The sequence below is a fragment of the Bidens hawaiensis genome, unplaced genomic scaffold (genome assembly GCF_021521415.1).
Source record: "Bidens hawaiensis isolate Kalapana, Puna unplaced genomic scaffold, B.hawaiensis_p1.1 tig00000904_1, whole genome shotgun sequence".
Lineage (NCBI taxonomy): Eukaryota > Viridiplantae > Streptophyta > Magnoliopsida > Asterales > Asteraceae > Bidens > Bidens hawaiensis.
In genome coordinates, this window is record NW_027491052.1 from 4,942,008 (window position 1) to 5,014,096 (window position 72,089).

Sequence of the window (72,089 nt, forward strand, 5' to 3'; positions counted from 1 at the left end):
TCACGGATTGTTAAACGAGTCCTTAGCTGTCAATTGGCCATAGTTTCTTCAATTAAATCGTTAGTGGGACGTGTTTAAGGCTCAAGAACGATTTAGAAAGGTCAATCAGTGATAAATCTCGAGAATTACGGATCAAGAAATTAGGGGGGGTCTTTATAGTGCCGACGGTGGTGTAAGGTTGGAGGGAAAGTTTATTTATTAATTTATTTATTAAATTGCAATGTAGCCCTTGGTCTTTAGTTATGGGTGCAAGAATGGGAACGTGTTAATTTAGGGGGTAGTTTTGTATAAGTTCAATAGTTCTACTGATTTGATAAAAAACAAAATATAACTTAAAAAAAATAAAATAAAAAAAAAACGGGTCGGGTTTTCGGGTTCGAAATTTAACGAATGTTACAGTATTCACAACTTTTGGAAATTTCGTCCCGAAATTAAAGAAAAACTATAATATAAAGAAAGAAAGTAGGTGTCAAGAGAAAAATCATTTTTTTATTTAAAAATAACACCGAATTTCAAGTGACTCGGATAACGCTACAAACGAAAAAATATGATAAGGACACTTATATATAGGATGTACCAGCAGAGTATCTATCATGCCCTTATCACATCGATATTTGTACCGTTTCCCAAAATCATCCTAGGTTCTGGGTTATAACACACAACCATAATTACTATGAGTCCCGTGCGAGGATTTCAATAATTATGCGTGCACTCATAATTATTTAGATCGTCGCATAATGCACATAGTTCGTCCCGTTGTGTGGGTTCGAAAGAAAGCTTTTTAAATCAAAATTTAAATAGAATCAATTGCTTAAGAGAAATGAAATTGAATAAATATGTGAAATTTGATGATCATGAATAACGAATAAACTTTGAAAAATATAACAAAATTGGTGAGGTTAACCATTAAAAATAATAACCACAAAATGAAATAAATTAGATAGAGGAAATTTTGAAATTAGATAAGTAATTTGCACATTCTATGTATAGAATACTTGCGATGACAATAGTATTCACAAATATGTATTCACATAGATAGGTTCATACAACAAACAAATCACATAATTAAAGAAATATAATAATAGATGAGGCTAGAAATCAAGATTATAAAATCGGATGAGAGAAGAGTACCATGAGTATGAGGTGAGTTTTGAGAAATTCGGGTAGCCATGTATTAAAATATCGAAATAAAATTTGTAACATATGACTCCTATTAGATAACTATGTACTACACATGTTCATAGTCTCAATTTCAAAATGTTTGTAGGAAATCGGTCATAGGTAGTTCATGATACAAATATGGTACTATTAGATAACCATGCACATCACCATACAAACAGTCCTGGTAAATTGCCGGTCATAGACCGCTTGAAATGTGATAATAAATTGCGTAACAATAAATAGTGCAATAAGCGACGTGATATAAATAGATGAGAGATTGAATTCAATTTTAAATAACCATGATTCTTATTCATAACAAATCTTGAGATTTAAATGAAGTCATTACATTAGGTTTAAAAATAAAAAAACTCGATAAAATAAGCGTCCCTTGTGTAGCATGTATTCTTGAAACTTGAGGCTTAAACTTGGGAACCGTTGATGTAACACGCTTGTCCTTGAGTACCTTGAGAAACTTGAAGAACTTGAGGTTGGTTGGGTGGGTTTTCGTTGACTTGGGTATTAAGAATAGGTTGGGCTTGAATTGTTTAAACGGATCAGGTTTTCGGGTTCGAAATTTAACGAATGTTACAGAATGTGGATGATTAGCTTGTGGTTTTAACACGATTCACATGTGGAACTCATCAAAATTAGCCTCAAGCTCCACCTTCTAGTTCTCAAGCATTTCAGCTTGGTTAAAGGTTAGAATACTTTCAACTAAAAGCATGAGATTTCGTTTAGACTTCTCATGGGTTGTTAAGCAAGTTTCCAGAATCAAGAAAGTTACAATATCGATTCATGCTTCAAGGTTTTGAATGGCAAACTAAAGATCAGATTGGTTTTAGGGTTCTACAAAGAAACTAGGTAGGTAATCGCATTTTTAGTTAGTTCTCGCATTTCAGTTGGTAGTTATCGCACTAGTAGTAGTTGTCATAGAATGTAATTATCGTCCTGCTATGGTCATCACGGAATATAGTTATCGCGAAGAATATTTTGTCGCACACTATAGTTTTCGCATATTGAAGTTATCGAGTAGCATAGTTATCTCAGAATATAACTAGGAGACAACAATTTTGGCGATAACCTATCGATAACTTGTGTTAGGCAATTACTCTGCATAGCGGTAACTTATGCTTTGTGATTATTTGTTTCACACCCCGACTTAGGGCCTGGGTGCGACGCCCGTTAGTTGGTATCGGTTTTGAAAATATATCAGAGTTGCGGGTTATTAGCGGAAGTCTTTATATAATATTCATTTATAAAATTTCGGGTTAGAATACCCGTTGAATATTGTTTAATAAAATATAAGCGGAAGTCTTTTCAGAAAAATATTATTATATTGAAACCTCGAGATTTGAATACCCGTTCGATAATTTAAATACTTGTCTTTTTCTTTTTGAAAATATAATTCTTTATAATTTTCTAAATAGAATGTATGAGCCATCAGATCATCTCTAATGACTATATCTCCAATCTTCTATCAGTCTTGCCTGTCAGTTTTACAGTTTCCCTAAAATGAGGGAAAAATACGTCAGCACACAGCCGGTGAATGACGCCGACTCAATAATACCATTGCATAAACAATAATAATACCTTTGTGACAATACTCATTAGGCACATAACTCATTTGGGTTAAAATTACCCTACATACATGTACAATTAATCATATACACAATATCATTTCTCTGAACAGTTCATAGACTTCCAGAGGCGTGTTTGATGATATGCATGGCCTCGGGGAACTCCGAGTCACCATGTATGTATGGATCCAGACACATGTATACTCTAAATTTGAGTATGCCCGTTTCTCATTATTGCAACACAAAGTTTAAGGATTCGTAAATCCTATGTAAACAGTTCAGACTCTAAAAGAGTTATAAAAGTTTGGGGCGTATTCACCTTATATGATTGTAATCAGTTTATGACACTGATTCCTGTATATTGATCAGTTTCTGTTACTGACCCCTGTCTGTAAATCAGTTTCTGTTACTGATTCCTGTTTATGTTTTTAGCTTTCTGATTGATTGATTGATTGATTGTTATCTCGAGCCTATAGTACGAGAATAACACTTGTATAAATATCTAGATCTACGATCTAGCTTCAGACCTCGTAGTCTGTTTTGTATAGCTGTAACCTTGATAATTTATTTGTTTGTATAAAACATGTGGACATTTAGTCCCTTTGTTTATTTATTAATTATATATTAGGTTTCTTCTTCAGGAAGAAACATTTATACCAGGTTTCCTATTCAAGAAGAAACATTACATTACCTGTTTGAATAATATCTTTCTTAATCATTAAGAAATACTAATTTTAACTATACCCTTTGTATATAAATGATTACGTTTCTTAATCATGAAGAAACTATAATCAACTATAACCTTTACTTATGAAAAGATATATTATATTTAACAGTGATCAAGGTTTGGGCTATACCCTCGACTATGGTCTAAGCTATTAAAATAATAACTTAATCAGAACCCCTACCTCATACGGGTATGCGAAGTTAAATGCCTATGATTGATCGGGCAGCACTGCTACTCTATACCGCGTACTAGAGCTTAGATCGTCAGAGCTTCGGAGCTTGGCACATTCCACGAGATCGGCATGCAAACCGAGGCTAACTATGTGAAAATGTATGTGTTTGGTGTGAAATGGAATGTGCCGAACACCCCTCTATTTATAGTGGCCTGGTTGGTTCGCGTATCGTGAAGATGCTTTAGGTTTGCTGAGTCATCAGTAGGGTTGCCACGTGTCACCAGGTGCTTCCACGTGTCGCGCATGCAGAGATGCAACTTCGCGTATCGCAAAGATGCCTGATCTGCAACGTCGCGTATCGCGAAGATGCTTCAAGGTCGGTTCAAGTCTTTTTTCTTTCGCGTAGCGTGAAGATGCCTGATCTGCAACTTTGCGTATCGCGAAGATGCAAGTTTCATATTTTCATTTTCAGTCCTTATACTATCCAAAAATATTGCGCCATCAAAACGCCACATTACGCCCGTGTCCGAGTCCGAGTCCGTGCGCGTGCGCGTCGGGTGTTTCGCACCCTCTACTAGGACTATGGAGAGTGATTAGTCACATTAAAGCATTTTTATGAAAACTTGCTTCCTTATAAAGAGCTTCCATTTCTTTACTTGTTTCCATGTTGGATGAAAATTTCATTCCTTATTTATACTTATGTAGAACACTTCCATTTTCTTTCATACTTCCATGTGAGATGGAAATTTTTCTTATTTTCTTAACATAAAAATGCTTTAATTTTTCTCATCTTATTTTTCCCATTACTTGTCTTTGAGATTATTTTTAATCCTTCAACTTTTCATGTTGACAACTTTAGTCCAAAATAAATATGGGTTTTTTCTAGATGTTACAATTTGGCTAAGCTTTAAGTTTGGAAAGAGGAGACTGCCATGAAGTTCTTTGATGATTTAAGTGATAGTTTCTAGTATGAACCTTGTAAAATCGTTCAAGGGTTCTGTTAAAGGAGACTAGAGGCAAAAATATAAGTTAACGGACCAGGTGACTTTTAGAACCATTTTCACTTGCTTTTACGATGGTGTGCATACTGGTGTGGGAAAGCTAATGGGTTGTTTGTTTTCGTAAACATATGTATGCTTCTAAGCATGTTTTCATAAGTTAATGCATGGCTTAGATTTACTTTGGCTGACGTGGTCGTATGTTGCCATTCAGGGTGTATTATTGCCCTTCGGGGTGTATGTAACCATTACGATGAGGGTCAATGCCGTTGTGGCATTTTCAGCAATTGTACAAATGTGTAATGTTGAATGATGAAGATCATTCATATGGAGGAAGATCGCAACCTGAATGAAACATGGTAGTATATGTAACTAAAGTCGTTTACAAACTAATCTCAACGACGCGGATGACGAGTTTGAAATCCAAAAGGAAATGTTTCGCCCTCCGGGATGAATAACAAAGGGAAATGCAAAACATCTTATAACTAGTCCAACTACAAACAAAGGTTGATAATATATCGTGGAGTATACCAGACTTCCTCAAGTTAAAGAGCGAAAAACAAAAGAAATTTGATTGGAAATCGCTTTGGGCTAACATCGATCATTTGATGCGGTGAAATTGTGAAATCGTGGAGAAGATGAAACAAGAAATTAGGAACAAACACACATGTAATAATTTTAAGAGTTCGTTTGGTTCGTTTATTATGTTTTTTTATTTTAATTTTATGAACTTATGTTATGTTTGTGGTTTATTTATTTTATACGTTACGAAAAAAATAATTGTTTAATAATAATTATGTGTATAAAAATAGTTAAAGACGATTAATTAATGGTAACTAATAGTTACTCTAATTACCTTAATTACCTGTGTTGTAAAAATCGTTAGTTAGACGGTGGGGTGAAAACTAACGATTAATAGGGATTAATCGAAATTAATTAGATCGGACTTTAATGTATAATTTTCAGTTTTATATGTACACGTACACATTTTTATATATAATTTTCAGTTTTATACATGCACAAACATATTTTGGCCGGAATCTCGATGAAAACCGCTGAGTTTTGCTGGAATTTCACCGGAAATTGTTGATTTTTTCCGGAATGTCACCGGAAACCACCGATGGTGACCAGAACCTCATCAGAAAAAGCCAATTAAGTTCGATTGATCCTGATATTGGCCAGATTTGACAATTGACCGATTAGCCCAAAATTAATCAGTGAAATGGAAACTAACGTTTAAACGGGGATTAATCGGTGCATAGTCGGGATTTTTGCAACATTGTGAATTAACTCACACTGATCACTTGACCATTATACACCTTAATGAGTATGAAAGATGCACCCATTTATGTTAACGTGACATGTTTTTATCACACTCAGCAGACTATAACACATTGTAAAATAGAGTTACGAGAATCTCATGAAAGCAAAAAGAGTGGACCTTGGGTAAAAGGTGAGACTAGTATTCTATAAGATCGTTTTAATGATCTTTCCATATTTATTTTGAGGTACATTGATGCAAGATGGTATGTAGTGTGGAGTCAAAATCTGTTTGATGATTCTGTGACAATAATAACTCCAAACCTTTATGTCTTATTTTTTTATCTTCTACATTTTACTCCCTTGCTTTTCGTATGTTCAGTTTTGCAGACAGGGGTAACCGCAGAACACTAGTTACACTCATTGCTGATGGGGTTCAGATTCTTTGGACCTTTGCCTAAAATGACGCGTTCAGTACATCTATTTGGATATGTGCATTTAAAATTTACAGTAAACCTAATCTTTTACTTCCATTTTCAACTTAGTTATGTAATGTAAATTTTAGATACAAAAGACATCTTTTTATCAAGCCTATTTCCAAAAATATTTTTATCTTATCACATCATGTGATACATTAAGGAGAGACATCTTTGGTCCTAAGCTATTTGATAACAAACACTCTTATCAATAATGCTAGTCATTACTGTACAAGACTTAGATTAATATTGTAATTATACTAAATAATTTGTATACAAACTTGTTATAAGGTTAAGATTAGTTTAATTAGCCAAGTGTTTGATTACATATTTGATATTTTTATACTGAGTTAGTGAAACTAGTGATGCCTAAATTGTCACTAACAACATAAAAAGGAACTACTCAAGCAATTATTACATTAACACTCAGGTAATCGTTATGCTAGGGGTGTCGTAAGTTGGCATACAACACTAATGTAAGATCTTGTTTCCTAAAGCGAATATGTGTACCATGAAGTAATTTGGATCGCTTTTATATGATTACAATACATTTAAAAGTCAATTGTTTTAGTGATACAACTGATTGATTACTATCTGTTGTTCCATCAAGATGATGCTAGCTAGAAGAAAGAAATAAGAATTCAATAGCCAGAGAAACATATATATTTGGATGAATGTGAATTAGGTGTTTTGAGCTTCAACAATGGCAAGTGTTCTACATGTTAATTAGATTTAATTTATAATAGATTAAATTAGATGTGAAAGCGAAGACGATCTCTGTCACACCCCAACCTAAGGCGGAAATGTCGGGGCGTGAGCCGATTGTTCACAGCTGGAAAATACTATCATAAATAAGAATGTAACAATATCTATTAAATTAATTATTTCAAATTACGGTGTACAACTATTCATAACACAAACAAATAATCCAATCCAGATTTAAATAAAGATAGTCTTCATTAAGTTCCCTATGGTCTTTCTAGATGTCCATCACTTCAAACTTCAATTCAAATGGCAACCTGCATATGCGTAGAAAATGGAATAGAATTTGTCAACAACACATGTTGAGTGAGATGATCACCAATTTTCATGAAAATAATAATAGGATATATATAATAAATGATAAATGTTAAATTGCGCAAACAAACATATGTGAGTAATAATCAATCAAACCATAAACAAACAATGTGTGACATTTAACCGTTGCCACGCGAATGGGCATTGCTACAATGATTGACTGAGATTGTCGGTTTACCATCACCATGCGAACGGGCTTTGGTTACTACGACGGCGTATGATCATACTGACTGAGATATATTATGATGGACCTCTCCAAATGCGATAAAATAAACACTCAAACAATTAGCGAATAGCATTTAATTGAATTACACCCAATAATTATGTTTGCCTGTTTATGTATATATAGGATATAAAATCTGAATAGGTGCACATATATCCCCCAAAATGCTTAAAAACAGTAAAATAAAGGGGAATGATCAAACTCACCTTATTGCGTAAGCGAGCAAATAAGAATATGAATAAACGATTAAGAATTAAACGGATCTTCCACTAATGCGTCAAACAAAGAAAACCAAACGAACCTGAAACTTTGAGATACATAAATATGAGTAAAACCGAACTCATTTCCGCTAGAATAATTCCAAACGGATGTCTAGAACTCTAGTTATGATAGTTTAAACGTTTAAGCGAGCTGGTGCTGACCAGAATCCGAACAGCGAGTCAGAAGTCGGGTTTTGGTCAGTAGCCTTAAAATCTCGTTACGAAAATAAAAGTATTCTGGACCGAAAGTTGGTTCCGACCAGAAGTGTTAGAAGTCGAATGGTTAAAGTTGTTGACCAATATGCCCTTAAACGGGTCGGAAAGCAATTGACCACCAAAACTCACTCAATCACTGAAATTGATTGAGGGCTTTTGTTAAGTGAATGAAAATACAAAAAAACACAGAAGACAACATACCCAAACGATAAATGGAACAAGATATAATCGAGGTCAAGAGGTCTTGAAGCTTGAAAGTCAACGAACGCTTGAAGAACTTGAAGAAATTGAAGAAACCGACAATGGAGTGAGGGAATTTCGTGGGTTTTGAGACGGTGGCTGATAATGAAGTAATAATTTAGGGTTTTAGGATATGCCTTGTTTAAATATTAAGGGTTAAGACTTGTTTAGTAGGAAATAACTATTTTATGAAACCAAATAATCAATAAATGACAAAATCGAACCAATTAACAATCAAAATTCGGTTTGGACAAGAATAAAACGAAATTGGAATGTTTTATAACATTATTTGACATATCTTGGAGCTTAACTTTCGTTAATTTAGTCGAAAATATGAAAGATTTGGCATAGTCCCTGTACTTTCATAAACGCGATTTTTAGCCGTTTTAAGCGATTTTATAGGTTTCTAAGGGCTATCTGGCACAATTGAAAGTTATAAAGTTATAAAATAAGTTAAACCAAGTTAATACCAATAAATACAAGTTTTAAATAGTTCGAAAGATCCGAATTACGTTCCCGAATCGGTTTAAACATAAACGAATGCAAATACGAAAAATCTGAGATGCTACAATCTCATAATTAGTATATGTTATTTAAATTAAAGGTTTTACTTAATTCAAAATCTATTGGTGGAGCATTGTCACTCTCTCAAGCTTATCTCTACATCCTTGACCTATAAATACAAGTGTTTCACAATTATTTTTAACTGCTCATAACATTCTATTCTATCTAAATTCGGATTTGCAAGGTTTTCTTTCCCTTTGTTCTTGACGGTTTGACTTTTAAAGTCAAACATAAGCTATTTCTTGCTTTTCATCCGATTTGGGTAATTAAAACTTATGCTTTCTGCTTATTTATGTTATATTACTTTGTTCCTTTGTTTTCCCATCTTCAACCTTGGTTGATTAGGTGCTTATGCTATCCTAAGGCAAGCCTTTGTATATAAAGGCTATTTTGGTCCATTTAGAATTTTTACTTGTTTAATCTTTTTGTTTCATTTAAGTTCTAAGTTTATAAGATTTTGTATTGTTCTATGGATTTGGATATGTGGTAACCAACCTCGGTCTCATACTGAGTCACGAATCAGACCGAACCAAAACCAAACACTTGTTTAAATCCTTTATTTAACGTTAAACATCCGATTTGCATGTAAAGTGTAAGATTCTAAGTTTTTATTACTTTTACACATTTATTGTTATAATATGGAAGTGTTGGAACCAAACTGGTCTCATACCAAGTCTTGAGCCAACCAAACCGAGCTAAACCGAATTCACTCACTTAAACACACTTGTTTTGTTTCGAGCCACCGAATTTCATATTTCCTTTAAGTTTCTGTTTTAAACTAATTTAGAAATGTTTTCTCAAATACTTGGCATGTCGAAACCAATTTGGCCTTATATCAAGCTTGGACCAATATAACCAAACACTCGCTTAACGTTAACGTTTGGAGTTTTTCTCAATAAAACTTCTAACTTGGTTAAGCTACTGATTTTTATGAGTTATCTCATATTATTTATTACTTGAAAATGTTGGGTTCAGACTTGATGGCATATCACAACCGAACACTCATTAAAGTCCCGTTTTGGTATTTATCTAACAAGGGGTCATGCACTTTTGCATTAAACCAATCCCCTCATATTAACAACCAAGGTTGAGTAAAACTAATAGATAAAAACACCAAGACTCGTTTTCGTTTTAGTTTACTTTACAAGTCATTTATTCTCAACACTTAAGTTTTACACTTTTAACTTAAAATACCAAAACATTTAAACCGAAACCTCGTTTATTCAATTTGCTTTGTAACTTTATTTTACTTTAAATTTCTCAAGACCAATATTAATTCAAGCCTTTGCTAATCTAGGGCGGGCGTGCTAAATCGAACCTTCCGAGTCGTCTTCTTAAAGATCTTCTAAGACCTTTCGGTTCCATCTTTCGAAGTGAGTAGTTTCACTCCCCGTTTTTCGTTTTATATTTTAGGGGTAGCTTGTATAACCATATTCAAAGATTAAATGTTTTAAGACTTAGATCCTCAAAACCACAATTCTAGATTATGTGTTACTTAGATGAACTTGCTTGATTGTTGTTATATGCCTCGTATGGACTAAGTGTTTATTTTGTTGTTTGTTGTTGTTGTTGTTGTTGTTGTACCCCAAAGAGTATAGGCTCTTACTATTTTGGTTTCGTGTCAAATTATCTGGGCCTCATTTACGTCCTTCTTGTAATTCGGTTATTACCGAGTTAGAAACGAGTCTCATTTATTTTATTGATTTATACTCCAAAGTTGTTGTGATTTTATCTTAAGTTGCCACATATGAATTGTGTAATTTGGCCTCATATATATATATATATATATATATATATATATATATCATATGTATAGAAAAAGTGACAGCATTGCCTCCTCAACTTGCTCGAGTTTTGTAAATTTAAGAAATAGTTAGAACTTTGGACCTTTATATATATATATATATATATATATATATATATATATATTCCTTCTAATTTTAATTGTAAAAAACCAACTTCCCACAAACGATTTGTCAACGACCATAATCGTATCATACGTTAATATTTAAAAAAAAAAAAAAATTGCACCATAAAAATGAGCATTTTATTGTTTTTAATGTGGGTATGATATTGCTATAGTTTTCTTCCGTTAAAAAAATTGACATACTACGTATGAGTGTTCACAATTCGGTTTTAACATTTTGTAAGTTAAATCGTGAGCCAAACTGTTGGTTCGATTTTTGTCATAGAAACTAAAATTGAACCGTTGAAAAAAAAATTAAACTGAACAGTTACTAATGGTTTGGTTTCATGCATTGAGCTTCAATAATAAATTTTCGTTATGAACTGTAAACAAAATCGTTTGCTATGGTTTGAACATTCAAAAACCGGTTAACCGAAAGTGATGATTTCAAAGTTTCAAACGAACCTTGAACATCCAAAACTGTTACATGATTACTAAGATTTCTTTTTCCTGATGCATCGCGTAAACACCCATCTAGTTATAACATATTAAAAAAAGAGATTAACAAATCAGATTTTTGTTTTTCAAAAAAAGGTTGTTTTAAAGTTGAAATATAAAAAATAAAGAAGAGAAAAACAAAAAAGAAAAGAATAAAATAAATTATCCTGATAACTAGTTGGGTTGCCACGACATGAGTGATTCACCTTGAAAGGCTAAAACCTTTACTGCCTCGTCATTCTTATCCAATCTGACCTTGACACCTGTATCCCTCTCACCCTTCACGTGTAACCCTACCCTACCCTACCCATCCCCAATCACCTCACCGCCACTCTCTTCTCTTCTCTTCTCTTCTCTCACGGCGGTCCAATTTAATTACGATTTCACCGGCGGATCTCTCTATTCATCCGTTTAAATCGCCAATAGAACAGGTCAGAGACACTCTTCTAATTTATCTAATTGTGTTTTTATCAATTATTCTTCCAAATCTGATTGCTAACATATATTCGTTTCATTTGTGGACTTAGTTTCTTATATTACTAGCTTAGGGATTTGGAATTATGATTTAGGTTTGATTTTCATGATACTAGTAGGTTAGGTTAGGGTATTATGCTTATGCTTCCAGACTGGCAAAATTATGGAAGAAAATTGGCTAAATTTGATTAGGGTTACAGAACTACCTGCTTGACAGTGTAGAGATTTGGTTGATATTGATGTGTTAACTGAAAACACAAATAACTTAGGAAGCCAAGGCTGGTTGACTAAAAGCCAAAATGCTCACCAAGTTTTAACACACACAGCCAAAAAAGCTCTCTTTTTAATATGGAATGTTTATTTTTTAATTAATATATAATATAAGAGACTGTAATGTAATATAGGATGCTTCTTGTTGTTGAGCATGTATAGTTTAAATGAACATACAGAAAAGAGATTAAGGAAGAGTTGATGGTTCCATATCTGCAAGTATTTGTAAACTGTGACAGCTAAATAAGTCTGATGTTGATTTAGACAAACTAAAGCTTGAACGTATTCCCCTTAACCTCTTTTATGTTCTACTCGATCAACTTAATTAACTGATATATGGACAGCGATATTGATGACCTCTTTGATATAAACAAAGAAAAGAAAGAAGGCTAATATAGCTCTCTAATCTGTACTGTAGTTTTTTTTTTTTTTTTGCTACTATCTACAAATTAGTGGTGAAAAGCATACATGGATGGTTGGATACTCTTAAACTTTAAACAGTTCCGTGTCTGTTTATCTTCTGTTCCCCTGGTGCATTTTCAAAAATCAGTTTTTGGCATCATCTAGGACAAGTTTATTTGTTCATAAGTTGTAATTATTAAAAATTCAATAGTTGGTTCACTTTTCCAGGTTTAAAAATAACAAAATTTGCAATTTTAGAGAAACATTGTTTTCGAAACGAGAACATTAAAACGACTTTTGGATGCAAATCAATACTGTTGAACATAAATGATTACTAATCAAAATATTGACAGTTAAAACAGATATTTGGAAATATGTATTATCTATAGAGTTGGTTTTTAACCAAGATCGATCAACTAACTAAAGAAAATCAAACGGTTGATGTGTCTCTAGATCTGTATCCGTGTTTGTACACCAGGTTCTGTGTTTTTGTGGCCCATAAAAATTTGCAGCCACGTGGAAAGAGAAGTAACTTCTGTGCATTATTGGTGCTCCAGATTCTGTTGAAGTGAATTTATCTCTAATAAAACTGTATTTAGTATAGTTTTGATATTGTTTATATTCTTCATTTTATCATTCATACTAAATTAAGAATCTTGATTTTGGTACATGTAACAGCAATACAAGTTTTCATTATTACGCCGGCTAATACTTTGCCTTCATTATTTAATCTGTCCGTACTTTATCCACTTTCTTTTACCTATTGCATCACTTATGAGATGACAATGGCATCTTCACTATACTTGATTTATGCAGGTGCTTCTTGGTTATATTACAAAGACATAAAAAACCTTTAGATTTTCAATAAATATCAGCTGCATATTAATATCTCATCCTGAAGCTTCATGGGGACTGGGGAAGAAAGCTCACCTGCCAAACATACCAAATCAACTTCAACTCAGGTTTTCTTATTCCTTACATTAAATCACATTTAACCCTTCAGTGTGTATCATACAAACTTATCTCACTCTCTTTAACTACAGGATACACCCCCACCCGCATATCCTGATTGGTCAGCGGCTATGCAGGTGCATGTTATAAGTTATAACCAGTGGCTTAATAAATTCATGCTGAAATAGATTATTATAACAATTAGTTATATTTTTTTGTTCAGGCTTATTATGGCTCTGGAGCTGCTCCGCCTTTCTATGCTTCAACCGTTACATCTTCAGCTCCTCATCCGTATATGTGGGGAGGCCAGGTCTATATTATCATTAAACATGCAAAATATTATCAATATGCATCATGCGTATGGTGTGCTACTGGCATATTACTAAATAGTCTATTTTCTGTAATATTATTTCAGCATCCTATGATGCCACCTTACGGGGCCCACGTTCCGTACCCTTCTGTATACCCACCAGCAGGAGTTTATGGTCATCCTCGTATGCCACCTGGCACTGTGCAGCCAAGCACAGAAATGGAAACAAAGGCCTCCAATGGGAAGGACACTGTCAGCAAAAAGTCAAAGGGGACTCGAGGGAATGGCAATTCGGTTGGTGCTGGGACCAGAGAGAGTGCGAAAACAGCTTCAAGTTCAGGGAATGACGGCGCCACACAAAGGTTTCAAACCTTAAAATTCAAATTCATTTTAGTAGTAATCATCGATTTTGTCATGCTGATTGTTTAACTTATCACATAAACAGTGCTGAGAGTGGAAATAACGGTTCATCTGATGCAAGCGATCAGGATAACCAACAGGAATATTCTGGAGGCAAAAAGGGAAGCTTCCATCAGATGCTTGCAGATGGTAATTCTACAGACTTTTACCTCAGTTTTATCATTTGCGTGCATACTTAATAATATACTGTATTTTAATATTTCATTTATGCAGCGAATGCGCGAAACAACTCTGGACCCAATGTTCAGACATCAATGCCTGCTATCAATCTTAACATGGGGATGGACCTCTGGAGCCCACCTACCGGATCCGGGTCTATGAAAATGCAGCCAAATCATTCTGGTGTGTCACTACCAGTGGCCCCACCACCAATAATGGCTGATCACTGGATTCAGGTATACAAAACCTAAATTATTTGCTGATTTATTACCTATAAACATCAAAATTTTGAGCAACTAATGGTTGCTACTTTATAACAGGATGAACGCGAATTGAAAAGGCAGAAAAGGAAGCAATCCAACCGGGAGTCAGCTAGAAGATCTAGGCTGCGCAAGCAGGTAATTTAAAGATGCACTTAATGCTACAAAATAAATGCCTATTCTACAATAACAAAGGAGTAATGTAAAATGGAACATATTTAAACATATTTGATTCGACTGTTTTCGAATAATATACCTTATTTATGCAGGCTGAGTGCGAAGAGCTACAGGCAAGAGTAGAGACATTAAATAATGAGAATCACTCACTCAGGGATGAGCTGTGGAGGCTTTCTGAGGAATGTGGGAAACTTACAACTGAAAATGATTCAATAAAGGTTTCTGTCACTTTCACGTGTTAAATTATTTAGCATTTCGCATCGTGTCACGTGATGTTTTACATGGTTTATGTTTGCTGGACAGGATGAGTTAACCAGGTTTATTGGATCTGAAGCTGTGTCAAAGCTGGATGCACATCTTGAATCTCAAATTAATGAAGGTGAGAGTTGACGAGAAAGTTAGTTATACAATTAGGTCAACACAACGATTTTCAAAGGGATTTTGTTTTTAGGATTGATCAAGGAAGTCGTTAACAAAGTTAACTGTAACAACTTTAAATCTTTAATATGTAGAATCTCTGTTTCTGATGCTTGATGTTATACAAGTTAAAGCTATACTAGGAATTAGGTCAGAATTATGTGCTTATTTGAACTTGGTGAGATATTTGTTGTTCAGTTAATATATCGTGAGTATTTGTCTAATCATTTCTTGGAAGACCAACTTTCTTCTCCATGCCTTGCCTTGCTCATATGCAATGTTTCTTATTTTTATTGAAAATTTGTGCTCTGTTCATTTTTAGGGGTGTCAATCGTGTTTTGGTTGGCGGGTTGAATAGGCGAACATAAACACACGACCTATATATTTATTTTTGTTAAAAATATTAACCTTAATTTGGACACATTTAAAATTGTGTCTTGTTCCTCCCTTGTTTTTGGTACCAATACTCCATGTTATTGTTCATTTGTGGATACGAATAGCCTGGTGACTTGGTAACAGCTAACAAACAATTACCTCTAAATCAAATACCTTTTTCCAAAACTAACCATCTGTATTTTGGTTTTCGCTCGTTGGATAATTGAAATCGAAATTCAACACTTATGCTAGTCTTACAACGAAGTTTCTTTCTATTCTTTTCATTTACTTTTGCCCTAATATGGTATGGTGAAGATCTATTGATTTTTACCCAAACTAAACTAGAAACATATTACTCATCGTCATAGGTTTGATGATCAGAATCAAAAACAGATTCAACGACTTCCTAAGAGTTATTCAACTCCTTTCAAATTTTGCTAAACTGATTCAAAAACTGGAATATAATAAACAGATAAGTCAGATGTACAATCAAGTCATTAAAATAATTAAGGAACGCTTACAAGTGTTGAAATTAATTGTAGAGGTCCCGAACAAATTTATATCTAGCACAAGACGTATTAAAAGAAAGGCGCGCGTTAGCTAATTTGTTTGTTGAAGACGAAATCAAGGGCAGAAATCGTTTGATGGATCCATAGGTTTCAAGCTTTCAACTTTCTTGTGTAGTGTTCGGAAGATTGACGTTTATGTTTAGAATGCTAATTGTGGCATTACTGGAAATGCTTTTCTCAGTGGTAATGACAGTAGCATGAGGAAAAAAAATGTAATCTTCATTTTTCACTATAAAAAATTTTATGAACCAAACGCGCATAAATGTTTTCTTAAACAGAGACTACAGAGTTCTAAATCAATAGTCATTAGTCATCTAATTATCATTACCCATCCAAAAGTGGCAAGTATTATTCCAACCCCTCAAACCTCTCTAAACCAAAATGACATGAATACGTACGTGCACTAATATTATTACCTACATGGAAGTACAACTAAATAGGTGGACCGCTAGGGGCTCTGTCCATCCGGACTCGTGGCTGGCTCGGGCTACATTTAACCAATGGGGGCCGCGTACGAGGTACCTGGCGTTACTTAGTTGGTCGTTCCAAAAAAAATAGCAATTACCAGTTAGTTAAGAACTCCACACTGACGTGGCAACAAATGGCCTATCATGCCAGCAAAGCATCATCTCTGCATGCTGCTTCACCACATGAAACCCCCTGACCTGTACTCGCCGGACCAAACACTCCGCCTGAAAGTCAACAAACTGACTCATCCCCACCGGCCGCAGCCCCGCCCTACCGAACGCCTCCCGCCACGGACTCACATGCCGCCCGCAGTCCTCTACCATCGCTGTTATCTTCGGCAGCAACACGAACATCTCGATACTCCTGATCCAGTCACCTCCACCTACACCACCGATATTCGCCGCCTCTAACGATTCCAGTATCGTCGTGTACAATTCCAACCCGTCGATCACCTTTTTACTAAAAAACGAACCTCCGCATCCGCTTAATTCACCGTACATATATGCTACCACGTTAGGCGACATTCGATAAATATCGTTAACAAAACCTGAACCGATCCTTCGGAAAACCGAAGGCGAAAGAAGAATGGCAGTTTTCTCTCCGCTCACTGACTTAACCGCGTTAAACGACGCGTATTCGAATTCGCGAATCGACACGAACTCGATAGTGAAGCGTAACTTCAATTCGATAGCGAATTGGTACAGATTGTCTCGGATCAATCTCGATTCCAGCTCATACGCTTCCGGAACAACCGCGGTGATTCTCACCGCGGGCGAGGTCATCTTCTGAGCTTCCGCCTTCTCCGCAACAGCTTTCAGGAACGACGCCCATTGACCACCAAGGCCGATGTCGAAATCGATGACGTGGACGATCATCGCACCGTCCACCGCATCAAGGATCGCTTGATTAGCTGTAAAACTAGAAAATAACGGAATCGGTGAGACGGTGGAGAACGTCCGGTTAGCTTTAATCGTCTGTACAATCTCATACGACGTACAACTCTTATAGCTTCGAGCCGAGCCGTTGAACAGCGCCTGAAGCGCTTCTTTGAAATAAAACGCGGCTCGCTGAAGCGGTTTTCCGCTAGGTGAACACAGTCGTTGATTAAGCCGCGCGAGTATCACTTGCGCGAGCTGAAACGACTGCGTTTCGGAACACTCGGCTAGCCGAGTCAGCTCGTCCCTAAAATCAGACTCGTTTGCAGTGTCTTCATTCAGGCTCATCAAGTCGAATATATTTTGGCTGGGATTTGAAGCTAGGGTTTCGAAATCGGAATAAAAAAAAGGTAGTTCGGGTAAATCAAGAGGATAAGCAGATGATCTGTTGGAATCATCGTAAAGCCCTAATTCTCTCATTAGAGAATCAGAATCCCATTCTTCACCCTGATTCATCACTCCATGTTCAAAGTTTAAATTCTCCACCGGCAGCTTCGTAGATAATAAACCTGTGCTGTTTTTATTATCGGTTACTGGACTGGACTGGACGGACTGCAGCGAATATCAAGGACTGATTTGGGGCAATTTCATTACTCAAAAATATTGGTATTGATTATTGAAGGTTGATAATATTGTTGTTATGAAGATGGGCAGAGTTTTGAATGATTTTAAAGTGAAGGTGGTACTGGGGACGGTTATGTTGTGGCTCCAATGGCCATGGATTGAGATAAGCATGAAACACATTGAGTGGATGAGGAGTTACACTAGTAATTCATGCAACATTAACGTTGCATGGAAAGCTTCTGCTTTAAGAAATTCATTCATAAAATTGTAAGTTTTTTACTTATTATTTTTAACAAACTATTTTCTACTCATGCGGTCATGTATGTTTGAAAGCTATTGTGTGTTGCGACGGGTAAACATCGAAAAGTAAGACATTTAACGTCTGGCTACTTCTAGTAAATTCGTATTTTATATTGTGTGAGAAAGACATGAAGGTGGTTAAAAACGGTTAAAATTTTAAATGTGTATAGGTTTTCATAATTTATATTTCTAATTAATTTATGTTAACGCCCTTTTGTTCTAATATAAGCTATATTTGGATCTAAGTTTTCGTTTTACTTATTACTAAGATAGTTAATACAGTATTAACATTATTAAATTATAATATGTTAAAACAATGTGGATAAAAGTTTTGAAAACGAAGTGATCTGAATAATTTCTAATGTATATTCAAAAGTCTAAACCGAGTGATCAAAATTTACAGTGGGATAGATATTAAGATACAATAATATATACTTGGGTTTGTTGTTATCATAAGCTATTGGGTAGAAAAGACAATAAAGAGACGTAACGTTACTTGTAACATTTGTAGACGTATGTTAATCGCTAGAAGGTCTGCCTACATTGACGGTATTGATGTAACATGACATTAGTAAAGAATTAAAGTGAACTTACACTTAGATTAAAAAAAGTGTGATTGGTTGATTCAGGATGGACCTCATTTCATTGGTTTCTATTTTCTTACAAGCGTTAATGGGTTGGTGCCTCCCATTTTGACGCCTACCTTTAACATGTTCATTTGCCATTTTGGAGATATGGCGCCTAAGGGTGATGATGCGGCATCGGCGCCGATGAGTTTAACACCCACAACAAGGCAGTCTTAGAATATGATGCTTGTTCTTTTACATGTAATTACGATATGACGCTCAACTGACTTTGCCTCATCAAGTTTTTTGAATAGTGAAAAAAGATCTAGCACTAATGAAGTTGATCGAATTAAATATGCCTATACGCGAATACATATTTGATTATAAAAACTGATTTTAGAACCAAAATAGAATTCGAATTTCAAATTTTGATATGAAATCAAACTTAATTGGTTATTATTTGATATTAGTGAATGATCAAAGTCTTAACTTACCAAGACTAACTAATAACTATGGTTAATACAAATTTTAATTTAGTATGGCCAACAAAATGAAATATCGACAGTTAACTAACATGGGGACCCATAAGTCGCCTTTGTGTGCCTAAAGCAAAGAAGAAAAAAGAGAAAACAAAAGTCGTCCACAAGTTTATAAAAGTTGGAAGGACGAATATATTCTTCCGTCACCGCCAAGTAAATAAAGTTTATTGTGTTATAATATACAAATACAATAATGCACAAAACTAAATAAAGAAATGTTATTTTAATCTTTTTATAACGCTAATTTTATTTTTTACCAATTAAATTTAGTAAAACTATTACAATTTACTAGCGAATTTATAAGATTCATGGTCTAAGGATCAAGCTCTCGAAATGTTAATAAATTATTTTTAGACTCAAATTCCATTTTTACTAATTTCCAGGAGCTCTTTCAAGACTCGGCTTAGGCTCGTTTACACCATAGTGATCTCCGCAAATGTGTTGTTGAGTTGTCCCTTAACAAAAGGTTTAGCCCCAAGCTATATATAAATTTACTTTCTTTTTTTTAGAACGGCGACTTTCTTATATTTAGGCTACTGCACTCTTCAAATTTGGAGAGTTCCGATGCCCCACTCTGGCCACTGGCTTCAGAGTTTGGCTTGGACGTTCTCCCGAGAAACCTTACCGCCGACTGCCACTTGACAGCCGTTGTGCCACCACAAGAGCAGAACTCTCTGGCATAACACACGGTGGGACGAAAACCCGGGTGGGCTCAGGATTCAAACTGACAACCTTAGCACAAGGTCTAACTCAAATATATCATTGTCAATATCTAACCAAATATGACACAAGTGGAATTCGAACTTAAGTTTCCATTAGATAATCCAAGTCTCTTTCCACTAGGTCACAAGGGGAATATATAAATTTACTTCTTACAAGATATTTAAAAAAACACATTTAAAATATCTTTTTTATTGGATAATCATTTAAATTGCAATTTAGATTTAAATTTCGCTATACTTTATTAACAACTTGAACTGACTTTTTTAATAATAATGTAAAATATAAGTGTGTGTCATCATAAATATTCTAAAAGTTAAATTGTTGTATATTCAAAAAATAATTAGGATGTGTGTTAGATATTTTATTGCAAGTAATAATTAAATTTTGATACCAAACTATGTGTAGCATTTATATTTTTAAAGGTTAGCTATAAAACATCCATTTTATACTTTACCAATACACTCGCGTGTACGATCTCAAATAGTTATTCAAAAGCATGATTACTTACGCACCATGATTGCACATTACAAATATTCTTCTATATCACACTTTCGAGAAACACAAGTGCTTATATTATATAAATTTTTCATTGACAAAAATTATTATTATATTAATGAACTTTCAAATCGTATTTAATAAATATATAGATCGTCTCACATATCAGGTTTATAAGCCGGAAGCCTAGAACCATATTCATTGTTTTAAGAAAACAAAGGATCCATTAAGATTGTATGCAATAGTTCAACTAGTAAATGCTAGTTAAAGTATTACGTTATCAAATGGATAGTAGAGTTTTAACTAGCTCATTCTTAATTAGCGTTTTGTGGTTTAATTTAATTTAACTAATACTAAATAAAAGAAGAAAAAATAAGTAAATGTGTGACTAGTGAGTTTGAAGTGAACCTCACTCACAAAAAGTAGGACTGTTCAAAGGGCAAGACCATACCCTTTTATCTAATACTATACCCAGACCCTTTACCCTTTTAGGAATAAATGTGGGCCCGAGACCCTACCCTCTAAATAATAAAAGAGTCGGGTATAAATAAGGGTTTCTAAGGTTCAACCCTTTACCCTTTAAAGCAGTAATCGCAACTCCTTTTCCTGCATTTACTAGTTGTATATCTCATATATGACTTTAATATATGAATCCTAAAACAATTATACTTTCATTTAATAACACAGTAAACTCTAACGTCAAAAGTTTATCAACCATTTGAATCGATGAAAATAATATTCACATTCACAAATTACATGTAGAGAACAATTCAGTGAGTTTGTGTATATATATATGTGTGTGTGTGTGTGTTTCCAATCAGTAGTATGACCTTTTATTTTTATTTTTATTTTTTTTAGTAGTTGGGAAATTTATGATGAATTATACATAAAATACAAACCTCTCCTACAGTTCAGATTAATCGCGAGTATGATGTATATCTATCTAGAAGCTAGTAAACGGATCAAGGGTTTGAAAAAGGGTTGGACCCTTGAAACCCTTTTACCCTTTAAAGTGAAATTTAAATACCCTTTACCCGACCCATATTATATATTCAGGTCTAATTAAAGGTTTTACGAGTCGGGTAAAAGGGTTTCAAGGATCTGACCCGTATCTTGCTCACTCCTGACCAAAAGGAGATTGACCGTTAAGGGATGGCGCTAGAGAGGAAAGTCATGTTTGGCGCCGGAATAATATATAATTGGGGAGTTGTAGACTTGTGGTTTGAGAGTAGAGGTCTTATAGAGTCCTAGTTCTCGGTTTGTTAGAAACACCATCCAATTTTTGTTCTAACATGATGACTTGTTATTCTTTATGTTACTATAATATTATATAAAGTTATAAATTAAAGCCTAAATGTTTATAAAATTATTATATTTTAGAACTAACAAGTTTAATTAATGGCCTAATTAACTCATATACAATCCGCTTTAGGTGTTGATGATTTAACCCATAACTAACCCAAACCTAGCTCTCGTTTTAGATTCGTATTGTTTGGACATTTTACACCCTACCAAAATTTGATTACATTGTGTGAAATAATGGTTAATAAAAGTTTTTTGCCACTTTTTTTGCTTTTAGTTTTTTGTTCTTTCCTTTTTGAACACTACAATAGAACGCTATAAAGCTAAAGTGATCCCACTTTCTAAAGATATTTTCGAGGAATTTAGTTACAATTTAATTTTAAAAAACATATATAAAAGTTTGCATTTATATCACTTTTTTTTCTTCTTTTTTTGAAAAACTAAATGCTTAACGTTGTAACATGGAGTTTTAGTAACTCTGATGAAAATGACAATGTTCATGTGCTCACAACCTGTTTGTTTGTTTGTTTGTTTTACAAAGCTCATGACAGAAAAAGATAAACACTAACTAGTTTAAGTTCCATACAGTTGCATTTATCAAAATCCTGGAAAGAAAAAACATAACAAAGTTACAAAACATAATATTCGAAAAATCAACAACTAATTTGTAAACTCTCAAATAGTCTGCAAGTAGAAGTTACAAGAAAAGACGGTTATAGAACTAGCCATCATACTCGCCCTCGCTGAACTTATTCTCCGGGTAGAAGCTTGCCACCACTTGGTTCCCACCAAACCTCCTCCCGTTTAACCCCGCCCAAGCTTTTCTTGAACTTACTGTATCTGCATACTGTAGGGGTATGGTACTAAAACCCGGTTCTACGACCCTAAATCTATTACGTTTGGCTTATTTTATTATATGGGCTAATACATTTGTTTTTGGGCCGAGGGGGTTTTGTGGAGGTAACCCTAACTGGGCTAGGCCCATTAGGGTATCATGATGGTGGCCATGAGGCTCCCTATATAAGGAGGTCTCCACCTCCTAATCAAGGGTTGGCAAATGCTCAGTAAGAGCCACCACCATATTTTTGTGTCTGTGAACAAGAGATCTTCAAGATCATCTTAGCGGTCACCTCCACACCCCCAGAAAAGCCATCGCAGGTCTCACAGTTGCAGGTCGCCGGCGCTGCCGTAGAGGAAGAAGATCAAGACGTGGTTCGTTCATCTCGAAAATCCGTGGAAGCATCGTCATGGATCAGGTCAGATTTCATTTCGTGTTTCGACATTGGCGCCATCCGTGGGACGGCAACGAACTGCCCTTCGATCTTCATCTCGGCTGTCAGATCTCTCCCAAGAAAAACGCAGATCTGGAAGTTTACAGAAAAAGGCTTCACAGCTTGTTCTATTTAAAGCTCAAAGAGATCCATAGATCTAAAAAGAGGCTTCCAGATCTGGGCAAGAAGGAAAAGCCGTGAGTAGAATGATCAGATCTCCGAATCTGTGAATCTGTGATTCAGGATCTCCGAATCTATGATGGTTTTAAATCTGCTCCGAATCTTCAGATCTGTCCAAATCTGATTTACAGATCTAGGTCTAGATTACAGACCTGGATTTTAGGTCTAAAGTTGCAGATCTGACTCTTAAATTGCAGATCCAGAAGTTACTAGACTTCCGCCGCCATGTACGCCGCCCGGGGGTTCTCACTCCGCAGCCGTACATGTGCCGCCGCGGAAACCACCATCTAGGTTGTGCGCGAGAGACCTCCGCCATGCACACGCACTTGCGAGTCACCACTCTATCACCGTGCATGCGCGCATCAGGCTACGCGCCAAACTTCAAGGTTGGGAATCCTCCTAATATCCCATATGGCTACGCGCCAAACATTAAGGTTGGGAATCCTCCTAATATCCCATATGGCTACGCGCCAAACATTAAGGTTGGGAATCCTCTTAATATCCCATATGGCTACGCGCCAAACATCAAGGTTGGGAATCCTCCTAATATCCCATATGGCTACGCGCCAAACATCAAGGTTGGGAATCCTCCTAATATCCCATATGGCTACGCGCCAAACATCAAGGTTGGGAATCCTCCTAATATCCCATATGGCTACGCGCCAAACATCAAGGTTGGGAATCCTCCTAATATCCCATATGGCTACGCGCCAAACATCAAGGTTGGGAATCCTCCTAATATCCCATATGGCTACGCGCCAAACTTCAAGGTTGGGAATCCTCCTAATATCCCATGTGGCTACGCGCCAAGGTTGGGAATCCTCCTAATATCCCATATGGCTACGCGCCAAACATTAAGGTTGGGAATCCTCCTAATATCCCATATGGCTACGCGCCAAACATCAAGGTTGGGAATCCTCCTAATATCCCATATGGCTACGCGCCAAACATTAAGGTTGGGAATCCTCCTAATATCCCATATGGCTACGCGCCAAACATTAAGGTTGGGAATCCTCCTAATATCCCATATGGCTACGCGCCAAACTTCAAGGTTGGGAATCCTCCTAATATCCCATATGGCTACGCGCCAAGGTTGGGAATCCTCCTAATATCCCATATGGCTGCGCGCCAAGGTTGGGAATCCTCCTAATATCCCATATGGCTACGCGCCAAGGTTGGGAATCCTCCTAACATCCCATATGGCTACACGCCAAACTTAGGGGTTGGGAATCCTCATACCATGTGTTCGCGCATCACATATGCTCACGCATATTACACATGCCAAACTGCAAGGTTGGGAATCCTCCTAAGATCCCATATGGCTACACGCCAAACTTAGGGGTTGGGAATCCTCATACCATGTGTTCACGCATCACATATGCTCACGCATATTACACATGCCAAACGGCAAGGTTGGGAATCCTCCTAAGATCCCATATGGCTACACGCCAAACTTAGGGGTTGGGAATCCTCATACCATGTGTTCACGCATCACATGTGCTCACGCATATTACACATGCTTACGCATCGCATGCTCGCACATGTCACAATCTACACGCACGCGCACGCAACATCTGCGCGTGGCGCATAACACAAAACCAAAGTCTACGCGCACAAGCATGCAACATCTGCACGTGGCGCGTGACATAAAGTAGCCCGTAAGTCGCCTCACGCGCAGGCTTTATTATTCACAGCTCATAAGGCGCCCAGCGCGCAAGCTGTTATTATTCTTACAGCCCGTAAGTCGCCTCACGTGCAGGCTTTATTATTCACAGCTCATAAGACGCCTCGCGCGCAAGCTGTTATTATTCTTACAGCCCGTAAGTCGCCTCACGCGCAGGCTTTATTATTCACAGCTCATAAGACGCCTCGCGCGCAAGCTGTTATTATTCTTACAGCCCGTAAGTCGCCTCACGCGCAGGCTTTATTATTCACAGCTCATAAGACGCCCCGCGCGCAAGCTGTTATTATTCTTACAGCCTGTAAGTCGCCTCACGCGCAGGCTTTATTATTCACAGCTCATAAGACGCCCCGCGCGCAAACTGTTATTATTCTTACAGCCCGTAAGTCGCCTCACGCGCAGGCTTTATTATTCACAGCTCATAAGACGCCCCGCGCGCAAGCTGTTATTATTCTTACAGCCCGTAAGTCGCCTCACGCGCAGGCTTTATTATTCACAGCTCATAAGACGCCTCGCGCGCAAGCTGTTATTATTCTTATAGCTCGTAAGTCGCCTCACGTGCAAGCTTCATTATTATTACAGTTCATAAGACGCCTCGCGCGCAAGCTGTTATTATTCTTATAGCTCGTAAGTCGCCTCACGCGCAAGCTTCATTATTCTACAAGCTCGTAAGTCGCCTCGCGCGCCAGCTTCTTTATTATTTTATAGCTTGTAAGCCGCCTCACGCGTCAGCTTCATTATTCTACAAGCTCGTAAGTCGCGTCGCGCGCCAGCTTCTTTATTATTTTATAGCTTGTAAGCCGCCTCACGCGCCAGCTTCATTATTCTACAAGCTTGTAAGTCGCCTCGCGCGCCAGCTTCTTTATTATTTTATAGCTTGTAAGCCGCCTCACGCGCCAGCTTCATTATTCTACAAGCTCGTAAGTCGCCTCGCGCGCCAGCTTCTTTATTTATTACAGCTCGTAAGTCGCCATGCGCGCAGGCTCTCATTATTCTACAAGCTCGTAAGTCACCTCGCGCGCCAGCTTCTTTATTATTTTACAGCTTGTAAGCCGCCTCACGCGCCAGCTTCATTATTCTACAAGCTCGTAAGCCGCCTCACGCGCCAGCTTCATTATTCTACAAGCTCGTAAGTCGCCTCGCGCGCCAGCTTCTTTATTATTACAGCTCGTAAGTCGCTTCTCGCGCGCAGGCTTTATTATTCTAAGCTCGTAAGACGCCTCTCGCGCGCAGGCATTATTATTATCTTAGCTCGTAAGTCGCTTCTCGCGCCAGCTCCATTATTATTATAGCTCATAAGTCGCCTCACGCGCGAGCTTCATTATTATTATAGCTTGTAAGTCGCCTCGCGCGCAGGCTTTTATTACAACATGTCACCATCATGAAGAAAACCTCTAAAAACTCAGACCATAAGACAAGGCCAAAGAAAAGGGAAAAAACCGCCTCACACCTTATAAAGTCCAGCGCTCCACCTAGACGCTTGCGCGCCCAGGAGCAACACTGGACTTGGGGGGGGGGGCTTGTAGGGGTATGGTACTAAAACCCGGTTCTACGACCCTAAATCTATTACGTTTGGCTTATTTTATTATATGGGCTAATACATTTGTTTTTGGGCCGAGGGGGTTTTGTGGAGATAACCCTAACTGGGCTAGGCCCATTAGGGTATCATGATGGTGGCCATGAGGCTCCCTATATAAGGAGGTCTCCACCTCCTAATCAAGGGTTGGCAAATGCTCAGTAAGAGCCACCACCATATTTTTGTGTCTGTGAACAAGAGATCTTCAAGATCATCTTAGCGGTCACCTCCACACCCCCAGAAAAGCCATCGCAGGTCTCACAGTTGCAGGTCGCCGGCGCTGCCGTAGAGGAAGAAGATCAAGACGTGGTTCGTTCATCTCGAAAATCCGTGGAAGCATCGTCATGGATCAGGTCAGATTTCATTTCGTGTTTCGACCCAAGAAAACCTGCATAGATAGAGTAAAATGCTAGCCGTGAGCTTATTTATGATATTATGATAGGGTGTAAACGAGTCAAACTGAACCAAGCCCGAGCATCATATATATGATAAAAATAATGAAATAGATATAGGGCATAAAAATCAAATATTTTATTATTTTTTTCTTAGAAAAGTCCCTTTCAACATTTTTGTTACATTTGAACAAAGTTGTGAAAAGTTTTCTAAACCAACTTGGAACCGATACTTCCGGTTGTTTTTGCGTACGTGTTTATCTTCTTCTTTTTTTCCCTTAGCCAGCTTTTCTTGTTTTGGTCCTAGTTTTAAAAAAAATTATACATAAAAACACATTTGGACACACACATAAAAATAATTGAGCTTTAGAAATAAAGCTAAAATGAGACGAACTCGAGCTCTCATACATGTCCGAGGCAAGCTAAAGCTTGGCTCAGCTCGTTCCCACCCCTTAGTTTTAAGAGGAGATCGGGCTCAGCACGTTTGCACCCCCTAGTTTTGATGGCAATTACATTATTGAAAAGACGAGAGTGAACTAACCTTGCCAACCCCTATTACTAGTCCACCCGTTAGGATTTGGGCGTGGGATGACCACGTTGACTAAACTACCTGCAAAATTAGTTTTTAGTTAGAGACAATAAATTACAAAATGCATATAAAGATTAAAGAGGTAGTAAGGGAGGGTTCTGTCTGAAATCTGAATGATATCAGTTATGGGAAGATTCTTTGTAGCAAAAGGCTCTAAAACAGAAAGATATAAAAACAACAATCAATAGATTGAAAAATTACTAGAAAGTTTATTTTTATAAAAAAGTAAGTCCTAATGCAAATACCATCTTACCAAATTTTCCACATTCTATTTTTATGTCTTCTAATAAGTCTTCATATTCTACATCGTCTATGAGCTCCTCTTCAGTTACCATTTCCGCCAATGATAAAATCTTAGTGAGAGGTGTGCCAATCGCCAAGGGTTCCAGCGTCAGTCCCTGCGAATGCAATAACATCAACTGTATTGCTACTTAAGCAAATTAAATGAAAAGAAAAATGTGGGCCAACTCGACCAGTTTTGATACCTGCAATGCCATTTGTTGTTGGGAGAGTGAGAATGCATTCGGGTGGATTTGACCATGGTTAGCCCGTCTAACCGTAAGGGTTTTGTCACCTAGTTTAACACCATCAAGAGCCCAACACGCAATATCTGTGACAGATAAATCTTGATATACACAGAACGCGTAACCTTTCGAGTAGCCAGTTTCCCTATCTTTCACAAAATCAAAAATCCTAAGGAGCCCAAAAGACTCCAATAGCTCCCTAACATTAGCCTCGGTAAAATAGTACGGAAACCCACTCACAAATATGCAATCAGGACCCTCGAGCCCACTGGCTGAACCGAGTGGTAGCCCAACCGCAGCTAGGTTCAGGTTGGGGTTAGGTTGACTTGGACCAAGAGCAGCAGCTGATGACGGGTTATAATCACTAGGTCTCCTAACCTTCACACGTACTCCCTGAAAATAGATATTTGTGACATATGTTTAATCATAATAAAATGATCATTAATTTTTAGAAATTGAAAATTATGAATACCTCAAACACAATGCCGTCTAATGAAATTGCGTTACTGGCCTCCTCGACAGATCTCATCTCAACAAAAGCAAACTTCTTTTCATGATTGATGTAAACATTCACAACAGCATCACCTGAGATCATATGCAAATGCTAAGTTAAAAGAGTTGATGATTTGTTAAAACTTAATACCAAGATGTAATGTACTAACCTGGACCAGCAGTATTTCCACCAATGGCAGCCATTGCATGACTAAAAAATGTTGCCAGAGTCTGTAAACAATATAATAATCAGAAACATATGTTAAAAGTCAAATTTACTTGTGAAATTTACATATAATGTCATAGAACACGAAGGATTAAAAGAGACCTGTTCATTGGCAATTGGAGGAAGACTGCCAACATAAACCCGCCTTGCATGTCTAGTAGCCTGAATTGCAGCATTTGTAAGAATTCCATACATGAAACAAATAAAAAATGAAAAAAGAAAAAGAAGTAAAAATAACTATATTATACAACCTGCTGATGAGTCTGTACTGGAACTGGCATAAAAGGAAGATATCCAAACGGAGGAAATGTAAATTGTTGTTGAGGGTTCGGTTGAATTTGACCTTGGTTAGCCCGTCTAACGATCAGGGTTTTGTCACCCATTTTTAAACTATTGAGAGCTGCACACGCAATATCTGTGACAAATGAATCTTGATATACACAAAGCCCATATCCGTTTGAGTTGTCAGTTTCTCCACCTTTCACAAGAGCAAAATCCTTAACAGCCCCAAAAGGCTCCAGTAGCCTCCTAACCTGAGCCTCCGTGAAATAGCACGGAAACCCACTGACATATATGAGGTCAGGACCCTCCATCGCCTCGGGTCCCAAACCAAACGCTGAAGCCAGTGTGGGCACGGTTAAGACAACATAGGCTGTCCGGAGTAGGGCAACAGGGTTCTCAAAATTGGAGTGTGGGGTGGCCTAAACATAATAAAGAAAGTCGCTGTTCTAAAAAAAATAAAATAAACCTTCTATGACTCTAATTACTAAGTCCTAACAACTAGGAATATTTAACCTGCTATATAAATATCACATTATCTTAGTTAGTTAGCCCACTTCACATGTGAAACACAATTAAGATTAATTTTAATATATATTTAAACAATAAATCAAAATTTAACATTCAACAAAAAAGTAACAAACGGAAGTAGCAGCGATCGACTAGATGTTGATACACAGTTTTATTGTTTTTAATCAATAAAAAAAACTACCAATTGAATAGTTTCGCATTTATATATTATCTTCCAAAGCGATTACAAATAAGTGAACCAAATAAAAGTTTAACTAACTCTTAAGACTCAAATTCACGATTAGCACCGAGTACTTCACATGTGAACCACAATTATTTAAGATTAATTCTTAACATATATTCAAACAATAAATCAAAATTTATGAGCATTCAACACCAAAAAAACAGACAGAAGTAGCAGCAAGATTAGATGTTGATTCACAGTCTTATTGTTTTTAATCAATTAAATAACTAACTATCTATTGAATGATAATTTATATTATTAACAATAATTATTTTATTCAATCAGTAAACAAACCCTAAGAAACAGAAGTAACAATAGATAATTAAAAAAGCTAATAACTAACTAGAAACGATCCAATACAATACAATAGATTGATTCAATATAACTAAAACAGCAGCATTGTAATCGTATCATCAATCGATAAACGTTTTAATCGAACAAGAAACCGCAATCGAACCGAATAGCAATCGCATTATCAAACATTCAAGCATATGATATACGTAACAACTGTAACTTGAGGATGATCGAATTGAACCTGATGTTAGATGGCGAATTGAACGTGATGATGTTGACGCTGAATGAGATTTTGGAGCAGTTGTAGTTGTGATGTTCGTAATGAAGTGAAAAAGTGTGAATTTGTTAGATAAATAGATTATGGAAACCGCCTTTTAAAAAAGAAGATTGTTGTAACAGACAGAGAGCGTTTCGCGGGTTTGTTTTTTTTAAACCACAAACCCGGACTCGGGTTTTTAAACGGGACGGTTTCAAGGGTATTGCGGGGTGGTTTGGCATCGCCAAAAAGATAAATATTGGCTCACAAAAAGATAATAAAAAGTTTAGTGATTGGAAAAATAACTAATTTTTTTAAAAGGACGGATCGAACATAATCCTTTATAATGGTTTTTTACACTTTAGAAAAATATTGTTTTCTGACACCGGGATTGATGAAAAATAAAAGGCTATGTAAGACGTGGCAAAAGATTTATTAAATAGACCAAGAGATGTTACATCACTGCAAAAACTAAAGAAAGTCACGACACCTGTAATCTTGAAAATTGACAAAGAAAAAAACTGAAGTAAAAACTTAGATACCTAAAAAAAGACATCTAGTGATATGCTTTAATGAAGATATAAAAGAAGGAAGCCACACGAAGAAAGCATCATCGCCTTTGGAGTTTTAGAAAAGAAAGAATTGTACTACAAAAATAAAATTGTGTTGTTTTTTGAAAAAACGAGAAAACCTTATTTAATTTTTCTTTTTATGTAAGATATGAAGTTTAAAAAACTTTTTTTTCCTTGCCTTTGAGTATTCATTCATATAGATATTTCTCTTTTAAAGAAAACTAGTATTATTACCCGTGCGTTGCGGCGGACGTGTTAAAGCATGAAAAGGGTCAGGTTTACATTCCATGTTCGAATGCCCATAAAGTTCAACATGTAACAAAAACCTAAATGACCTTATTCAATGATGAAATCTTAAAATGATATTTTCAGGGCCTCGAATTATAAGACCATCCTACTTATGGCGTGTTACATTCCATGTTCGAATGCCCATAAAGTTCAACATGTAACAAAAACCTAAATGACCTTATTCAATGATGAAATCTTAAAATGATATTTTCAGGGCCTCGAATTATAAGACCATCCTACTTATGGCGTGTAAACCAAAGGAATAAAAGAGAAGTATAAAAATAACAGAAGATGCTAACCATCACTAAAGCATACGGTACAAACAAACAAAGCACCGATACAATGAACAATGACTTGTATGTGCACAACCTATTTTTTAAGGGACTTGTATGTACAAAATAAATTGAAGTTTTAACTACCCATGTGAAAAGCTAACTCCTCTACACACATGTATAAAAGTAATTGGCTAGTGTTTATAAATAGTAATTTTTATGAGATAACTAACACTTGCCTTTTAATATATATATATAATATCTCCAATCTCTTAACCATATCTTTCATTCTTTTGACGGAGGTTGGAGACAGAACTAGATTGTGCTTTCATAGCTTTTAGTTTCTCAACACCATGTTTGTCTCATTTGTCACTAGTGCGTGAAGATTGAGACTTTGTTTTTAGGCAGTTTCGTGTTTTTGTAAGCTAAAGAAGTGGTGTATTCAAACATCTACACCCGATACCTACTTATAGGGGGTTAAAATTATCAAAAAACCGGTTTCTAATGGCAATATAACCGTTGGAAAACGGTCATTATATCATTATTACGTTAACAATATTAAAAACAATGGATTTCTAATCGTCTCATTCTTGAAAACACCTAATCAGTTATCAGTCCCAAACTTACGCTTGATATTAGTTTGTAACATGTTCTATTATACCAGTTGATGAGCACTTTTGTTAGTTATGTTAACGGGTTAGCATTTAACACTTCCCAGTGTCTAAAACCGTATACGACGATGTCAGTTCAGTTGCAACCTGAAAATAAAAATAATAGCTGGCATTTTTGTGGCTTCTCTTTTTCCAGAAAAGGATATATCTTAACGTCGTAACATGAGTTTTAGTAACCCTAATGAAAATGGCAATGTTTGAATGCGCACACTTTGTTCGTTTCTTACAGCTCATGACAAAAGGAAATCAACACTGATTCGGTTAAGTACCCTACATCTGCATTTATCAAAATCTTATGATAAAGAAAAACAAACAAAATATTAGAAAAGCCAAGGACAAACTAGCAATCTTAAAACAGTTTCCAGGCAGAAGCTACTATAAATAGTGGCTATAGAACTATCCATCATATTCTCCTTCATTAAATTTATTCTCTGGATAGAAGCTCGCCACAACTTGATTCCCACCAAACTTCCTCCCGTTTAACCCCGCCCGAGCTTTTGTTGAACTTTCTGTATCTGCATACTCCAAGAAAACCTGCACAAATAGAAAGAGAAAAATAACCGATCATGTAAACCACTACTTTTGAGTTTTGAGTTCATTTTCAATAAAGTTGTATACGAGCCGGAAATAAGGTATTTAAATTTATATATGTATATAAGTAAAACAAATAAATAACAAGCAAGCCAGACTCAAATCTTAGACGAGTGTGAACTAACCTTTCCAATCCCTGCGACTGGTTGACCATTTGGATTTGGACGTGGGATGACCACGTTGACTAAACTACCTGCAAAATTAGTTTAAAAATTAAAGATAGTAAATTAATTATGCATATCAGATATGAACATAAAGAGGTGTTAAGGGAGGCTTCTGTCTGAATGTTAGAGAAGATTCTTTATAGCACAAGGCTGTAAAACAGAAAGATACAAAAACAACTACAATCAATAGACTGAAAAATTACTTTCCAAATTGAAAAAAGTCAATATACAAATGCCATCTTACCAAGTTTTCCACATTCAACTTTCATGTCTTCCAATATGTCTTCATAATCCTCATCGTTTATGAGCTCCTCTTCAGTCACCACTTGTGTCAATGATAAAACTTTCGTGGGAGGTGTGCTAATGCCAATCGCCCCGGGTTGCAACATCATTCTCTGCAAATGCAACAATATTAATTAGACTTAAAAAAATTAAAGAGAAATACGTGAATCTGTGCGACTCAAAACAAAGTACTTCTTACCTGCATTGCGATTTGTTGTTGTGCGTGTAAGAGTATGCTTTCCTGTCCCGAATTTGGTTGAATTTGACCTTGGTTAGCCCGTCTAACCGTAAGGGTTTTGTCACCCATTTTAATACCATTGAGAGCCGCACATGCAATGTCTGTGACAGACAAATCTTGATACACACAGAACGCATATCCTTTTGAGTTGCCTGTTTCTCTGTCTTTCACAAGATCAAAACCCTTAAGAGCCCCAAAAGACTCAAGTAGCTCCCTAACCTGAGCCTCAGTGAAATAGTACGGAAGCCCACCGACAAATATGCGGTCAGGACCCTCAAGCCCACCAGCTGAACCAGGTGTTAGCCCAACGGCAGCTAGGTTCAAGTTGGGGTTAGGCTGACTTGGACCAAGAGCAGCAGCTAATGATGGATTGTAATCACTAGGTCTTCTGACCTTCACAGGTGCCCCCTGAAAATTTACATTTATAGCATATGGTTAATAAAAGATCATTAATTTCTAGAAAACGATCATTATGAATACCTCAAATATGATGCCATCCAAAGACATTGCGTTACTGGCTTCCTCAACGGATCTCATCTCAACAAAAGCAAACTTCTTTTCATGATTAATGTAAACATTCACGACAGCATCCCCTGAGATTCTATGCACGTGTTAAGTTAAAAAGTTCATAATTTGTTAAAACTTAAAACCAAAATGTAATGAACTAACCTGGACCAGCAGTATTTCCACCAATGGCAGCCATTACATGACTGAAAAAGGTTGCCACAGTCTGCAAACAATATAATAATCAGAAACATATGTTAAAAGTCAAATTTACTTGTGAAATTTACACATAATATCATAGAACATGAAGGATTAAAAGAGACCTGTTCATTGGCACTTGGAGAAAGACCACCAACATAAACCCGCCTTGCATGTCTAGTAGCCTGAATTGCAGTATTTGTAAGAATTCCATACTTGAAACAAATAAAGAAACAAAAATGTGAAAACGAGTATATTATACAACCTGCTGAGTCATTGCTTGAACTGGCATAACAGGAAGAGCTCCAAACTGCAATTAATACAGGATAGAAAATGTAATCAAAACTAAGATACATATATCGATCATATTACACAGGTCAATAACTTAATATATTACCTGGCCAGATGGTAAAGGAAACATGTTCGAGAACATTCCAGGAACGGCTGGTGTGGCCCCAGGGACCTGACCTGTAAAGCTTAAAAAATCACATCTCTAAAGAAGTATAAAGGTTTTGAAAACGCTTAACTATGTAATAATGAGTAACAACTAACAACCACCACGGTTTGAAAATCCAGAAGTTTTTAAGGAAATTTCTAGAACCTTGTATCAAGAAATGGAATTTTATTTGAAATCCACATTCATGCAGCAGATAAAAAATCTGTAAACCTATCATACTATTGCACTGATTCCTCGTTGTACAAATAAGCTACAGAAGTCGGCTCACACCCATTCTCAGCACAGTGGGGCTAGTAGCCCAACAAAAACATAAAACAAACAAAAACACCAAACACAAGAGAAAAACAAAAGCTCTCTCAGATGAGGATTATGTCACTAAGTAAAACATAAATAATTCTAAAACACCCGTTTTAGTGATGAATACGATGACACTAACTTGCTTACCAACATAATACCATGCATTTTAGTAAGACTTTTCCACTCTATATCAAAGAGAAATGAAAGTTATCATGATAATTAAATCAGTTACAAATGGTGGGATATGTACCTGAAGTAACAGCAGCAGCACCAGCCAAGAGTGCAGAGGCTGGAGGGGCCATGTCAAAACCACTTACTCTTTTGCTGCTGGAAACACAAAAGGTAAGTATAAACTCTTAGCATAAATATGTGCATACTATATGACTATAAGTAACATCTATTATAGAGATCTTAGAAGTTTACGACGATAAAACTCAAAAATACATTAAGTTGATGAACACTTTTTCAAAGGTAAAGTTAATGCCACAAAAAAAAAAACACGGATTGTAAAATGGCTTCTCTTGAAATATTAATCCAACAGTTACTATTACACTTCAAAATATACAGTGCATTTCTTAAAACTAAAAATAAAAGAGTTCCAAATAGATATTAAGAATAAAAATTCATATCAAAATCTTAATCTTCCACACTTCGATTTATGAAGTAGCATGAGATTCACAAAACATGTAATATGAACACCTAACAGATGAAAGGTTTGCCCTCATCTCACCCTCCGCAGACTCCACCAATAGCTTCTGCTATGAGTAGTATTTTACTGGATAAAGTTTGTTTTGAAAATCTAAGAGATGAGAAGAAAACCCAAATCCATATAGATTTTCTATATAATAACATGTGATATTCCTGGCAACAACATGATTAGGAGAACGCCTAACAACTACCTTTTGGAGCGTGAACGAGACCGTGACCTTGATCTATGTTCAGATTTGCCTCTTGAGCGAGAACGAGACCGACGTCTACTACGCCTATCATCTCTATCTCTGTCATAATCTCTACGTCTGTAGACAAACACAGTGTTGGAACAAATTTTAGCCCATATACATATATAATGTTCAATAAACGCCTGAAGAGGGTATCCTGATAAATTCTAGTAAATGAAACCATAAAAACTTAACCATGTTACCTATCAAAATCACGGCTCCTGTGGTAATCATCATCGTCTCTGTCTCTGTCCCGTTCCCGTCTCTCACTCCGTTCCCTGTAACGGTCCCTATGCCGATCACGATCTCTGTCTCGGTCCCGGTCTCTGCTTTTTTCCCTTTCACTGTCCCTGTCCTTGTCTCGGCTTTTTTCCCTGTCTCTCTCTCTATCCCTATCACGGTCCTTATCCCGCCCTCTATCCCTGTCATTGGACCTGCTTTTCGAGGACTCTCTCTCATAGTCACGAGAACCACGCTGAAAGCAGTATATATACATACACGTAAGTATTCCCACATAAAGTCGTAAGAAAATATAACAAAACACGGTTCAAACCTCTAAGCTGCTAAAAAAATCCTATTACTAAGAATGGTTGCATTAAAACCGAGTGCTTGAAGCAATTCTTGAAGACACTTTAACCCACATCACTTCTATGTCGCATAAACCGAGCACATAAGTTTTAAGAAACTATCATTTAAAATGTCAGATCTTACTATCTAATTGACCAAAAGAAATATTGAAAATCAGATTGCCGTTTTATCTATCGAAAGATAAGTTTCAGCTTCCTCTGTTTACAAAAACAGAGATAATTACCCAATTACATGTTATTTTCCGTAGTTAACTGTTTCAGTTGAACTAACTAAAGAAAACTAAACAAAGCAAGAGTTAAGAGCAGATATTTTCTTCCATGATGATAAGCTGCTCGAAAGAAATAATGAACCGCCACATCATCAGGTCATACAGATTTTCACAGGATTAACAAAAATATATACTTGCATGCATAAATGTCATCCAACTTTTCAAAAAAACTTAACATTCACATGAACTCTGCCCTTTGACCTTTAGCAAGTCAACTTTCAAACCATTAGCTAAAATCCGCTATATAAATCAGCACAGTTAACTCGTAACCCTAATTTCAATCATCAGAAACCAACTTATGCAAAATGCCCTAAATTAGTTCTCAATATTAAGCTAGAATCGTTAAACATGATCTGCTGTAAGATAAAAGACCTGTGACTTAGAATCGCTGAGCTCTTCGCCGTGGCTGTTAGCTGCAGGCTGAGGCGGTGAGCCTCCGCCGCCGCCGGCAAAGGGTTGAACATCTCCACCGTTGCCTTCATACCTTTCTTCTTCGTAATCCGTCATCCTGTTAATTCTCAGATCTATGTGATTTGTTAGGGCTTGCAAGTTGAGTTTATCGGTGTACGGATGTGATACCTAATAATATTTATATCCTGGTCCGTAGCCGCCTAGTATTCTTGCGGTGTGGTGTTCGAATACCCTTTTAACTAACCTAAACCGTAACCCAAGTTTGTGATCTAAACAATAACATGTTTTTCACTTTTTTATTATTATTATTTTTGTTGTTTATTCGTTTCATTAGTTTTTTTGTTTTTTCAAAAGGTATAGAGCCATTTTTAATGCTAATTTTCAAAATATCAAAATACCCTTAAGATAAAACCTAGATAAAATGAGTGATGTGTGCATGTGGTTGGGTGGATAGGGAGGAGTGTTTTTAAGATTTCTGATTGGATGAGTTTTGAATATTTTTAAAGAATGGCGTTTAATGATGTGACAGCTGACTATATATGTTTATTTTATGTTTTTGTAGCTTCTTATCATGGATAGTCTTGCTTTTATTTTTGTTTTCGTGGTTCGTTTTGATGGTATTAATTGATCCTTAATATCTATCATTCATCACACATGCATGTTGATTCAGTATACTAATGACTCGGAAAATAACCTAATCTAAATAATAAAATGAAGGGACTGGGTTTAAAGAGCTCGCTGTCAAACCCAAAGAGGTTCTTAACCCACCAAACTGCCCCCACGGATCTGGTCCACCATGGGAAAGCATCCGCAGGAACCATCGGCCATGATTACACAAAACGCTTCAAGAAGCCTGCGAAAGCCATCCACAGGCGGGAGAAGATACAAAGTATACCGTTAGGCAAAATGGGTGATGACAACCAAATGATCCCTTGATATTGGTGTTTACCTGCATAAGGGTGAGCACGTGAGAGCTTGACCAACGAGAGGGCGCCATCGAGGCACTCCCTAACGGGCTTGCACATGGCCAGCTGTTGCATCCAGTCAGAGATCAGCCACTTGTCCTCTCAAGTGAATGGAATATTTTTTAAACAATGAGAGCCCAACCAATCATTCTCTATCACTTCTGATTATAAATACCCTCATACAATCAACAAAGAGGTACACACATTCTCTCAATCACACAATACTATCCAGCACTTTCTCATCAGAACTGTTCCTAATTCTCACACCGAAGGGCGGTTATGAGAAGACACCCCCCCCCCCTTGTCCTTCTCATAACGAGCTCACGGTTATTTGTTTTACAGGTTCAGGTTCAGATCTTATTTTTTAAACTCGTTCAGCCAAAATAATACCTTTGAAACCCTGACCTGGTTGGGACATAGACTTAACCCCTACCTAACTCAAGGATTAAGTAGTGTTTCTTCATAAAACTTGTATACAATGCTTAATATATTGTCCATAAGCTAAATAGTGTATATAACAAAAACTCGTGACTTTTCATTATCAAATGTTCCTTATGCTTGCATTTTAGTACAACAAACCACCCATTTTCACCATTAAACCGAGTACAAACAACTTTTCCATACTGAGTGGGACGGTTTTATCTTTAGTGGGTGTCTCCTTATTTTTGCCTCCTTATGACTTATAACTTATTAAAAAGTAAAAAAGATGTTTGGGTCTACTTAATACGTGAAAGGAAAAATCTCATAAGTTACAAGGTTGTAACTTATGACTTTTCCATAAGTTATAAGGAGGTAAAAATAAGGAATCTCAAACACCCGTTATTTGGTTTACAAAATTTTTGATTTCGCTAATGATGCAAGTCAACCAGAACTAGAAGTATGTAGGCTTTGAATCATGTGCTCCTATTGCAAAGTATGTTTGTCATGGATTTTAATATGTTATGGATTGATCCTAAGAAGCTATTCACGCCGTTTATATAGACCATGACTTCAGCTGCAGCATATGTGCCGCTTAAATAGATTGTGTTTTCAACTGCAACATATGTTGATATCGCTTCGAACCTAAATATTGATTTCTTTAATTTTTCCCACTCTTTCTCAATGTAAATTGATTTCGAGTTGACAATTTAAGTGTCATGGGTGTGCGATCAACTACCCTTTAATGAGAATCAAGGGCTCTGATGTTAGTGTTAAGTATGTGATGAGAACGAACGAAGAAGATGAATTGAATTAAAAAATTGGTTACCAATATATGACCCTTATATATTGATTGTCAATTTCAAGTACAAGCTAGATACATGTGACGTACAAAATGTTTGGTGATCGTACATGCCTACTTTGTGCTTGAACGCTTGGATTTACTGGTTAGTCCCGGTTCTCATCAGAGACAACGTCAATGATTTGCAAAGTGTAAATGGCTGATGCGCTTGCACATCTGACGCGCCACTGGCTGAGAGTTGATGGTCTCTCTCCTAATGAGTCCATGCCAGAAGAAACCAATGACCTTTAACATAAGCACCAAGGAATGGCAAGACCTTGGTAAACAAGAATGCCATACAATGTCTTGAACGACGCCCCAATGACATTAAACTAACTGGTTCAATTAGTTATCGTAGTTACACTTTAATTTCATATTAGCCTTTCTACTATAAACAATTATCATATTAGTCCATTTATCTTCTGTTACGGATATAATTGTCTTTGATTCATGAATTTAAAGCTTAAAAATTTTCTTATATTTTGTTTTCCAAACCTCTAAATAAAAAACTAAAAAATGCAGTGTTAGTTTTTTTCTTTTGGTTCATTTATATATGAAAGATCACAAGAGTGTATCTCAACAAAATGAATATTGAACTATTTTTCTCTAAACATTTACACAACCTAAAGTTTGGCACTTTAAATCGTTAAATGGTAAATAAAATAATGAACATAATAGCTATATATAAATAAATTTCATATTTTAATTTAAAAAATGTTTTGTTAAATTAACACAGTAAAAAGCAACTCCTAATGCATTTACTAATTTACAATACAACTTATAATAACTATATAAGAAAATATTATTAAACAAAATGAAGATAACGTCACAAAATAATACATGGCCAATTTCTTTAAGCTAAAACAATACAAAAAATTAAGAGCCAATTTAACACACAAGTCATCCTCATAAAAGGATCCCTAAGAATCTAGTGTTTTAAAAGAAAGCAATCGTTTGAAGTATCAAAACTTGTCAACTTCATGGTATATGCTGTTGAGCATGTCCTTAGTTTTCATTGACATCATACTTGCGGAATAACATACTTCCCAGATCTTGATGAAAGATTGTTTTGTGAGTTGGTCGTTGTTAGTATCTTAGGTATCGACATGCCTCCCGAGATAACAATCTCTGTAAAAATGACATCACTATCAAATCAATATTTTTATCATTATTGCTTCAACTAGATGTGAATATATCATGAGAGTTTGACACTGGATCAAAACATTATTGTGGAAATGGTTAAAAACACGACATTTTTAGTACTATAAATAGGCTGAATGAATTAAAAATAGAGTTGACAACTATTAACTGATAGACCCATTTGATCATTTCTTCTTTGGATCATGCTATTGATCAAACACCATGCTCAAAAGGGTGCATCAGCTTGCATGTCACATTATACTCACCGTATGATATCAAATCAACTCAAGTACGCGAAGCCTGCCACAGATAGGTTGTATGATCGGGCAAAAATGGTCATACAACCTATATGACTTTGTTAGTGGCTACATTATTCATTTGAATCATTTCTTTGTTAGCCAAAAACATCATAGGAGTTGTATGATATGTGCCACTCTTATGAATCACCTGACATTTTTCTTAATCGTACGAGTCATATGATCATTTTTCTTGTCATACGAGCCATATGACACATTCGTGGTATTAGGATTGTAGTGTTTGTTGTGCATGCCTTCTTTTAACTAATTTTTTTATTTGACCCATAAAATATACACTAGGACTAAATGCATTCCAATTGCCCCTCAAATGTCAACAATGCATTTTTTAAGTTAAGCATATCAAATATCTTACCTATACCTTTCCGAACAGAGATATTAGGCCTCATTATATCTTTGGGATTGACAAGAACTATATCACCCATATAAAGGTGGTTGGTTGGCACATACACGCAACAAAGTTCCTCACCGCCCAAATTCTTCCGAGGGACAAGAGTTGATGTTATGAATCCGAACGCGTATTCTCCAACACTGGGATGCTTTATGATGGCAACTTCCTTAAAAGCATTTGAACTTTGACCTAATGACGTTAGGATTTTAGCTATGTTAAATGTCTGAGTAATTGTTTTCAAGTTGGTGTATAATCTGTCCCAAACTGCTTGGTGAAACACCTTATTTCACCCTAAAATAAGCAAATAAGACATTTAAAATGCAACCTTATATAAATGGCCGGTAGGGCTGAAACATATTTGGTATGGGTCTAAGATGGTTTGGGTTGACCCACATACACTTTAATGTAAACCTTTTTCAGTCTAATTAAGTAATCTGTTTGAGTTAATTATGATTACAAAATCATAATAATTGCTACGGTGATAATATAAAAATCGTTGATTTAGGAGGTTATATTAATTACAAAAAAAACTTAATTAATTATTCTATTATGGACTTCGTTATATATTCTAGTTATAACTCTAGGAATAAGACTAATAAGCAAACCTTTGAACTTTTGTTCTAGGGACTAACCTGGAGATATAGCCACACTGATTTGTTTAGAAGCCGCGTAGATATAACTCATGAAAGGCATTTTTGTATTATAAGCTCTCCTAAACTAAGAAGATTGGTTCCCAACCATGAAGACATGAACACGCCAACCAAAAATATGAAAGTAATAGACGTCACGAATCCCAGACCTGAGAAGAAAACAATTCAACAATGAATGGGTAATAAATTGGCTAAAGAAATTCATAATCATATGTTTCTTGCTAATATTACTAAAAATGAACTAACCAAAATATTAATTCCCAAAAGAGCATAGAATGGGGAGAAGAATCCATCCACAAAATGAATGAACCACCAAGTTACATAAAATGTGATGGCTATGGGAAATAAGATCACACTGCAAAAGAATCAACTATAAACCATTTGAAATAAACCGACAAGATATTGTTATTTTTATTATTATTTTTGTAAATTTCAAAGGTTGAACAATAAAATGCTAATGAATTAGACACGTATACATACATATGTATATACTTGCAAAGACTATAATTTAACCATGTCTTTTAACTGTTTTGACCATCATTGAATGTAATTCACATCAGAATATGAGAAGATTTTGTGAGATGATAACTAACCATCCACTCATGAACTTTTTTGATGCCCAGCTGTGAAGAACTTTGACTAATGCCTGCGCAAGCAAGAAGAACAAATCTCTTAACCTTTGTGCCTTGTGAAACCTTAATCAGCTAACATTAAGATCCACTGATATCTGAGAAGATAACTTATGCACTCAAAAGTTCCAAAACAACATATAAGTTATCCCTTGTCAGTTTTGATGATAATTTCATTTCAAGTGTGACTTGGCAGTTCCCATGATCACTTGTGTTTTTATTTTGCAAAATTCACACTTGTTACTCTTCCAAATGAAAGTTAGAGATACATCCAAAGTTCAACAAAATTGCAAACTTAACTTCAAATTTAGGATCGATAAAATGGTATATATGCTATCAATCATAAACGTCTTATTTATTTTATTTTTTTTCTTTTTTTGTTGATAAACAAAGATTTCTCATTAAACTAAAACGATTACAATAAATTGGTAGGTAAACAAGCAACAAGTTGGGACTTAGGAAAGCTAATCCTGCTAAAAACGAAGCTTTGGAACTTAGGAGCCGAAAAAGTATGTTACACTTCTCAGAAAATTCACAGTCTTCGGGCCAGAAAACCAAACGTATCAAAAGCAAATGGGAGAAACGCATGTTGATTCTCTAAACAAGCTTTCTCATGTCTTAATTAAGAATATGATTAATATAACAGCTCGAAGACACCAGATAACATAAACCTATCATCCATCAGATCATGTATCAAAACGTACACCTATTTGTTTTGCATATATTATTATATATATAATTACAGTGTGGCATAACGACGTAAAGAATAATTAAATGATTGAAAACCTCTTTGCCGGACTGTCTTGCGGAGGATGGAGCTCCGGAAGGGGAGTCCGTGGGCGAGGAGGATCTGGAGTCGCCATTAGTGTCGGGCATACGTAAGCCTTGTAGAGGAACCAAACGCTGGAGATCGCCGTCCTCTCGAGATCCCATTTCTCACTCCGGCCGTTACTTTCTTCCCGCGAAACTATACGACTAATAACCAACTCAATGCATTCGGGGTAAATTACGCAAACGATCCCTCAAGTATCCATCAATTGTGATAAAGATCCTAAACTTTTAAACTAAACTACCACCCCTTTACTTTTTACCACCTAGTTGGCTTGCTACGTTGAATTGAAAAACAATTTTGGGTCGAAAGCGAAAATATTTTGGGCTTTAAGTAAAATGAGTATTTTGTTGCGTTAAACAAGAACTTGGTCGTATAAACCTTTTCTTCAATAGCTCATCTAATTGCTTCTTCAATTCTTTCATTTCAGTAGGTGCTAATCTATAAGGAGACTTAGCAATCGGAGCTGTTCCTGGAATTAAGTCTATCCTGAACTCAACTTCACGATCTGGCGGAATTCCAGGCAACTCATCGGGAAATACGTCTTTGAACTCAGAAACGATTGGGACTTCCTGTAACACCCCGACCAAAGGCGGATTATACATCGGGGCGCCACATATTGTTTCATTACTCGTGACACTATTGGGTGTCAATATTTAATAAATACATTCATTCGCGCACGCGCAGGGTAAAAGTAGATAACATAAATCATCATAAATCAATATATTATAAATCATAATATTCGAACAGCAATAACTTGTCTTGATACATTTTAATCTAGGTCCAAAATAAAGAAAACTTCCTATGTGTCCACAAGCTCCAAAACAGCTACTGCAACCCTGAACATGTGTTAAAATAAACGTCAAACACTTGCGTGTTGGTGAGAAATCAAGTTTAATACAATACATAGATAACAATAAAATCTGCGCGCAACATGTGTATGTCTGGTTTTCAACAAGGGTGTAATCTGATCGGGACCAACTCTAAGATTCATAAGACTGCCAGTGCTCACAATTGAGCTCACAAACAAGACAAACTGTGCATGTGTATACAAAAGAGAAAATCATAAACGATAGTTCTCCCGTGTTCATCTAATGGTACCATGAAAACTGCGGAATAGACCGACAAGACGGTTAATGATCCACACATACAAATAAACAGCCAAGTCTACGTCCTCAACACATGGGATACTGCGCGACTAAAGTTCATAAACAAGTTTAAGACTCTAAGTTTGTATGAACACATGAACATCCCAAAACATTAAAAGCAAAAAGGGATTAGGTACGAGATTACTCACTTGATAAACGATGCGGTGTAAGATAAAGCAAGAACCAACTTTAAACAAGAACAAGTTAACCTATAAATAAGATTATTGTTTTAATGATTTGTTTTAAGTCTTGATTATAAGTTAGCATAATTAATAAGTAAATTATTATATATAATATATATTACCGGAAAAGCAGGGCAGAACAGGGAGGAAGACGGAGGCAGAGAGGGAGACGGCAGAGAGAGCAAGGAGCAAGAGAACAGGAGAGATTAAGTGTTTTGTGTGTGATGTGTTATGAAAATATTATTATTATTTATAGGAAAACCCTAGGAGACATAATCCCTAGAAAAGGGGAAAAGATCTTTAACAGGATCAAGCAAAAGATATCAAAAAGCATAAGAATCCAAAAGCAAAAGATATGGAAAGATATGGCAGCTGCAGAGGCAAGATAAAGCTGTCAGGGAACAGTAAAAAGCATGGGCGGGTAGATAAAGGTACAGGTCAAGCATGGCAAAAGCAGATCTCAAAAGATTACGTCAGTCACTTTATCTGTCAACCAATGGGGTTGGTGCGCATGCTGCGCCGAAAGTAACTTTTCAGATATAAAGCAGATTAGGTCAACAGCTCAAAAGATAAGACAACACAAAAGCAACGGCTAGATTAAACAGAAGAAAAACTCAAAAGGGTTCAACGCGAGAAAGCTGACACAGAAGGTCAAGAGAGCGCGAGCGCGAAGGCAGACAGAACTAACCTTAACGCGTCGCGGAAAGAACTTCATTTCTAAGCGCGCCGCGGGAAGAGTCACATTTCTTAGCGCGCCGCGGGAGGAACTAAAATTCCTAGCGCGCCGCGGGAAGAACTATAATTCTTCGCGCGTCGAGGGATGAACTACGATTCTTAGCGCGCTGCGAGAAGAACTACAAATCCTTAGCGCGTCGCGGGAAGAACTCCCGTCCTTCGCGCACTGCGAGAAGAATTACAATTCTTAACGCGCTGCGAGAAGAGTTCGTCTCGCGTATCGCTGAAACAGGTGGTCTTCACGCAGGATTCCTTGTAAGGGGTCTGGCGCGTGGAGCTGCGCAGACAACCTTAGGCGGGAAGAACCAAAGGACAAGCAAAGAGTTAGAAGAAAAAGAGGGAAACAAGGCGTAAGGGCGGGACGGCGACAAGAGGGAAAAGAAGGCGGAAAGAGAGAAGGAGAGGGACGGGACGGCGGAAAGAAAGAGAGAGAGAGGCGGGAAGGAAAAGTATATTATTATTATTAAAAGTAAAATATAAGTATAAATAAATATTAAATCATAAAAGAAAGAGTTCGGGTCAGAGAAACGGGTACCTGGGTCGGGTCGGATCGGGGCAGATGTCACAGTCTCCCCTACTTTAAGAAATTTCGTCCCGAAATTTATCTCGAAGTAGGCTGCGCAGAGAACAGGTGCGGGTACTTGATCTTCATTTGATCTTCCCTTTCCCATGTAAACTCGGCTCCGCGCTTGGACTCCCAACGAACTTTCACGATAGGGATACGACTGCGCTTGGTTTGCTTTACCTCGCGATCCATAATCTCAACAGGCTTCTCAACGAAATGCATAGTTTCATCAACTTGAACTTCATCAAGTGGAATGTGAAGGTTCTCGTCAGCTAAACACTTCTTGAGATTGGATACATGGAACGTTGGATGCACATTACTGAGCGCGGGCGGCAGGTCAAGTCTGTAGGCAACTTTTCCCACACGCGCGAGGATCTTGAATGGACCAACATAACGAGGAGCAAGCTTACCTTTCTTCCCAAAGCGGACAACACCCTTCCAGGGCGACACTTTGAGGAGAACAAGATCACCAACTTGAAATTCGAGAGGCTTTCGTCTGCGATCTGCGTAACTCTTCTGTCGGCTTCTAGCAATCAGCAGATGATCACGGATCTTGGCGATTTTATCGGTTGTCTCTTGAACAAGTTCGGGTCCTGTGATTTGAGCTTCACCCACTTCGCTCCAACAAATCGGGGAGCGGCATTTACGACCGTAAAGTGCTTCAAATGGGGCCATACCGATACTGGAATGATAGCTGTTATTATAAGAGAACTCAATCAAAGGCAGGTGTGAATCCCAATTACCTCCAAAATCAAGAACACAAGATCGGAGCATATCCTCAAGAGTTTGAATAGTTCGCTCAGACTGACCGTCAGTCTGAGGATGATATGCCGTACTCATGTCCAAGCGAGTTCCTAGCGCAGATTGGAGAGATTTCCAAAAGCGAGATATAAAACGGCCATCGCGATCGGATATGATGCTCAAAGGAGTACCATGGCGGCAGACAATTTCCTTGACATAAAGCTGCGCGAGTTGCTCAACACGGTAGTTTTCACGAATGGGCAGGAAGTGAGCAGACTTAGTCAAACGATCCACTATTACCCAAATGCTATCATGTTTGCTTGCTGTCAAAGGTAACTTGGTAATAAAGTCCATCGCTACACATTCCCATTTCCACGTAGGAATTTTTGGTTGTTCGAGCAAACCAGATGGGCGTTGGTGTTCAGCTTTTACCTTAGAACAAGTCAGGCATTTAGCTACGAACACAGCAATATCCTTTTTCATACCGGGCCACCAATAAGTAATGCGCAAATCCTTGTACATCTTATCGGCGCCAGGATGAATAGAATATCGAGATTTGTGTGCTTCACTCAGGATATCAGCGCGAAGATTCTCATCAAAGGGAATCCAGATGCGATTGAGATAGCAGAGAATTCCACTCAGATTAGGGACAAAATGCGCTTCCGCGCCACACGCTAACTCGGCGCGAAGGTTACCATTACTGATGGATGCGCGCTGCGCGTCACGAATACGCGATTCAAGGTTGCTTTGAATCGGCGCGAAGTGAAGATGCGTGCGCGGCAGGATACAGTTAAGTTGGCAGGGTTTTCGGCTGAGCGCATCGGCTACCACATTAGCCTTACCAGGATGATACCGGATCTCACAATCGTAATCGCTGATGAGTTCGTTCCATCGGCGTTGCCTCATGTTAAGTTCCTTTTGATCAAAGATATGCTGAAGGCTTTTATGGTCAGTGTAAAGGATACACTTAGTACCATAAAGGTAGTGTCTCCAGATCTTCAAGGTAAAAACAACTGCACCAAGTTCGAGGTCGTGAGTTGTATAATTCTTTTCATGAACCTTAAGTTGCCTTGATGCGTAAGCGATAACCTTGCCTCGTTGCATAAGAACACAACCGAGACCTTGGTTGGATGCATCGCAATACACGACAAAATCATCATTACCCTCAGGTAGCGCAAGAACAGGAGCTTCACACAACAAACGCTTGAGCGTCAGAAAGGCTTCTTCTTGCTTCGAGCCCCAAATATACGGTTTACCTTTGTGCGTTAGAGCTGTTAAAGGCAAAGCGATCTTTGAGAAGTTCGAAATGAAACGCCGGTAATAACCAGCTAAGCCCAGAAAGGAACGGATCTCGGAAGGAGAGGATGGCGTAATCCAGTTCTTGATTGCTTCAATCTTGGATGGGTCGACATGAATACCCATCTTGTTAACAACATGACCAAGAAACTGTACTTCATCCGACCAAAATTCACACTTGGAGAGCTTGGCAAAGAGCTGCTCAGCTCTAAGCTTTTGCAATACCAATCGGAGATGTTGCTCATGCTCGGCCTTGGTCTTAGAATACACCAGAACATCATCGATAAACACAATCACGAATTTATCCAGGAAAGGCCTACACACCCGATTCATTAGATCCATGAAAACGGCGGGTGCGTTGGTTAGACCGAAGGACATGACCAAGAATTCAAAATGGCCATAACGAGTTCGAAAAGCAGTCTTCGGAACATCTTCATCGCGGATGCGCAACTGGTGATAACCAGAACGGAGATCGATCTTGGAAAAGCAAGAGGCACCTTGGAGTTGATCAAAGAGGTCGTCAATACGCGGTAAGGGATACCGGTTCTTAATGGTGAGTTTGTTCAACTCGCGGTAATCAATACACATGCGAAACGATCCATCTTTCTTTTTAACGAACAACACCGGAGCACCCCAGGGCGAAGAGCTAGGGCGAATGAATCCTTTAGCAGTCAACTCTTGAAGTTGGCTGGCCAATTCTTGCATCTCAGCGGGTGCAAGACGGTAAGGAGATTTAGCTACGGGGGAAGCACCAGGGACAAGATCAACACGAAACTCGACTTCACGAGCGGGAGGGATACCAGGAAGATCATCAGGAAAAACTTCAGGAAAATCACGCACGACGGGGATATCGCGAAGCTTCTTTTCTTCAGCAGGTTTAACCACATGGGCTAGAAATGCAATACACTTCTTCCGCATGAGTCTTTGGGCTTCGGCGCAAGACATAAGTTTAAGACCACTGGAGGGTTTTTCGCCGTAGATATGAAGATCACCATTTTCTCGAGGAATGCGAATCAACTTCTTGGCGCAAATAACTTCGGCGCGATTATGCGAGAGCCAGTCCATACCAATGATAACATCAAAGCTTCCAAGAGGCATAGGGATGAGGTCGATTAGAAAATCGTTTTCGTTAAGGTTAAGTGTGCAATCTTTAATCACTGAGTTAATTAAAACAGTTTCACCATTAGCCAATTCAACTGAAAAATCTTCTTTTAAATCGTTGCGCGGTCGCGCAAGCTTCTGCTCGAAGGCGCGAGAAATAAAACTTCGATCGGCGCCAGTATCAAAAAGTACAGAAGCATAAAATCCGTTAAGCAAAAATGTACCATTAACTACGTCATTATTCGCTTGCGCTTGGTGCGCGGTTATGTTAAAAGCTCGTCCACGCGTTACTTGGTTCGAAATCTGGTTCACCGGATTCGCTTGTGTGATTTGCACTTATAGCCTTGGGCACGCGTTCCGGAAATGACTGGGATCACCGCAGTTAAAGCACGATCTGGGTCGTGGGTTTTGGTAGGTTAGTTGTGGATTCTGCGGGTAGACTGGTGGTGTTGGCGCAATTGGGTTGGCGAGAAGGACTCTACAGTTCTCAGCAGTGTGACCAGTACGGCCACATCGGGTACAAAGTCGACACGGGGTTTGGGTTGGGTGGTGAAATCTACAGGTTGGGCAAAAGGGTTGATTTCCTGTGTAAGGTTTCTTAGTTGGCGGGGCAGGGAGTGCTGGATTGGTTAAGGCATAGTTGTGGACTACAGGAGGTGTTGGGTAGGCTGACAGAGGGTTAGGCGCATAAACTGGAGGTTGGTATGCGGGTTGCTGGACTATGGGTGGGTTGGTAAGCGCATAGGCCTTGCGCCTGCGTTTGAGGTTGTTACGGTTTGAGGGTTCTGGTTTGGTTTCTGCGGGTTCATGGACAGTTTTGGTGGGTTTGGTCTTCTCAGTTCCCCGCAGGAACAGGGTTCCTGCTCTGACATGGTTGTCGCTGAGCACAGCGGCCAACTCGATGGCGTCAGGGAGGGTAACTGGGTTTCTGGCCCATACAGAATCTTGAATTTCCATGGGGAGACCCCCAAGGAATTTCTCGATTGCTCGGCGTGAAGGGGTAACAAGGTGAGGGACCAGTAAGCTTAGCTCGTGGAAGCGCGTCGCGTACTCGCGCGCTTCGCCACTGTATTGCTTCAAGTTCCAGAATTCTTCCTCCAGGCGCTTAACTTCGTTGGGAGGGCAGAATTCTCGCGTAAGAATTTCCTTGAATTCCTCCCATGTCATGCTAGAAGCAGCCTCTGCGCCACGCGCATGAGCTACTCCATTCCACCATGTAAGCGCTCTGGATTCCAGGACACTGGAAGCATATAGGGTTCGTCTGTCTGAGGGGCATTGGGTGTGGAGGAAAGTGTTTTCTATTTTCTCAAGCCACTGGAGCATCACGGTGGCTCCTTCAAGACCTGTGAACTTTGGAGGGTTACCCGCGTTAAAGGACTTAATGTTATAACCAGAGGTGTTGGTATTGTTTTGGCTCAAAGCTTGGGCTATCGCGGCGGCCATTTCCTGGGAACGTTGCTGTCTACGCATGCGCGAGGCTTCTCTTCTCTGAAATCGGCGAGATAGCGGAGGCATTCTATAAAAGTTTTTAATTTTAGTTAATCTTGGTTTTTATCGCAAAGTTTTAATCTTATAAAGCTTGGTTTCACGGAGTTAGATGCTATCAAAAGTTAAAGTAAAATAAATGACCCTAATTGCAGACTTAATAAAGGTAACAAATTCGAATCAGAAATCGACAATTCATGTATCACCATGACTTTCCGAATTCCCAATTTAAAATATACGAGTAAACGAGTATTGGAGATTGACGATTCATGTATCACCATGACTTTCCAATCTTCAATATAAAATATACAAGAAAATGAGTATTGGAGGTTGACAATTCATGTATCACCATGACTTTTCAAGTCTCCAACCTCAGAACATAATCGTAAATGGAAATTGAAAATCAACTATTCATGTATCACCATGACTTTTCGGATTTTCAAATCCCACAAACGAATATGTAAGTAAAATCAATAAAAATCGAAATTCAACAAAAATCGAAATATCGCGAAATAAAACATAAAATCATATACTGCGCAAGCGCGAGCATATTCACAAATAACGAGTAATTAACAATAAGCGCGCAAACATGAGATTTCTCTCATGCGCGAGAAGGGACTCTTAGGTATTCTAGGCCGTTACGTCTAACCACCTATCCTAAAGTCAACGAGCTCTGATACCAATCTGTAACACCCCGACCAAAGGCGGATTATACATCGGGGCGCCACATATTGTTTCATTACTCGTGACACTATTGGGTGTCAATATTTAATAAATACATTCATTCGCGCACGCGCAGGGTAAAAGTAGATAACATAAATCATCATAAATCAATATATTATAAATCATAATATTCGAACAGCAATAACTTGTCTTGATACATTTTAATCTAGGTCCAAAATAAAGAAAACTTCCTATGTGTCCACAAGCTCCAAAACAGCTACTGCAACCCTGAACATGTGTTAAAATAAACGTCAAACACTTGCGTGTTGGTGAGAAATCAAGTTTAATACAATACATAGATAACAATAAAATCTGCGCGCAACATGTGTATGTCTGGTTTTCAACAAGGGTGTAATCTGATCGGGACCAACTCTAAGATTCATAAGACTGCCAGTGCTCACAATTGAGCTCACAAACAAGACAAACTGTGCATGTGTATACAAAAGAGAAAATCATAAACGATAGTTCTCCCGTGTTCATCTAATGGTACCATGAAAACTGCGGAATAGACCGACAAGACGGTTAATGATCCACACATACAAATAAACAGCCAAGTCTACGTCCTCAACACATGGGATACTGCGCGACTAAAGTTCATAAACAAGTTTAAGACTCTAAGTTTGTATGAACACATGAACATCCCAAAACATTAAAAGCAAAAAGGGATTAGGTACGAGATTACTCACTTGATAAACGATGCGGTGTAAGATAAAGCAAGAACCAACTTTAAACAAGCACAAGTTAACCTATAAATAAGATTATTGTTTTAATGATTTGTTTTAAGTCTTGATTATAAGTTAGCATAATTAATAAGTAAATTATTATATATAATATATATTACCGGAAAAGCAGGGCAGAACAGGGAGGAAGACGGAGGCAGAGAGGGAGACGGCAGAGAGAGCAAGGAGCAAGAGAACAGGAGAGATTAAGTGTTTTGTGTGTGATGTGTTATGAAAATATTATTATTATTTATAGGAAAACCCTAGGAGACATAATCCCTAGAAAAGGGGAAAAGATCTTTAACAGGATCAAGCAAAAGATATCAAAAAGCATAAGAATCCAAAAGCAAAAGATATGGAAAGATATGGCAGCTGCAGAGGCAAGATAAAGCTGTCAGGGAACAGTAAAAAGCATGGGCGGGTAGATAAAGGTACAGGTCAAGCATGGCAAAAGCAGATCTCAAAAGATTACGTCAGTCACTTTATCTGTCAACCAATGGGGTTGGTGCGCATGCTGCGCCGAAAGTAACTTTTCAGACATAAAGCAGATTAGGTCAACAGCTCAAAAGATAAGACAACACAAAAGCAACGGCTAGATTAAACAGAAGAAAAACTCAAAAGGGTTCAGCGCGAGAAAGCTGACACAGAAGGTCAAGAGAGCGCGAGCGCGAAGGCAGACAGAACTAACCTTAACGCGTCGCGGAAAGAACTTCATTTCTAAGCGCGCCGCGGGAAGAGTCACATTTCTTAGCGCGCCGCGGGAGGAACTAAAATTCCTAGCGCGCCGCGGGAAGAACTATAATTCTTCGCGCGTCGAGGGATGAACTACGATTCTTAGCGCGCTGCGAGAAGAACTACAAATCCTTAGCGCGTCGCGGGAAGAACTCCCGTCCTTCGCGCACTGCGAGAAGAATTACAATTCTTAACGCGCTGCGAGAAGAGTTCGTCTCGCGTATCGCTGAAACAGGTGGTCTTCACGCAGGATTCCTTGTAAGGGGTCTGGCGCGTGGAGCTGCGCAGACAACCTTAGGCGGGAAGAACCAAAGGACAAGCAAAGAGTTAGAAGAAAAAGAGGGAAACAAGGCGTAAGGGCGGGACGGCGACAAGAGGGAAAAGAAGGCGGAAAGAGAGAAGGAGAGGGACGGGACGGCGGAAAGAAAGAGAGAGAGAGGCGGGAAGGAAAAGTATATTATTATTATTAAAAGTAAAATATAAGTATAAATAAATATTAAATCATAAAAGAAAGAGTTCGGGTCAGAGAAACGGGTACCTGGGTCGGGTCGGATCGGGGCAGATGTCACACTTCCTCCACCTTTTTAGGTTCAGGTTCTTTAGTAACATATGCCATGAATGCTAAGCAACCTTTACCTAAACACTGACTTGCCTTGATTTTCGAAATGATTCCAATTCTACTAGAATCCTTATCGCCAGCTATTCGGATAATCTTCCTATTTGGAATTTGAAGATCTTTAGCTTTTTCATCGCAAAGGATTCGGGCTTGATTGGCGGCTAACCAATCCATTCCCAATATAACATCAAATCCAGCTAACTCCATAGGTAACAATTGCACTGGCATTTCATATCCGGCTAAGGTAATATAACTATTTAATACCTCAGATATTTGGATTAAATTTCCATTAGCTGTTTCTACTTCATACTGATTATTCAGTTTTGCTAGAGGTTCACTTAACAGATTACAAAACTTATAATCTATAAAGCTTTGATTAGCTCCAGAATCAAACAATACTCTAGCATTAACGTTATTGATAGGAAACGTACCAGTAATCACATCTAGCAATTCACCCGTCTTTTGTGTGTTCAGCATAAACGCGTGAGCGTTCCCTCTCTTATTATCAGTCATGGCACCACTACCGTTGGCGCCTCCAGTTGTCAGTTTCTTCTGGGTGCATTCCGCACTAAAATGCCCCTTCTCACCACATTCAAAACATACAGTCAACTTTTTCCTACAATCCTCTTCCTTATGTCCCGGTCTTTTACAAAAATTGCAAGTTGAATATGGGTCAAACTTGAGAACATCAACTTTGGGGGTGGGTTTCAAACACCTCCCTTCATGCCTTCTTCCACAATTTTTACACAATGGTCGATTAAACACACTCGACCCTTCTCTACCCTTCTCGAATTTCTTCTTACCATCATTCTCCTTCTTCTTCTCGATCACAACTTTTCTTTCCTCCTCACGGTTCCTAATCATACTTTCCATTAGGTACCCAACAAGCTCGATTGCAGACTCGGTCGTCGCAGGCATGTGTGAACTTACATGATCACGAATTTCCTTCGGCAAGCCATAAATGTAGCGAGTCACCTTGTTATACTCAGGTGTAACAAGATGTGGGACAAGTCTGCAGTACTCAAGGAATTTAGTGTTGTATTCCTTGATATTGATGCCAATAACTTTGTGGTTCCATAGCTTTGTTTGAATTTGATCAACCACATGGATCGGGCAGAATCTTTGCTTGATCAGTTCCTTAAAAATTCTCCATTCGAGGTTGTACAGGTTGTTCCTTCCTTTCACATCAATCAACGTGTTCCACCACTCCAGCGCCTCTCCCTTGAACATCTGGGACGAGTACTGGATGCTTTCTTCCTCAGTACATTTACTGATTATAATTATTGACTCCATTTCTTCGAGCCAACGAAGAGTAACAATTGCTCCTTTATCGCCATAAAATTTCTTTGGCTTATAAACTTGAATATCTTTAAAAGTGCATCCCGTGCTAACTTTTGCTCGTTTTGCTTTGCTCAGGTTATGCTCAGATGTAGAACTTTCATAACCTATATCTTTCGGTTCTTTTGTTTTATCATCCCTTGACCTTTTTGAATCTTTAGGTTTAGAATGAACAGATATGCTATGACTTGGTTGCGGTTGTTTTACTGATTTTGATTTGGCTAAAATTTTTGAGTTTGTCGTATGATCTTGTACCATTTTTATCAGTGGGGTTACAGCTTCTTTGATTAATGGGGAGACTGTTTCTTTTATCATATCACGTATACTCCCAATATATTCCTCCGGAATTGAATTATTACTTTCAGGAGTTTTGCCTTTGTCAGCTTGACTCCTTTGACTACTAACTTGTTCTCTTTGATCAAACATTCTGTGATTTAAATAAATACACAATTTCAAAACACAGTCTTTTATTCATAGCAGTGCAAAAGGATAGAAAGATACAACATGTTTAAACAACAATTATACAGTCCTAATCCTTAGTCCATTTTCTAACTAGATTCTTCATTTTGTCGCACTTTTTGATGATTTTATCACCTATCTTTTTCTTTTTAATTCTTTCATTCCTTAATCCATCCATCACTGAGTTAGGTTGGTTGGGATATCCTACTGGTGCGGATGCTGAAGGAAAAAGATAGGTCGTTTCCCTTGGGTACAGATGAGGATTTTCTACATATGCCTGCATTTCCTCGTCGGGAATATTCGAAGTGTAGAATTCCTCAACTGCACGGTGTATTTCTCGGATCTCATTCGCCTGTTCAGATTCAGTTGGCATAGGGCCCCAATAAGGTGGAAATCCAGGAACCTCCGAATAATGGATCGGTGCTTGACTTGGTCCAGCTATGGTTTGGGCACCTGGTGGTGGCGATCCAAAGTGCTAGAGACTGGTGGGAATGACTGTTCATCCAACTGGAGGATTCAGTACCTGTTTCAGGGTTTGTTCCACTTTGAACTTCCATCTCATCAGAAGGATGGTAAGTTGGTATACTTTCAGAGGTACTGCTAGATATCTCTATGGACATCTCGGGACTACCTGGAGCATACGGTATTTGACTTCCGTAAGCCAAATAAGGATCGATTTGATCAACCGGGTTCATCAGATTCATTGGGTTTATGAAATTGTTCAGATCAGTCGGGTTTGTGTATCCCGGTTCAGTTGGGTTTACAGTTGGCCACCTAGGACCAAAATTTGTGCTATTCATATCAGAAGGCTCAGATGCCTCAAACGGTTCAGATGATTTAGTTGGCTCAGACGGCTCAGTATCGGGAGCAGGATTTGACCTCCTCGCAACCCGACGTCTTTGTCCGTAGTAGTTAGTATACGACATCTGCGTATATATAAACTTAGGGATAGGTAGACTAGTAATCATAGCTTATCCCTACTTATCAGATAAATGGTTAAAGCTTAGGTACTAATCATGTTAATATCTAATTCGCTGAAACCGATGGCTCTGATACCAACCTGTCACACCCCGATTCAGGGCCTAGGCATGTGACTACCAGTTGGTACCTGTTTTGTAAATATATCAAAGTTGCGGGTCTATTTTAGCGGAAATCTTAAATATTAAAATATTAATTTACATTAACAAAAATTACTCGAGAATTAAATACCCGAGTTTCCGTTTTACAAACAGTGATATTATTAATACAAGGATTTAATCTTCATAAAAAAAAGAGCCATCCATAGCGATCTTCTAAATGACTCCAATCCCTATATATCATCTAATTACCTGCACGGGTGGGAAAAACACGTCAGCTATATGCTGGTGAAACGTTGACTCGATAAAATAGTTATAACAGTCGTTAAATACAATCATAGTTTTCTGTTCACAATCTCAGCAAGAATGCCTGTCCATTCTCGGGATTTGTACCACTGCCCTACATACAATTCAAAGGTTCTCCGAGTACATAGCCCCTGTTCGGGGACAACCTTCTCCTAGACTATGTAACCCAGTTGGAGAACTGGTTATAACTGACTTGGTTTTGTATGCCAATTATCAGTTATGTTTAGATCCAGACACATGTGTATTCGGTCTGAGTTGCTTTTATTTTCTGTATTGTAGTATAACGGTTTTAGAGATTATATCTCATGCAAACATTCATCAGACTCTTCGTAATAAACAACCAGTTTATTACAAGAGTAAAATCAGTTCAAACAGTAAAAGGTTAACGTGTTCACCTTGTATTATTAGTTGGAATTATCATAACTTTCCCCCTCAGTATGCTTATCAACCTATATTTATAATAGGCAAGCATAAGTATCCAGTCGATACTATTCAGCAGACTTTAAGTCTGTTTCAGTTTCAGCAGACTCAAGGTCTGATCGGCAGACTCGAAGTCTGACTCAGTTCAGCAGACTCGAGGTCTGATCAGCAGACTCTTAGGTCTGACCTAACCTTAGTATAGTTTTATGAAAATACTTTGGATTTACGTATGACGTTTGGAATAGCACGCTTTGGCCTAATAAAGGATATCAAGTTGGTAAACTTCTCCAGGTAGGCAAACGGGTCCCGCGGTTGATTGAGATTTGTACGAATTGCTTTCCTTAGGCAAGAAGAGTCTACTAATGATACCCCCCTTCCAGTTACTACATGCCCATCAAAATAATAGTTTTCATAACATTACTTCTCGTGGAAGCAACGTCTTTGCTTTATAAAACATTACTTGGAAAATAATTACAGTTTAACGACTATACCCTTAACTAAGCTATATATTATGTATTTAAAGTAACTAGTAAAGTAACTTAACCTTAATCCTACCTTAATCGGCTTGACAGGACTTAAGAACTTAAGAAATCAGCAGCACTTCGACTTGCACTTCGTTTTCAAGATTAACAGCTCGCTTAGCAGCGTAACGACACTTGTTTCTTCACGAAAACAACCCTCGGCACCTCGGAACATCCTTGGCACGAACCCCTAGGTTAAGTGTGTGAAAATGAAGGTGAAAATGGGATGAATGGGCTGAGTTCGTGGTTGCCCTATTCATACTCGATTTTGTGCATCTTCGCGATACGCGAAGATGTTTGCCTGAGCATCTTTGCAATACGCGAAGTTGCTTAAGTCGGCGCCGCAATTCTGCATGTCAACCCCAGGCTGCCACGTGTCACCACGTCACTGGATAACGTTGAAATGTGTGCTAGCAGTTTCGCGATACGCGAAGATGTAAAATTTTAGTTTCAGTCCTTCAAGTTTCAAATTTGACCACTTTAGCCCCTTTAACTTCTAAACTTTACATTTTTGGTCCAAAACAAGATGGGGTATTTTCCTGGTGTTACAGGCAGTCATGCCACCCTTTTTAGGAACCACCTGGACTGGACTAACCCACGAACTATCAAAAATGGGAAAAATGATTAAGCCGCCGCTGCGGCTGAACGACAAAGCTGAAATTATCCTCCATGAGGATTTTATGAGTGCAGAACGAAGGGTATCAACCCTTAATGTCGATAATCTTCTATGTAATGGCCTTCTTGTGCTCTCGAAGCACCCTCAACAATCTCTCTCTCTCTCTCTCTCTCTCAACCTTCGTCAAAGCAGATGCAATAATTACCGACAACTTCTTCTCCTCATCCAAAAACACATACTCCAAATGGGCGGGCAAATCCTTAAGCTCTAAGTAAGGAGGGGGGCTCTCGACAGAAGGTCGGTCCATCGGATCGTCTCGTACGATCCCAGCTGACACTTCAAATTCAGGGGTATGTAACTCGGTGTCATCTTCCGTTGACTGATCGGTTATGGCAACCATCTCAATCTCCGGAAGGTCCCTATCAATCTGAGTGTTGGAGGCAGATCCTCCACAAATGTCACTGAAAAACTCCCCAACATGCTCCATGATGGTATCGATAAAGTGTAACATCCTAAAAATTTTAATGATGAATAAAGGAAGTTATGTTTAGTGATTTCGCGTAATTAATTAATATCGGGTAGGGAGCGGGTCTTTGACGTGGATTAATTGAGATTGGTTAAATGAGAATGGGATTTCAGGGATATAAATACCCCCAAAATCCCAAAATATCTTCATTTTCACCAAACTCCCTAACACCCCAAAACACACACACACACCACACGCATACCGCCGCCGGCCGGCCGAGCCAAGGGAAGAGTCGGGCAGGTCCGAGAGAGAGCGATTAGTGTACTAGCAAGTAAATGAGATCCAAACAAGCCCAAAAAGGTATGATTCTTGATCTTTGAAGTTTAAAGATCCAAGCTTTTTTAGTGTATAAGCGACCGAAAATGGTCGGGAAGCGTAGTGGGTGATATTGAACCATAGCAAGGGTGTTAAAATCGCTCAAAATGCTGGAAAGAAACCGAACAGCGGCTGTCTGGGCAACTTCGCCTGCATCTGGGCAACTTCGCCTTCAAAGCGATGAACTTCGCCTGCAAGCTAAGTTCGCCTGATGAACTTCGCCTGCAAGCTAAGTTCGCCTGATGACAACTTCGCCTGAGGCCAAGTTCGCCTGATGACAACTTCGCCTGAGGCCAAGTTCGCCTGATGACAACTTCGCCTAAAGCCAAGTTCGCCTGATGACAACTTCGCCTAAAGCTAAGTTCGCCTAAGGTTTAACTTCGCCTAAAGCTAAGTTCGCCTAAGGTTTAACTTCGCCTAAAGCCAAGTTCGATTAGGAAGTAAACTAAAAATCTAATGAAAAATGTGTTAAGACAGTTAATGGAAATAAAATTTTTCCAAGCTGACCTGGCAGCTCGACCCCAGCCAGGGGCTCTGCACCTTGGACCCTGCTAGGGGCTGCCGCCCCTAGACCCCGCTGCCAGGGGCGCTGCCCCCGGACCCCCGTTCGTTGTGGGTCATATAAAGATAGACATACATTATGAGAAGTGATAGTTAATTGATACGTATACTTGTTATACAGTCAGCCGTGCACAACTGAAGAAAGGAATTACGATTAACGGTGAACGTAACCGTGTTCAGGTGAGTTTCTAGCCCCATTCCTTGTTATGTTTTCGGGGCTGTGTGCATACTTGATGTGTTGTTAATACATTTATCCTAAGTGATAAGTGTATGCCCTATGTGATATATGTGTTATGTAAGAATGATTGCTTGATGGTACGTGAACGATCTTCGGATATTGCACGTACTGTCAGGTTGTAATGCTATGTATAAGGTAAGTATAATATGAATGCTTATGCGTATGAACGTGATAGAGATAATAAAAGAAGGAAATAATGATATATGGTCGTATGGTTACGAAAAGGGGTACCGAGCCCTAATAATACTCGAGGTATGATGTATGGTTGTATGGTTACGAAAAGGGTACCGAGCCCTAAGAATACTCGAGGTATGATGTATGGTTGTATGGTTACGAAAAGGGTACCGAGCCCTAAAAATACTCGGGGTATAATGTATGGAACGAAGAGGGAATCGAATCCTACTAATATTCAAAAACTAGGGACCAGACCCTTATAATATCTGTGATGTTAGGGACCAGACCCTTATAATATCTGTGACGTTAGGGAATCGAACCCTTCTAATATTCGAAACTAGGGACCAGACCCTTATAATATCTGTGATGGTAGGGACCAGACCCTTATAATATCTGTGATGTTAGGGAATCGAACCCTTCTAATATTCGAAAACTAGGTACCAGACCCTTATAATATCTGTGAGGTTATAGGGCGAAAGGCTCTTTAAAACGTATGATTATGTATGTAACGAAAGTATGAAGGTAAAAATGAAAGTAAAAGCACTTAAGTGTGTATGAAAGAAAGTTAAGAGGTTAAGTATGAAGTGTAAAGAATGTATTGTATGATTATGTGATTAACTAGAACTCACTCAGCGTAGCTGACTTTTAGTATGCACGCAGGTGAGTAGGATGAGACAGCTGGCTTGAGCGGGGACACATGGCAGAAGAATAAGAGCCTGGCATCTGAAGACTTACGATGTTTTAATTTTAATGTTTTAATGTGAAAGACAAAGGACGTTTTGAGACAAGTTATGAAATATTGTAATGTTTTATGAAAGTTTTATATTCCGCGTAAATGTTTTAATTAACTCTGATATTTAGAACTGTGTTTATGAGTAAATCCAACACGGAAGTAGGGTTACCGGTAACGGGGCCTTACATAAAGTACAAGGAGTCATCAGCAGACTTGGGGTGTTTAAGTGACTGTCGAACGTCATTAGCCTCTAATCATATTTGGACAGCAGCTAATCATCAATAAAATCATCTTAACAATCATTCAATGATCAACAAATATCATAAACAAGTCAATCTCTAACACAATTGCAAAACTATATATCAATTGAACAAGTAAAATAAGATGATGGAACAATGTTATGAAAAGAAAGGATATGGATGAATTCCGGGCTGCTCTTGGCTGTAGAAACTGATGGAGCACGATCCTGACACTTGGTTCTTGCTTCTTCTTCTTTCCCTAGCCGCCACAACACTCAACCCTAGCTGCAAAAAACTTTCTTCCCTTGGTTCCTTGGCTGCCTGGTCCGATCGGCCTGCTTGCTGCCCCCTTAGGGTTTTTTTTTTTCTTTTTTATATTATAATATAATGTATCTTGGGCTTGTATAACATGTAATCGGGCCGGGCTTTGAGCTTCGTCTTGAAGTTGTATGCGTAAAAGACCCGTAAGCTCCTCGAAAAGTCCGGTTTCTTCATTCTTTTCACCAAAAACCTACAAGATAATAAAAACTATGTAAAACCTATAAAAAACAAGTAAAAATACATAAAAAATAATATAATAACGTAGATAAAAGGTGCGGAAAATAAGTGTGTTTTACAACACATCAAGCGACCACATCGTGACACGTAGGATTTTAGGGTTTTCATTTATATATATTATAGATAATACTAATAAAATAATAATTAGTGATAAAGAGTACTAAGTAGAAAAAGTTAATGCCATAGGATATATTTCTAACCAAAAAACTGTACCTTACTAAAAGTCTTTAACCTTAATTGTACGTCTCTAAGAAATCCTATCATCCACAATATCCTCTGAGAGGTGCAAGTTTACAAAATCATGTTTATTCATCTCATTCCAAGTCAATTTGGGTATGCCTCTACTCCTTTTCCCCTTTATAGTTAGGGGTGTGCAAATATCGGTTCAACCCGAAAAATATCTGATACCTGACCCGATTTATGACTGAACCGAACCGAAAGTGCATAGTTCGGGTTGTACTCGGTTGTTATTTCATTCTATATTCGGGTTCGGTCTCGGTCTTGGTTTTGGACCGAAAGATCAGAACAATGACCGACCCGACCCGAAAAGCAAGTACCATTGCTTGTTGTTTGCTTCTTCCGCCGATGATGGGAGTCGGAGAAACCACCTAGTGTTCTTATGAGACCGAGAAAGAAGATTGAAGAGGTATGTACCCGCCTCAACACCGAGCAAGGCGGGTCAACCCACAAGATAAAGACATTATGAAGGCACAAAGCCAAAACCTATGCGCATGGCGCATACAAAACATGCTCAGGCATCATATGCCCAGGCACACATATGCTCGCGCATCACATACGCGCGCGGCGCATCAGCGCGCGGCGCATATCACATGCCCGTGTATATCGCATCTGCCCAGGCACACATATGCTCGCGCATCACATATGCGCGCAGCGCATCAGCGCGCGGCGCATATCACATGCTCGTGCATATCACATCTGCGCATGAAATATCTGCGCGTGAGAATAAAGAGAAGACCTCGCGCATCCTCAGGATGGGCGCATATCACACGTGCGCATAATCAACCTCGTCCTTATCCAAATCAGGATTAGGGCAACCTTGATTGTGCACGTCAGACAACCTTCCAGAAGGCATCTTTTTAAGGAGAAAGAATATGCTGATGTTGATAGCTGCCAAATGAAAGGTCGACAACTCAGCATGACACATGTGTTACCACGTGATTACAACCAACGAGAAAGCGCCAGGTGTCCCAGAGGACACGTGGCGCAGTGCGATTGGAGGAAGCCAACGAGGTTGAGCCCAACCGGTGGTAACCTTAGCACTATAAATACAGCATCAACTCCACTTTGATGACACATTCATACTCAATCATTGACAGTTACAAGCAGTGATAACACATTCAATCAGATTGAATCACATTCACTCACAGTCAGTTACATACAAAACAGACAGTCTCACAATCAGAGGGTATTGAGCAATGAAGCAATACTCTTGAGATTCTCTGACACACATTATTATCTTCTCCACAAATATACTGATTCTCACGCCGGAGGGTTACCCCAAAGAGGACCCCTCTGTCCCTTTCTGAGGGGTAAGTAACGGCGCTGTTCATTTTGTAGGTGGAAGAACACTGATCCAGAAGAACCATCGGTGAAATAGTATAATCACACCCGAGGAAAGTAGATCTGCTACCAGTGAGTAGATCCACGTTTCTTCATTGGCGCCATCCACTGTTACAAACGGCAATCAGATCTCATCAGATCTATAAAGAAAAAAATCAATCACCATGGTTTCTGGCGTTCGTAACGTTGATCAAGCTCTGGAGGATATTGAACGTGAGGGTGTTAACGACGGACAGCAGGTTCTGAGGGTACCGCGTGATTCTACGCGTACCACCAGCAACCGTCCCTTCGTCACAACCCCTCACGGCCAGACTGAAACTCCTCCAGACGATCTCACGTTACAAAATATGGCCGGCGCGAAGCTGAAAGGACCAATGGGTCCAGAAGATGAAGCAAATGATCCGAATGAATGGCTCATAAACGAGCAGCGGCGTCTGATTGAAAAGTACAACGAAACGGTCAAGCAGAAGAAGCTAGCCGACCAAACACAAAGGCAAGCTTTTGATAAGCAGACTACAAAGAGGCCGCGCGCGCCGGAAGAAGGACATTCTGTTCACACTGCACACACTGAGTTCAGTGATGAAGAAGTGCATAGCATGAGGAAGACACGGGATACTCATGCAGGAGGCTCACAGCTCCGCGCGCCTGTGAACATGGCGCCTGGAGCCAGAGCAGATCTGGATCTGCACATGCCGTACAGCCCACCGGTCAGAGAGCAAGTGGACGTAACCACGCCCTATAGACCAGCCATCCTGGTAAAACACTCAAAGTTTACTGCGCGCATCGCGCAGGCTCCCATCCAGCACAAGACAAAGATGCCAAGTGGTCTGGGCAAATATGATGGCACAACAGATCCAGATGACTTTTTGCAAGGTTTCTATAACACGGGAAACCTAGAGAGCTGGACGATGCCAACATGGTGTCATATGTTTGCTCGCTGCCTCACGGGCGCAGCGCGGGTATGGTTCGAGAGCTTGCCGACAGGGCAAATTGATGGGTTCGAGGAACTATTAGAAAAGTTCCAAGCCCACTTCGTACAGCAGCGCAGGCACACGCGCGATCCTGATGACATCATGCACTGCATACGCAGGAATGATGAAACGATTGAAGATTACATCACTCGTTTCAATCAGGAATCCCTGGCAATCGGGGGTATAACTGAGCAGCTCCTGCGCGTGGCCTTTATACAAGGCGCGCGCAGTGATCAACTCCGCCGGGCTCTCGTAAGCAAAGATGGTATGCCCACCACGTGGGCCAAGTTAATGGAGGCATCGCGAGTTTTCGCAAGAAATGAGAAACAGATTGCCCAAGATAGGGCAAGAGAAAGAGCGCATCAGGCAGAATCACCGCGCAGCAAAGAGAAGAGGGCCAAACAGAACTCTGTATGGTCCAGGTTGCAGCCAACAAGTTTTTCTTCCGCGGAAAAACAAGCGCAACCAACCTCACCCCAGCCCCAAAAAGAAGTTCGTAATCGCGGGGAGGGTGACAAGAGGGAGGGCGGCAGAGATCCTAGCAGACCTCTGCCAAGAATATGGACGCCCCTCACTAAAACACCTTCACAGGTGTTAAGTACTGAGAATGTCCAATTCAAGCCCCCCAAGCAACTACACTACAAGGGACCGCAAAACAGTGGCAAATATTGTGAATTTCACAGGTCCCCGGGCCACAACACCGACGCATGCCATCATTTAAAGGATGCGATCGAGAAGGATGTAAAGTCAGGCAGGCTGGCTCACTTGGTAAAAAACCAAAGAATAGAAGATGAGCAACCGGAAGGAGCCTCTGCCAGCAAGAAATACAAAAGAATCTGTGTGGCTGAGGGGGGACGACAAGGGCAGACGTCAAAAAAGAGAAGCGCGCAAATCCACGGAGATTGGCGCGAGCAGCAAGTCATCTTCCCAAGAATCAGGGGAGGTCCTTCAATAAGCAGTCCTCTCGTCATCACCACACACATTGCTCATTACGAAGTGTCAAAGGTCCTGGTGGACACTGGAAGCGAATCTGACATTATGTATGAGCAGTGTTTCAGAAAGTTAGACCCGGCAGACCAAGCGCGGCTCGAAATTGTGAACGCACCAATCTGTGGTGTCTCAAATGAAATCATACATCCCCTAGGCCAGATTCAGTTTGAACTAACTATGGGGGATGATGAGCACAAGCGAGCCGAAGTTGTCAACTTCTTGGTCTTGCCCACCACGTCATGCCACAATATGATCCTGGGTAGGGGAACGATTGCCCAATTTAATGCTGTACCGTCGCCAGCGCACGGCGCATTGGGGTTCCCTACACCAACAGGCGTAACATTTGTTTACCGCGATCATTTGTGCGCAGTGACAAGCACGCCGCGGGAAGGGAGAATGAAACTTCCAATGGCTGACAATGCGCCAGACAAGTGGATTTTAAACCCAAAATTCCCAGAGCAAACGGTCACAATTGGCGCTACCATTTCAGACGAAACGAGATTGAGAATGAAAAAGTTGCTCACAAAATACACGTCGGTTTTCGCGTGGCAACACTCCGATATGACGGGGGTCCCGCGAGACTTGGCGCAACATTCTCTTAACACGTTCAAGTCGGTGGAGCCAATTGCTCAGAAAAAGAGAATCATGGGGGATGAAAAGGCGAAGGCCATGAATGAGCAAGTGGAGGACCTGTTGCGCGCAAACATCATCCGCCCGATCAGATACCAGACATGGGTAGCCAATCCTGTGATGGTAAAGAAAAGCAACGGGTCATGGAGAATGTGTATTGACTTCAAGGACCTCAACAAAGCATGTCCGAAAGACTGTTACCCCCTCCCAAACATCGACGCAAAGGTGGACTCCGTGGCGCCATTCAAGCTCAAATGTTTCCTGGATGCCTACAAAGGCTATCACCAGATTCAAATGGCACCACAGGATGAAGACAAGACTGCCTTCAGAACCGACAAGGGTGTTTTTTGTTACACAAAAATGCCCTTTGGTTTAAAGAATGCGGGCGCAACCTATCAGAGACTTATGGATTCGGTTTTCAGTGAACAAATCGGAAGAAATCTAGAAGTCTACGTTGATGATTTGGTGATCAAGAGCAGGGAGGAGAGACAAATGCTCAAAGACATCGAGGAAACTCTTCAGCGCCTAACGGAAGTTAACATGAAGCTCAACCCGAGCAAATGTACTTTCGGCGCAGAAGAAGGGAAATTTCTTGGTGTAATGGTCACTAAGGATGGTTTCAAGGTGAACCCTGAAAAGGTGGAAGCCATCCTTGACATGCCTTCACCATCCACCATGAAAGAGGTTCAGAAGCTGAATGGTAGATTGGTGTCAATCAACAGGTTCCTAGCGAACCACGCCAGCAAATCTACTCCATTCGTTAACACCTTGAGGAACTGTTTGAAGAAGAGCCAATTCAAGTGGACGCCTGAGGCTGAGCAAGCTTTCACTGAGATAAAAGAATGTCTCATAAAGTTGCCAGTGCTCACAGCTCCACTTCCTGGCGAAACCCTTACATTGTACCTGTCAGCTGGAGACCGCGCGATCGGCGCAGTATTATTGGTGGATCGCAAGGGGATCCAAACGCCAATATACTATGTGAGTCGGGTGCTCACAGACCCTGAGACGCGCTATTCCATCATGGAAAAGTTAGTTTTGTCACTAACACACGCGTCGCGCAAGCTCCATAGATACTTCAATGGTCATCCTATTGAAGTTCTGACTGGTTACAACATCCAGCAAGTCTTGCGACGCCCCGCGCTCTCCGGAAGGCTGACAAAGTGGGCGCTGGAATTAGGTGAACACACGATCACTTATAAGCCCCGTCCAGCGATAAAGGGTCAAGTTTTGGCGGATTTCATCACGGAAATCCCAGAGGGAAAGATTGAAGAAGCTCAGCGCGAGGTAGACCCTCCGCGAGCAAATGATGAAGAAGATGTTTGGAGGCTATTCACTGATGGAGCCTCCAACAGCGAAGGGTCCGGCGCAGGCCTCAAACTGGTGGACCCTGATAATCATGAATATACTTATGCTATTAGGTTGGACTTCAAGAGTACCAACAATGAGGCTGAGTATGAAGCCCTGCTGGCTGGTCTGCGCATTGCGCGCAAGTTTGGAGTTAAAAGGCTAGAGGCCCATGTTGATTCTTACTTGGTAGCTGCTCAGGTCAACGGCCTATATGACGCCAAGGAGAACACAATGCCTCTATATCTAGAGCAGGCAAAAAAGTTCGTTGAGCAGTTTGACTTCTTCAGAATCATACACATCTTGCGCAGCGAAAACAAGTCCGCTGACGCGTTGAGTAAGATGGCATCAACTAATTTTGATCACTTTGGCAAAGATGTCAGGGTGGAAGTGATGAGCAACCCGTCAGTGCAAACGCAATCGGTCCTTGTAATTCATACAACCCCTTCATCCTGGATAACTCCAATAATGGAATTCCTGAAGGAGGGGACGTTACCGGATGATCGCGCACAGGCTAGAAAGATAAGACACAAGGCGCAGAACTATGAACTACTTGATGGTACATTATATCGGCGCTCTTATCTTGGACCGCTCATGAAATGCCTGGATGCTGAAGAAGCAAGCTATGTGATTAGGGAGATTCATGAAGGAATCTGTGGAATACACGCTGGTCCGCGCATGGTGGTTGCCAAGTCAATGAGCTCAGGCTACTATTGGCCAGGCATGTACTTGGATGCGCTAAAAGAAATCCAAAAATGCAAGGCATGTCAGAGCTACGCGCCAAACACCATGCGTCCAAAGAACAACTTGATTCCAATGACCTCCGCATGGCCTTTCCACAAATGGGCCATTGATATTGTGGGGCCCCTGCCGCAAGCGCAAGGGCGAGTGAAATTTTTGGTAGTGGCGATAGACTATTTCACAAAATGGGTTGAGGCCAAGCCACTAGCAAAAATCACAGCTGAGGCGATGAAGCAATTTATCTGGAGCCACATCATTTGCCGTTTTGGCCTTCCTATGGAAATTGTGAGCGACAATGGCAAACAATTCACTGACAGGAAGATATCAAGCTGGCTCAAAGAATTGCACATCAACCAAATCTTCACGTCGGTCTACCACCCTCAGGGGAATGGCCAAGTGGAGCGCGCGAATCAAAGTTTGCTAAATGGGCTGAAGAAAAGGTTGGAGGGAGAATCCCATTCTTGGGTCAAAGAGTTACCTAATGTCCTGTGGGCGCACAGGACATTAAGCAAAACTAGCAATGGCGAATCCCCGTTCAGCCTAACCTATGGGACAGAGGCTATGATCCCAGCAGAAATTGGATGCCCATCCCATAGGGTACTCATGATGAGCAAAACTGATAACGAGCGCGAAAGAAGATTGGACCTTAACTTGCTTGAAGGGCGCAGAGAAGCGGCTATCATCAATGAAGCCAGATACAAGAAAAAGCTGGAAAAATATTATAATCAGCGCGTTAAAGAGTGCCACTTCAAGAAAAATGATTTTGTCCTTCGAAACAATGAAGCTAGTCGCGCAATACCCCCAGGAAAAATGTCCCCCAATTGGGAGGGACCTTATCAAATTTCAGAAGATTTGGGGAAAGGCGCGTACACTTTAAAAGATTTGAATGGAAAAAAGATACCGCGCGCGTGGAACGCGGCACAACTTAGAAAATGCTTCATGTAAAAAGTTCAAATATGTAATCAAGGCTTTTAAGCCATCATGAATGATGATTCGCGCTATCTTTCAATATTTGTCGAGCTATCTTTCAATATTTGTTCTATTACCTTTGCATACATGTTTCACACTTCCTTTATTAATTTGGAACAATATGACAACACTATATTGACTTCAAAGCAAAATAAAGCGAAGTAAAACATACATGCGCGAGCCTTAGCTCAAACGCGTTAACGAGTCTTAACTCTAAAACGCCAGGGCCTTAGCCCAAACTTACGAGCCTTAGCTCAAACACGTTAATGAGTCTTAACTCTAAAAACGTCAGGGCCTTAGCCCAAAACAAAGAGCCTTAGCTCAAAACACTCACAAACATCCATCTTACATCCCGCGCAGCCTGATCATAAAAATCCTTAAACACAACTAAGCCAAAGTACATGCCATATCATGTTAAGGTCTCAGGTCGAGGTCGCGCGCGGAATCATAGTGGATATCTGAGTAACACACGCTGACATGTAATGGCTAAACTCATACTTCCATATAAATACCGCGCGACAACGACGCGCAAAAAAGAAATAATGAAAAGTTAGCGCGCATGTCAGCATAAACAAGATACTGCGAAACCACAAACAAAATAGAACAAAGGTTAAGTGAATAATTTCCTTACAACCTTGTTCTTATTTTAACGTGCAAGCATATCTTATATCTATACAAGCAAACATGAAGAGATGAATGGAAATGCGCAAGATGTGAAAAAGAGAAAACAAGTTTCATTCCATTGGATTGAAATTTACAAGTATGATGAGTTACAAATTACAAGTATAAAAAATTAAATATGTAAAATTTGGTGAAGGGCTTCTCAAGTCTCCACGTCGACGTCAGCCACTTCATCACCTTCATCATCTCCCGCAGCATCTGACGCGGCCTGCTCCTCATCTCCGAACTGACCATAGTCAAGTTCTTCCTCCTCATTGGAGTCTTCTATCACGACGGTGGCAGGAGCAGATTTATTCGCAGCGCCAGAGCCGCTGGCAGGGGCAACATCCCCCGCGCCACCATCATCGCCACCAGCCCTCTCGCATTCATCGAGCAACTTCTTTAGCGCGCCGAGGTCGGGCTGGTCAGCAAGCGCAGCTATCTGCAAAATCATTAGAAAAGTATTGAGTACAAAACACTTGGAAAAATTAGTCAAGTAAAACTCATTAAGGTCAAGGTACCTGCATAAGGATGGGGATGGGAGTATTCATGTACTTTTCCCCCACCGCGGCCATGTCCGCGCAGGCCGCGTCGCTCTTGTAAGGGTACTCGGATGGGTTCTTCTTCAACATGCCATAGTCATACCCATCCGTAAACCCTTCAGCTCGGCCCACCAAGCGCGCGGCGGCATTGCAGTCCATCACAAGGGCCTGAAACTCGGCGGAATATTTCATCGCCAAAGCGCAGCGAGTTATGCCCTGTGACACCAGCCATTGGCGATCCTGCGCGAGGCCAGCAACAGACGTCTCGAGGACAGGAACCTGGGAGTTTAATAACTCAACAGTTTCCTTAGTCTTTTGTAGCTCCTCCTTATCAGACGCTGCTGCCGCCAAGATTTTTTCTTTCTCCGCCTGCGCAGCACCAAGTGCTTCCTGGCTGGACGCCGCCGTCGCCAAGGCCTCATCTCTATCGGCCTGCGCGGCCGCCAACTCCCTCTTCAGGCGCGCAACCTCGCTCTCCAGTGATGATTTTTCAGTGATACTCTGGACGATAGCTTGGTCACGCGCCTCAGCCTGCTGTTCCAAGACACGCACTCTACGCGCGTACTTGGCAACTTCGGCCTCCGCCAACTGCTGCTTCTCCCGCGCAGCTTGGAGCTCATGCCCGCGCTTAATATAGGCGGTGTTGGCACTTGCTCTATTTTCGCTGAGCTCCGCCTGGAGTTTCTCAGCTCGTGCGCGAGCATCAGAAAGGTTCCAGGCAGCCACCTTAGCCTCTTGCTGGGCTGCCACAAGAGCATCGCGTACTTTAATATAATCGCGATGAAGCTCTTGGGAGGCAGCAAAGAAAGCTGACCCAGCGAAAATGTGATCGTTGAGCAAGTCAGCGCGAGTGCGCTCCTCCTGATACCTCCTTTCAGTAGGAGGCACGGCATGAGCCCAGAAGTCCTCGCATACGCCCATGGATTGGAAGGAACTTTCTTCATTAATATTCCATCTCGGGCGATAAACGTGGTCACCTTCCTACAAAACACAAGAAATGTTCTAAGTCATAAAACATACTTATATGGAGGTACGCGCAGCGGAGCAACAAATTAAAACATACCTGCGGGGATGAAGCAGAAAAGTCAGCGCCAGCCCCACCAGAAGTATGCGCTGCGAAGACTTGTGGCATCGCAGGGCTGGCGCGGTCTCCCAAGGAGTCCTCAGCTTGAGCCCCCTCATCCTCCTCATCTTCTTGAATAGGCCTCTTCTCCTGCGACCTGGGGGGCTCCAAACCAGCCTCGCGGAGAGGGCTGCGCGTAGGAGGAGGCGAGGGAGGTCTCGACGCCGCCAGTTCGGCGCGCAATACGGCTTCCTGCTCTTTTGTAACCCCAATAAGGGGAGAATCAGCACTAGCAGGAGCAGGACCAGAACCAGCGGCGCCGCCAACGGCGCCAGGAGTGTCGCCAGCAACTTGTACGCCAGCTACAACTCCTATGAACAAATCAACATGGAAAAATGGTTTATGACTGAATCCAAAAGAAAAATAAAGAAGACAAGTGTGCAAAACATACCTTGGCGCAATTCTGTTCGCGCGGCGAACATCGCCATAAAATTCATTCTACCCTTTTCAGAGGGTAGAACAGGGGACTCCGAAGCAGCCCCCGGCGCAGCCTCAGCACCTTGTGGCGCCTGTGGCTCATCTGCTACCGTCGCCGGTTCTGCAAACATTCAAAGGAGGAAAGGTTTAATAACAATTCAGCCAGATGAAGATAAATAAAGTATACCTGTTGCAGGCGCGGCACTGCTTCTCTCTTCAGCCGCGCGAAAGGAGGAGGCGACGCCACCATACCTCAAGTGGACAGGAGGTCTGCCCACTCTCACAGGCAGAGAAGCTAAAGAAACCTTTGTGGTAAACACCTGGGTTTCCTTAGGTCCCTTCGTTTGAGCATGGGGATGAGCGACAGGGGTGTCATCTTTCTTCTGTTTCTTACTGGCCCCTGCGCCAGATTTCCCCTTAGCTTTGCGCTTTAGTAGGGGCGCCTCCTCTTCCTCCTCCTCCTCTTCCGCGAGCTCTAGCTCGTAGTTTTCAAGCGCATCTACAAAAACAACCAACAGAACTGTTAATAAACTTGGGT

The 72,089-nt window shown here is 39.4% G+C and overlaps 3 protein-coding genes and 2 pseudogenes across 6 annotated transcripts; 1 reads left to right on the top strand and 4 right to left on the bottom strand.

The window, feature by feature from the left end:
• Positions 1-13,196: 13,196 nt before the first annotated feature.
• Positions 13,197-16,188, top strand: LOC143545762 (G-box-binding factor 1-like). The gene is made up of 10 exons (XM_077037587.1): positions 13,197-13,463; positions 13,545-13,589; positions 13,676-13,762; positions 13,868-14,124; positions 14,208-14,311; positions 14,396-14,577; positions 14,662-14,739; positions 14,871-14,996; positions 15,082-15,157; positions 16,115-16,188. The coding sequence occupies exons 1-10, from the start codon at positions 13,407-13,409 to the stop codon at positions 16,135-16,137; spliced, it is 1,035 nt and encodes a 344-aa protein (XP_076893702.1). The 5' UTR covers positions 13,197-13,406; the 3' UTR covers positions 16,138-16,188.
• Positions 16,189-16,707: 519 nt separating this feature from the next.
• On the bottom strand, positions 16,708-18,123 carry LOC143546293 (scarecrow-like protein 15 pseudogene; annotated as a pseudogene).
• Positions 18,124-22,752: 4,629 nt separating this feature from the next.
• LOC143546621 (splicing factor U2af large subunit A-like) lies at positions 22,753-29,186 on the bottom strand. Its single transcript, XM_077038256.1, has 7 exons — positions 29,065-29,186; positions 28,907-28,967; positions 28,717-28,829; positions 28,206-28,637; positions 27,974-28,118; positions 27,699-27,741; positions 22,753-22,915 (listed from the first exon to the last, which is right to left on the bottom strand). Exons 1-7 carry the CDS (start codon positions 29,155-29,157, stop codon positions 22,753-22,755), a joined length of 1,050 nt encoding a protein of 349 aa, XP_076894371.1. The 5' UTR covers positions 29,158-29,186.
• Positions 29,187-32,520: 3,334 nt separating this feature from the next.
• On the bottom strand, positions 32,521-37,380 carry LOC143546594 (splicing factor U2af large subunit B-like). Of its 4 annotated transcripts, none has more exons than XM_077038238.1 (13): positions 37,246-37,380; positions 36,221-36,492; positions 35,979-36,095; positions 35,330-35,403; positions 34,723-34,793; positions 34,591-34,635; positions 34,451-34,510; positions 34,293-34,353; positions 34,104-34,216; positions 33,585-34,031; positions 33,348-33,498; positions 33,065-33,132; positions 32,521-32,882 (listed from the first exon to the last, which is right to left on the bottom strand). In XM_077038238.1, the coding sequence occupies exons 1-13, from the start codon at positions 37,378-37,380 to the stop codon at positions 32,745-32,747; spliced, it is 1,752 nt and encodes a 583-aa protein (XP_076894353.1). In that variant the 3' UTR covers positions 32,521-32,744. The 4 variants fall into 4 exon arrangements, 3 of the variants coding, with proteins under 3 accessions (XP_076894353.1, XP_076894348.1, XP_076894362.1); XM_077038233.1 differs by having other exon boundaries at positions 32,522-32,882; positions 35,330-35,406; XR_013137615.1 differs by having other exon boundaries at positions 32,801-32,882; positions 33,065-33,253; positions 35,330-35,406.
• A 3,093-nt stretch (positions 37,381-40,473) lies between these two features.
• LOC143545771 (protein LIKE COV 3-like) lies at positions 40,474-43,564 on the bottom strand (annotated as a pseudogene).
• Positions 43,565-72,089: the final 28,525 nt, after the last annotated feature.

Excerpts from the sequence above, each read along its gene's own strand:
- LOC143546621 (XM_077038256.1), bottom strand. The coding sequence starts at position 29,157 with ATGTATGGAATTCTTACAAATGCTGCAATTCAGGCTACTAGACATGCA. Across the intron at positions 28,119-28,205 it reads AACAACAAATGGCATTGCAG|GGACTGACGCTGGAACCCTT; the intron begins GTATCAAAACTG and ends TTGCATTCGCAG. Across the intron at positions 22,916-27,698 it reads CCACGCCCAAATCCTAACGG|GGTCGTAGAACCGGGTTTTA; the intron begins GTGGACTAGTAA and ends TAATAGATTTAG.
- LOC143546594 (XM_077038233.1), bottom strand. The coding sequence starts at position 37,380 with ATGACGGATTACGAAGAAGAAAGGTATGAAGGCAACGGTGGAGATGTT. Across the intron at positions 36,096-36,220 it reads AGGAGCCGTGATTTTGATAG|ACGTAGAGATTATGACAGAG; the intron begins GTAACATGGTTA and ends GTTTGTCTACAG. Across the intron at positions 32,883-33,064 it reads CAGTCGCAGGGATTGGAAAG|GTTTTCTTGGAGTATGCAGA; the intron begins GTTAGTTCACAC and ends CTATTTGTGCAG.
- LOC143545762 (XM_077037587.1), top strand. The coding sequence starts at position 13,407 with ATGGGGACTGGGGAAGAAAGCTCACCTGCCAAACATACCAAATCAACT. Across the intron at positions 14,125-14,207 it reads AATGACGGCGCCACACAAAG|TGCTGAGAGTGGAAATAACG; the intron begins GTTTCAAACCTT and ends TCACATAAACAG. Across the intron at positions 15,158-16,114 it reads TGAATCTCAAATTAATGAAG|GTCCCGAACAAATTTATATC; the intron begins GTGAGAGTTGAC and ends TTAATTGTAGAG.